The sequence below is a fragment of the Pseudonaja textilis genome, chromosome 11 (assembly GCF_049901715.1).
Source record: "Pseudonaja textilis isolate UNSWEBS1 chromosome 11, rPseTex1.2, whole genome shotgun sequence".
NCBI lineage: Eukaryota > Metazoa > Chordata > Lepidosauria > Squamata > Elapidae > Pseudonaja > Pseudonaja textilis.
Window position 1 is genome coordinate 1,281,072 of NC_142000.1, and position 63,526 is coordinate 1,344,597.

General features: G+C 51.9%; 4 protein-coding genes across 9 annotated transcripts; 1 reads left to right on the top strand and 3 right to left on the bottom strand.

The window, feature by feature from the left end:
* Nucleotides 1-4,170: 4,170 nt before the first annotated feature.
* MMP15 (matrix metallopeptidase 15) lies at nt 4,171-18,453 on the bottom strand. Its single transcript, XM_026714459.2, is given in 11 exon segments — nt 4,171-4,538; nt 4,541-4,804; nt 5,519-5,634; nt 5,712-5,862; nt 8,292-8,430; nt 10,150-10,334; nt 11,619-11,780; nt 12,870-13,177; nt 14,268-14,390; nt 17,946-18,094; nt 18,197-18,453. Coding segments are annotated over 11 exon segments (1,923 nt in total). The 5' UTR covers nt 18,305-18,453; the 3' UTR covers nt 4,171-4,320.
* A 757-nt stretch (nt 18,454-19,210) lies between these two features.
* USB1 (U6 snRNA biogenesis phosphodiesterase 1) lies at nt 19,211-28,963 on the bottom strand. Of its 5 annotated transcripts, none has more exons than XR_015744920.1 (7): nt 28,779-28,963; nt 26,927-27,087; nt 24,429-24,612; nt 23,018-23,071; nt 21,935-22,184; nt 21,556-21,639; nt 19,211-20,703 (listed from the first exon to the last, which is right to left on the bottom strand). XR_015744920.1 is itself a non-coding variant. In XM_026714470.2 (7 exons), the coding sequence occupies exons 1-7, from the start codon at nt 28,922-28,924 to the stop codon at nt 20,599-20,601; spliced, it is 840 nt and encodes a 279-aa protein (XP_026570255.1). In that variant the 5' UTR covers nt 28,925-28,963; the 3' UTR covers nt 19,211-20,598. The 5 variants fall into 5 exon arrangements, 3 of the variants coding, with proteins under 3 accessions (XP_026570255.1, XP_087796497.1, XP_087796496.1); XM_026714470.2 differs by having other exon boundaries at nt 21,935-22,040; XM_087940370.1 differs by lacking the exon at nt 19,211-20,703 and adding an exon at nt 20,759-20,979 and having other exon boundaries at nt 21,935-22,040.
* Nucleotides 28,964-40,034: 11,071 nt separating this feature from the next.
* On the top strand, nt 40,035-44,174 carry ZNF319 (zinc finger protein 319). 2 transcript variants are annotated; one of them, XM_026714453.2, is made up of 3 exons: nt 40,035-40,243; nt 41,594-41,683; nt 41,818-44,174. In XM_026714453.2, the coding sequence occupies exons 2-3, from the start codon at nt 41,649-41,651 to the stop codon at nt 43,562-43,564; spliced, it is 1,782 nt and encodes a 593-aa protein (XP_026570238.1). In that variant the 5' UTR covers nt 40,035-40,243; nt 41,594-41,648; the 3' UTR covers nt 43,565-44,174. The 2 variants fall into 2 exon arrangements, with proteins under 2 accessions (XP_026570238.1, XP_087796490.1); XM_087940364.1 differs by lacking the exon at nt 40,035-40,243 and adding an exon at nt 40,264-41,176.
* A 7,036-nt stretch (nt 44,175-51,210) lies between these two features.
* On the bottom strand, nt 51,211-57,072 carry SPMIP8 (sperm microtubule inner protein 8). Its single transcript, XM_026714443.2, has 7 exons — nt 56,850-57,072; nt 56,173-56,234; nt 55,816-55,993; nt 54,625-54,686; nt 53,489-53,553; nt 53,364-53,396; nt 51,211-52,101 (listed from the first exon to the last, which is right to left on the bottom strand). The coding sequence occupies exons 1-7, from the start codon at nt 57,070-57,072 to the stop codon at nt 52,071-52,073; spliced, it is 654 nt and encodes a 217-aa protein (XP_026570228.1). The 3' UTR covers nt 51,211-52,070.
* Nucleotides 57,073-63,526: the final 6,454 nt, after the last annotated feature.

A 63,526-nucleotide genomic window follows, 5' to 3' on the forward strand; every position in this document is an offset into this window, starting at 1 on the left:
CCCCCATTTATGCTCATAGGGCAACATTGGGACTATTTCTGCCCTGAATACTTTCAGTATAGGGTTTGTTAGTGGTTTGGGGACAAACCCCCAAGCAGAGTGCACAGCAGCAGTCAAGCCAGGCAGCCAAATGAGAGAGAGGCTGGGCCCAAGAGTATACACACACTGGAGACAAAAACACTGTTTGTAGTTTTTAAATAGTTATTTAATTCACACAGAAATTAAGAAGTGTCATTCAGTCCATATGTCAATATCCAATATATCCATCCAGTTACCTAGTCCATTAACTGGTAAATACAATGTCTTTATCTGCTTGTAAATCTTCTCCTCCCGATACCTTTCTCTCCAAGACAACGCTGAGTATGCACAGCTCACCAAGTAAACAGTCCTTTTGTTCAGTAGAAAACGGTATCTTGCACAGTAGCCAACAATCAGACGTCTCATACAGGAGTAAAACAGCAGGCAGCAGAGATCAGAGAGACCAGTAGACCAGACCAGAGACAAGACCAGGAACAGTAACCAGGAAGTGTTACGTCTCTCTCACTGCCTTATTACTGCTGCTTGCAACCGCACCCTTAATTATCAAATTACATTGCAGTTTTTGTGCTTAAAGCTACAAACACTTAAACCTAGGTTTATATATTTATTCACCCAAACCAGTTGGTGTATCCATATACCCAACAGGGTTCAAGGTACCTGGGGAGTCGTAGTTGTCTGATCTTTTAATACTGATCCCTTGCCAAGCTTCTTTTAAAATGTTCGGGTAAAAACCACTCCTAACTAGCTAAAAAATTCATTTGTTCAATAGGCTCCCCATTTATCTGCCAGTTATATTTCACACCCCCCCCCTTTTTTTTTTTTTGCTAAATACCATCCATTTAATTTTGTTTCTGTTGATGTTTAAAGAATTAAGAGCACAGTATTTAGTATTTAGCTTCTGCCACCGTCTTCCCGAGCCTATTTGGAAATGGGCCATTAGAACGATGCTACTGGCATATAAAAGGGTATTAATAAATTTATCATGGATCTTTGGCATACGAGTGTCTGCAGCATACAGGAATCCTGGTAAATAATCGATATAGAAATTAAAAAGCATTGAGGCTTGGATACAGCCCTGCCTAACCCTGTGATGGGTGGGTGCAGCCTTCCCTAGGGAGCCATTTACGCCTGGCAGACTTTCTTGACCAAAAATTAAGAGTCCAGGTACCATATTTAAATTGGCCGATTTCATCCACAGAACGTTTCCATTTATAGAATCACAAGCAGCACTGAGATCTAAAAATGTGGTAATGGAAAGAAGTCTCTTCGTGGAGAAACACGCTGGATTCAGAGCAGAGCGCTGTTCCACAATAGGAAACTGTTTCATTTTATACTACCTCACAACAAAACAATTAACAAATGGCAAGAACTGGGTTCCTTGTGCATTTATGACATAACGGAGCAACAGAGGGTAATTTCTCTCCTTCTGTGCCTCTCAGATAACAATAGCAATAGCACTTAGACTTATATACCCACTTTATAGGGCTTTATGGCTCTCTCTAAGCGGTTTACAGAGTCAGCCTCTTGCCCCCAACAATCAGGGTCTTCATTTTACCCCGCTTGGAAGGATGGAAGGCGGAGTCAACCTGAAGCTTGGTGAGATTCGATCTGCCAAATTGCTGGCAGCCGGTATCACTGCCCTCTAACCACTGCGCCACCAAGGCTCCTTGAAGTCTGTCATTATAGGCCCACTCGACCGTCTCTTCTCCTCTCTGTCCCCCCTCAGCTTCCTCTCAGGCTGGAGAGATTTCCTGTAACTCTCCCGGTTGATCTTCTCTGCCCTCTTTCCACTCCCTCGGAAGCCTCCTCCTACTGTGGCAACCAGAACTGAGTCTGGGTGGGCCACCCTGGGGCCGGGCCCTCAGCTGTCTCCCCTCCTCCCTGCAGGGACAGGGCCATCATCAGCCGGGGCTCCGGTTCCTTCCAGTCCTGTGCAAACTGCAAAAGCATCTTGCTATCTCCGTGGGATCAAAGAGCAAGAACAGGAGTTACGGCCCAAACTGGGTGCCGCATGTGCCCCCACCCTCTTCACCAAGGTGGTCAAAACCTTAAGAGCTGCATTTGTGCATCTCGTTGGCCTGGCCGCTTAGGAGCCGAGGCCATTTGGGATTGAATTCAATAACCAAATTAAGTCTCCTCATCAAACCCAAGCGAGAGAATTTACGGCTTGGCTAGTGCAGGTTGCAAACTCCTCCAGCTGGCAGCTGATGCACCTCAACAGCAGCAGCTCACGAGAAGCTAAAAGCACCCAGGCCTTCCAGCCACCAAATGGGAAACTGAGTCTGGCTGCCCAAGACTAAGAGGCAGCGAGGGCTCCCTCGGCTCTTGGGCAACCAAGGAGCAGCGCCCAGGCCTCAGGCTGGCACATCTGGCCAGCGGTCAGAGAGCCTGCCTGGTCCTGGTGAGAGGGAGAAAAAGCAGCTGTCCTGAGGGGGCCTGTTGTACAGGGACCCCACCCAAGTCCCCTCAACTGTGGGTGTCCCAGAAAAAGGCCACCAGGACCACAACTCCCCCCCGTCTTTCTAGGACCTTCTTAGGCAGCTGAGGGAAGGAGGCACCCAGGTGAAGCTGGGCTCGAGTGCCCCAGCTCTCCAGGCGGACCCTGAAGGGGCTGCCCCCTCAGCTGGCTGGCCTAAGCTGCCCTCACCAGCCCCTCCATGCCCGGGCTGGCTTAAAAGGCCCACAAGACCCCAAAGGGAAGGCCGGCCTGGTCCTCAGTTCAGATCTTCCGACCCTTCTGAGGAGGTGGCGGCGTTCACTCTTGCGAAAGGTAGCCGGTTGGAGGACATGCCGAAGAAAAGGCAGCTCTACACAAAGCCTCAGCACAAATTGACTTTTATTGACAGCCTGTGAACGATGACCATGTGTGTGTGGCCTATGCACAGAAAATGCCCCCCCTCCGCCTGGCTGCTCTCCCCAGTGCACCAAATGCCAACCGCAGCAGATCGATGGGCAGCCCTCGGAGGGAGGGAGGGCTGTGGGAGGCAGCCATTCTCCAAGGCCCTCAGCCTTTCACAAGGGGCTCCCTGTGGGTGTTTGGCGGCACAAGGGAGGGAAGGAGGTAGCACACAGCGGCCACTGCAAGCTGGCCTCCTCCCTCAAGGCCAGCTGGAGCCAGGCACACAAGGAAGAAGGTATAAAATGGTGGTGGCAGAGAAATGCAGCACAGCCGGAGCATGTCTGGGTGGGGAAAGCCGCAGCCCAGGCGCTGACTCTGAAATTCTTTGGGCAGCTGCGGCCTCGCTGACCTGCTCCCACCAGGGTCTCGCCTTTGGCAGGAAGCCCGGGGGGAGGGTCTCCCCCATGTAGGATCCTTCCATCGGCCACTGCCCAGGGGCCTTCCCCCCCTCCCCCAGAGAGAGGTGGTCAGAGTTTCATTGGTTCAAGTGGATTTGGCGGCCATTCAAGTCGGTGGCTACCAGGTCTAGGAAAAGGGGCGTTTTTCTCTCAGCACCCCGTAACCCAAAGACCCCCCTCCTCATGGAGAGCTACATCCAGCACCTCCCAAGGGCTCCAGGCAGACCTAAGAAGCCAGCAGTGGGCCCGGCCTGCGTGCATGTCAAGGAGCGACTGGGGGAGGCTGGAAGGGGCGGCCTAGAGCTGCCTGGTCAGCCAACCAGACCTTGGTGGGAGCCTCTGTTTGGCCTGAGCTGCGTCTCCAGGGGCCTCAAGCAGAAGTAAATATCAGTAGGAACAGAAATACGATTACAGTAGAAAGAATTCTCCACCTTTAGCTTTGTAACCAGGGAGGCTCTGGAGAAAAGAATTTACAAAAATAGATCAAGGTTTTCAGGATGTCCCTCCTGCGCCTCTGGCCCACTGGCCACTAAGGATGCCCACTCTTGGCCAAGACCAGCTGCCGCAAATGGCACAAGGGGGCCTCCCTGCCTCCGAGGCCCAGCCGGCAGATCCAAACACGCCTCCGGAACACATGCAGAAGAAGATCCACACAGTGACGGCTGCCCTTGGGTCATCCCCTTGGATGGAGGGTCTCGGGGCAAGACCCACAGGATCCCTCTACAACAGCAACTCAGGAGGAAGCTACGCCTTGCCGGCCACGTCTCTTCTCCTCGCTTGACCAGGCCGACAATCCCTCCAGCCAGAGCGGCCCAGGCCCAGGCCCGGCCCCGGCCCCGGCCTGCAGCCCCACAGGTGGGCCCCTAAGCCCTCCCCTGCCACGGGTCAGAGTCTGGGCCCCCCCAGGCGGACGTCCGTGTTCCCGGGAGGGTGCAGGAGGAGAGGGGCCTCTTCCCGCTCCTGCCCCACAGCAGCTCCCCGGCCTCAGACCCACTCCTGCAGGGACCGCTTGCAGTAGAGCAGCGCGTGGGGCCGGCCCTTCCGCTGCAGCTGCACGATGACGTAGGCCAGGCCCAGGACGCAGAGCAGCAGCAGCAGCAGCAGCCCCGCCATGACGATGCTCACCGTCAGCGGGTAATCGTTGATGTGCACCACAATGTCCACGTCCCCGGCCCCCTCCCCCCGCCCTCCTTCTCCACGGCAGATTCCTCCTCCGCCTCCTCCTCTTCCCCCTCCTCCAGGCCTGGGTGCGGGGCTGCAGCGCCCTCCTCGGTTTCCTTGTCCTGCCGGGGCTGGAAGGGGGGCCTTCCCGTGTCGGGCCAGCGATGGCCGGGCTCCGGCTCCACAGCCACTTCCTCCTGGCAGCCCATGAAGTCTCGCAGGATGGACTTGGGGTAGCCGGGCTCCGTTTTCAGCCGCTCATTGTCAAACTTCCAGTACAACCTGCCCTTATAGAAATATGTGTAGGCTGGAAGAGAGAGGGAGGGCAATGGGTCAGGAGGGGCCCCAAGCCCCTCCCCGTCCCCCACAATGCAGCTGCAAGGCTCCTGGACTCAGTGGGGTGCCCAGCCCTGCCCTTCAAACCCCTGGACTGAACGTCCAAGCACGGCTGTCCAGGCGCCTGGAAGGTCTGCCCCCTCAGCGCTGCCTTTGCCCTTGAGAAGGGCGGGCAGGAGGAGGAGGGGGAGCAGAGGGGCAAGACAGAGAGGCCGGCAGCTGTGCCAGTCCTGGAGGCCTCCGCTGGCCGGGTTCCCCAAGGTCCAGCCAAGGCAGAAGGACCATCACCTGCCTTGGGCCAACACCTGACTGCTATTAAACCAGGTTACTGTTCTCTGGCTTACAGGTACTGGATACAGACATGACTGCAGTTCACTCACAGACCCTGGAACTGCAGAGGTCGTCAGTGGCTGAAACCAGCCCAAATGGAGGATAGTTTTAATAAAGCTGAACCTAATTTATGTAGGCAAATGCTCATTTTTTTCCAAGGACGAATCGATGCTGCATCGATAGCTTCCCATTCTGTGGTCAAGCTTCCTTTCTCCCTCAGCAGTTTCCCTCTTGCCCAGCCTCCCACTCTGGACACGCTGCTCCCCCCACCTCTGGTCCGGCCCAGGGTGGTCTTCCCATCTGCACCCATTTGCCTCACCCCCCCCGCTTTCCCGGGCCGGCTTGTTCTACTCACCGGCGTCGGGGCTGAGGAAGGCACCCCTGGGGCCAGCAGGGACCCCTGCCCAGACACTGACCTTCCTGGGGTAGCCATGGCCCACGGAGCTCCCATCCTCGTCAAAGCGCCAGTACCTGCCGAGGAGAGGGCCCGCCATGAAGGGAAGAAGCCCACCTGAGGAAGAGCGGGCCCTGGGCCACCCGTGACCCACCTGTCTCCTCGGAAGAAGAACGTGTGCCCCGTGGGCTCCCACCAGACTGCAGCATCCACTCGGTCGTGAGGAAGGCCCAGTCCGTAGCTACTCAGGGGCTGTGGGTAGCCGGGCTCTAGGTTTGCCTCTCGGAAGAGCCAGTACTGACCGCCTGAAGAAAGGACAGGCATGGAGATCAGACTGACCCAAGGGAGGCCATTTGCCCACACCCCACTCAGGAACTGTGCACCAGGGAGGCGTCTGTGGGGGGACAGCCCCCCGCAGCAGCTGCAATGCAAAAGAGAACCCCAACGTCTCTGATGACAGACGGGGTGATGGCGGCGGCTGAAATGCCTCTTGGGGCCTCAGCCAAGTTCCCCTCCCACGAAGAAACCCCTCTAACATGAAGCCCCCCAGAGAGCCCAGCTTCCTTGTCCTCTGGCGCAGGGGTCTCCAACCTCGGCCTTCTCACAATACACACGTTTGAGGAACCACAGTATCATAGGAGTTGGCAGGGACTAAAAAGGTCCCCTAAAGCAGGGGTCCCCAACCTTGGCCGCTTTAAGACTGGTGGACTTCAACTCCCAGAGTTCCTCAGCCAGCTTTGTCGCCAAGGTTGGAGACCCTGGTCTTCACTCACTTCCAGCACAGGAAGCTGCGGAAATGAAGTTTGTCCTGCAGAGTAAACCACACGCATCCCAAAGAGTCAAGTCACATTGCCATGAACCTGACCAAGAACCACAAAGTGATGACAGTCACAGGACTGGCTGACTTGAGGAAGAGAAGAAGCCCAGAGGACTCCAGCCCAGGGGTCTCCAACCTTGGCCGCTTTAAGACTGGTGGACTTCAACTCCCAGCAAAGCTGGCTGAGGAACTCTGGGAGTTGAAGTCCGCCAGTCTTAAAGCGGCCAGGGCTGGAGACCCCCGGGCTGGAGGAAGAGAGGAGGGTTGCTCTGTTCCCTCTGAAGGCTCCTACTGTTTCCCCTCCAAAACCTTCCCTTCCCCAGGCCAGACATGCTCCAATCTTCTGCATCCTGGTTTCCAGGTGATGCCCTCTGGAGAGGGATCCAGGTGCAACCAGCACAGCCAACCCCAACCTCATGTTCCCTTCAGAGTCAGCTGCAACCTGACAACCTCCCACATGGCAAATCCACTTCACATCAAAAAATCTAATTTTCTTTTCTCTGATTTCCTGGAATCAAATTTCTGAGAGGTGGATAAAATATTTAACGTTTTGCTTTCACTAAAGCTGCCGTTAAAAGCATAGGCTTGGAAGGTCCTTGGAGATTTTCTACTTCAGCGGTCGCCAGCCTGTGGGCCACGGGCTACTGGTGGGCCGTGAGAAAATTTTGGTGGGCTGCAGAGAAATCTCACCCACAGAGCACCCCCTGCCCAAAGCAATTAATCCAGACTGCACGGGAACACAAGGCTGTGCTGCCCACATGGCCCGCAGGAACCCTCCCCGCCCACTCACTCCTTACCCGGTAAACTTGCCTGCTAAATTTCTATTTTTCCTTTTTCCGACCATCATCTGTTCTGCTGTGCCGGGAGATTTAGATTAGCTAGGAAGCAGGAAATGATTGGATTTCTTGCTTTCTAGCTAGTCTTTAGATCTTCGGCTCAGCACAGCCGAACCTCCCTAAGGACTGAAGTGTTGCTTGCAAACAAATTCAGTGCAGACTCACGGCAAGCAAATTTGAGAGACTGAGCTAGCCGACGGCAGATAGATAGATCACTGAAGGATTCTGTGAGCAACTCAATCTGCCTCCTTCCTTTGCCTGATTTTGGGTAAAAGTTGCTCTTTTTTTTATAAAAAATTCAATATTTATATAAATATTTATAATATTTACATACAAGCCATGCCCAGCCAGTCACATGACCACCAAGCCACGCCCACAAATCAGGCCACGCCCACAGAACCGGTTAGTGGTCCCTGGGATCTAAAATTATGAGTTTGGTGGTCCCTGAGGTTGGCGACCCCAGTTCTAGTTCAACCCGCAGATTCCCGGCTTGCTTTGCCCCAATATCCCCACCGCCTTGAGTTCACCCTGCCACCCGCACCTAAATCTAGCGGAGCCACAGGAATACGGTTTCTGTTTTCTCCTGTCCCTCCTGACCCAAAACCCGGGTCTTTTGTGCTGATAGAGACGGTTTACGTGCTCTCCCTTCCTTTTTCCCTCTGGTGCCTCTCCTTTTTGAGCCCGCTTTATCCTACAAGTGCTTGGCTTTAAGAAGAAGTCCCAGTTAGCAAAGGGAACCTGTTGCCTTGTATTAGGATCTCAGGTTCATCCCAGCTGCCTTTCTGTCCCGGAGGCTAGGACCGGCCTGCCAGTTCCCAGGCACCTCCCAGGCACCGCTACCTCCCTCTTGGCCAGGCCCTGCCAGCCCTGCCTGACTCCCCACAAAGAGGTTGGCATGGAGGGGGGTTGGACACAGCCAAGGCCACCTCCCACTTGTGTCCCTGGTTCCCTGAACGGGGCGGGGCCCTTGCACTCCCTGGCCCTGAAGCCGGAATCAGGAGAAGCGGCTTCTGCCCATTTCTCTCACCCGGTCTGGCCGGAGGTCTGCTCTCCACTCCTGCCCACGGCTGAAGCCCCTCACCTTTGAAGAAGGCAAACCGTCCGTCTTGTCTCTCGTAGGCGGCGTCGATGTTCCCAGGAAGCCCCCTCCAAAAGTACCCGATGGGCATGGGGTAGTTGTCCAGCACCCGGTTGTGCCGAACCCTCCAGAACCAGCGGCCCTGAAAAGAAGCAAGGCCAACATCCAGCCCCTGGCATGAGAGGAAGACAGCTGGGCCTCTGCTGGGCTCTCCAGAGGGCACAAAGGCCCAAGCAAAGGGGAACGTTGGGGCCCTGGGAGCAGCAAGGCCCATCCCTCTTTCGGCCTCCGGTTCAGCCCAAACACCCGTGAGGGGGCCACTTGCCCCACCCCCCAGCAGTGCAGTCCAAGCAGGGCTGCCCCTCCTCCAGAACAAGCGGCTTCTCCATCCCCCCCATCCTGGTGAGCAAAGGGCCGAAGACTCCGGAGTCATTCAAAACGCAGAGCAGGAAACCGGCTCTCTGCGAAAGGGCCACAGAAATTAGGAGCAATTGGTTCTCCTAACGTGGCAGAATTCCTTTCCAATATTTTTGCCAGGGGTGGGGAAGTAAGGGGGGGGCAGTTCTATGGTGACACCCCTCCCCTCCAAGGGACATAGGGATCCTCCTGACAGGTGGCTCTCAGCCAAGGAGGTGCCCTGGACTGGGGTGTGATGACCCGAAGGGGCGTGGCACAAAGGCAACACAGTCAGATAAGCAATAGGAGTGCCTTTATTATCTCCAACTTTGCCCCCAATGTCCTGTTCCTTTCGGCTGGAGAAAAACTCTCCCAGGAACAGTCTTTAAGTGGAGGAAATTCAGTCCGAAAACAAAGTACATGCAAACTGTAACTAAAAATCCACACAAACCACCCTGCAGCAATTAACTGGGCAGGGCAGGAGAAGGAATTGCAGACTTGAAAGGCCAGCAAAACACACACAATTGGGAAGATGCCAGGAAAAGCCTCCACGATACCAGATAATTCACAATTTGCTCCCAACAACTTTGCTGTGCGCAGCTTCCTTTTTTAAACACTGTGTTCCCAGCTGCAGCTAATGAAGGGAATCAGGGCCCTTTCCTCCCCCGTAAGCCACCCAACTCAGATTGCTCCCTTCTCTGTTCCTCCCTGCGTGCCCTAGGATGAAGAGGGGGTGGGCCTGGGTCTCTGCCTTGCTCTATCCTGCTTCCCTCTGCCTTGCTCTCCCCTGCTCTGCCCAGCCGGATTGTGCCCTTCCCCAGTTTCCTCCACAGCCAATGGAGCCACACTCCCACTCCCTGTCAGCTGCTCGGCCTCCCCCTCGGAATCAGATTCCGACAGGGGCATGACAGGGGGCCTTCCTGCAGGGAAAAGAAGGGCCCCCACGGAGCCTGACTTCATCCCAGCAGTCTTTTTCAGCTAAAGCCGTTCCGGATAATTCATTCCTAGCAGATGTGATGATGTCCGGTTCTTGATTGGCCAAGAATGGATGGACTTGAATCTCAATGTCACTGCTGAATGAAGGCCCACCGGAAGAGACGAGAGGGGGTTACAAGGTCTCCTCCTTGCAGGTACCTAAGGAAACTGGTTGGTGACTGTGGGGGACGTAAGGGATGGACCAGGCTGGGCCTCAGGCCTGACCAGCCTTCTTCAGCTGGCATCTGGGATGGTGTCATTTGGGGCCAGGAACCAGACAAGCAAATACCAGCTCCTGTGCCCACAGGATGCCCAAGCAAGCGTGCCTCTGCTCTTGGGAAAGGGCTCTGCAGGGCTGAGGGGGCAACCTGGTTGCCAAAGCCCAGGCAAGCCCTCCAGAACCATCGACCTGCACCTCGGGATCAACCGTCAGGATTCCCCACCACAGAAGCCCCCGAAACCTCCATGAGAAGCAACGCAAGAGGAGCACCTTGAAGACAAACATCTCTCCACGCAGAACGGTCACCGTGTCAAAGTCGCCATCACAGATGTTGGGCTCAAGCTGGTCAGGGGGGCCGGGCTGAGGGGGGCGGTTTGGCTTGTCTGGGGGCCTCTGGTCCGGCTTCCGGGGTCCCACAGTCGGCAGGGACTTGGTGGGCTGCTGTCCTGGCGTCCCTGAGGGGAAAAGAAAGACCGACACCCAGATCAGCGGGGGCGGGCTTTCTCTAGGGTGGAGCTCACCTGCTTTTAAATGTTGGCCTCTTTATGGTTTATACCAGGGGTCTCCAATCTTGGCAACTTTAAGCCTGGAAAACTTCAACTCCCAGAATTCCCCAGCCAGCTAGGGAATTCTGGGAGTTGAAGTCCTCGAGGTTTAAAGTTGCCAAGATTGGAGACCCCTGGTTTATGCTATGCGGAGAATGGCTATCCATATCCATATATTACTTGGAGGTTAATATGGACTGGTAGTTTTTAAACTGATTTACATTTATTTATACTCCTAATTAATGAAACACTGAGAATTTTGACCTACATCTTGATGTTCTGTATATAAAACACACACACACACATATGTATGTATGTATATGTATATGTGTGTGTGTATGTATGTATGTGTTACCTGCTATGTTTTTTTTCCTTCCTTTCTCCTTTTCTTAGAAATGCTTAATAAAAAATGCAACCTAACAAACTTTGCCCTCCAAAGGCCACAGGCAGCCTGGCCACTGAATGCCTAGACCAAGCTTGCAAGGTTTCCTTTGAAAATTGCTCATGATAGGGGAAAAAACCCAGGATTTGAATGTTTTTGAAAAAGGTTTCAAAAAGGCTGAAACGAGTATTTGAGCCCTGCTACTTCGGGGGTTCTGGAGGCTTAGAAGGCCTGCCAGGAAGGCTAACGCAGCCCGGGAGCCGCAGGTTGCCCACACAGAGAAATAAACGTTTGTTTGCAACCAACTCATCCTCCTTCCATCAGGAAAACACTCCAATTATGTCCAGGGAGGAGAGCTGCCAAAGGAATAAACCTTGAGATGCCCTCGGGTTGCTCTCAAACAGACCAAATCTGAGACGGAGCACTTATCCACCCCCAAAAGCCAACATTTTCACTCTCTGACCTACGGAAGAGAATCGCTGTAGCTCAGGGTCGACCTGTGGAGTCCTTGGTGCTCTCGGAGCTTGGCGGCTGCCTTGCAGGCATTTTTACCCCTCCCCAGGCCAGGACATTTTCCAGCCTCCGCCGGTTCTCGAGATAGACTGGTAAACACCATGAAGACCACCTTGCAAAGATCACCTTGCTCACTGCCGATCAGGCGATGAGGAGGAAATAGAGTCCCTGGCAGGCAGAAACCTGGCTTCCCCCATGCAGCATCCTTAGATACCTGCCGTGCAGCTTGGAACATTTATCCTGCCTCCTACTTTTTTTAAACACCTGAAACCTACACACCCAGCCTGGTTGCCACTTACCATACAGCTGCTGGATGCCCCGAAGGTCATCGTCCGGCAACCGGAAGTTGTCCGTGTCCATCCACTGGTAGAAGGGAGCCATAATGGCAGTCGGGTTATTGGAGTGTTCCAGGCCCAGTGAATGGCCCAGCTCGTGGATGGCCACCAGGAAGAGATTGTTCCCTGTAGAAAACAGCCAAGCCTGTGGGCTCCGAAGGCTTCCCAATTCTGCACTCCACTGACCTACACCTGCCCAAGGACAGGGCTGGAAAGCCAAAGGAGGCCCTTTGCCCTTGAAGACGGACATCCAGGGTGAATCAAGATTCTGTGTTAAGAACCCCCTGGGCCAGCAGCTGGCTTCAGAGGGGGAAGAGGAGCCCGCCGGTATAGATGGAAGAGATGCTGTCAACTCATAAATTATTTCTATGGTCTTTTTAGAGCTGCCAACAGAGAGGGAGGGGGGAGCAGTGCAGCAGCTTGCAAACCGAAACTGCATTCCATAAATGTTTTCAAAGATAGTAATTAGGTGACCGAAGTTTCTGCTGTGCAGTCTAACTGGAGAGCATGATTGATGATCTGGGCTATGGATGTGTCCCATTGGAGAATATGAATTATGATACACCCAGGGGGTGGGGGGGAAAACCAGGGTCATGGGTGACAAGGAATGATGTGTCTCAGAATCGGGTCCACCCAGGCAGTGCCAGACCTTTTAACTCCCAATAAAACCTTTTTAAGTTTTGGAAGTTTGGCTCGAGACTCATGATTTAATTGGGGGGAACTGCCGGAGTCCTGACAGTTACATTGTCAAGCAAAAAAGTACATAGAAACCCAGGATGCTCGATCAGCCGCACCTTGACAGGTATTCTTCTACTAAGACTGAATAAGTGGGAATCGCTTGGAAAGTGCCATCCGGTTGAGTGGGGCTGAGGCCCACACAAGATTCCTATTCTCCTTCCTTCCTTCCTTCCTTCCTTCCTTCCTTCCTTCCTTCCTTCCTTCCTTCCTTCCTTCCTTCCTTCCTGTCACTTTCTTCTTTCCTTTCCTTTCCTTTCCTTCCATCAGCCCTTCCAGGGTAGACCAGAGTAAGAAAGCAAAGCCATCCAGGCCAGGATTATTTTACGGAAAGCCATAGAAACAGAATGTCTGCCTGGGCTTCTCCCCTTCCATCATCATGGAAAGTAGGGAGGGGGCTGTCCCCGCTGCCTGGGCAGTGGCTTCTGCTGTCCTTCAAGGCCCTTCTAACCTTCTCCTACGCTGGGACAACTTCCTTACCCAACACGTCCCTCTTGTCCAGCGTCCAGGGCTCATCCAGGTCAAAATGAGCATCTCCTCCCATTCCAGGACCGGGAAAGTAGGCGTGGGCCAGAAAGCCCCCCGTGCCGTCAAAGGGGGAACTGTCCCCATGGAACCCCGAGGCAAAGAGCACCATGATGTCGGCCTCCGCTCTCCCCTTCTGTCTGATGTCACTGTAGGGGATCTCCTGGAAGGCCAGCGGGGTGACTTGGTCCCAGACACGGATAGCCTGGCGAATGGCCTCGTAGGACTGGAAGAGCCCCAGCTTCTCCGTATAGTTCTGGATGCTGCCAAAGAGAGAGCGGGGGGTGGGGGGTGGGAAACCCAGAGAGATCTTACTGCCTCTGGTTAGGATGCCCTCCAGGGCAGGGGTCTCCAACCGTGGCCACTTTAAGCCTGGAGGACTTCGACTCCCAGAATTCCCCAGCCAGCAAAGCTGGGAGTTGAAGCCCTCCAGGGCTAAAGTGGCCAAGGGTGGAGGCCCCTGATTCAGGGAACCTTCCCCCCCCCCCAAATGCCACTCCATCTCTCAGTTCCCCATGCTTCTTTAGGAGTTGGGCTGAAGGCCCCCCCGTTCCCCCAAGCTGTCCAAAAGGGAGGTGCAAGAGAATAGCAGGCACAACTGCAGCTTGCAGCAAAGGTGAGGCGGAGTCCTGTGGCAGAAGAGCGGCGGAGGAGAGTGCTGAGCTCCAGAGAAGGCAGAGAGCGGAGAGGGCCTGGAAACGGCTACGAGGACCCATCACCACGGAAGGCCTCACCTTTGTCGCTTGGCTTCTCCGCCACTGAACCTCAGTTCCTGCACAGGTCTAACACACCACAGCTGCCACCTCTCTGGGTGTGGGGGCCTCGGATGAGGGGGCCCACTTCCCACGAAGGCCACAAAATCTGCTCAGCCTTTAGAGTCTTAAGAGACCCCATAGGAAGAAAGTTTCTTCCAGGGACTCCAGACAGGCATCTGGAAAATCAGCAGGGGCCAAACCTGTGACAATCCACATACATCATTCAGGTGCACCTCGGACAATTCACATTCAAAATGCACGAATAACTCTGCAGACTAAAGTAAGATTTCTCCTCTTCAAAGACCTCACTTGGAAACAGTGAGGTCCTGGAAACAGAAATGTCCCTGCTGGTCTTGGAAATTTTCCAGCAACGACCCCAACAAAGAACTGGCCTTCTGCAGCGTTAGGCTCCTCTCCGTGAACCTCACCCCCACCTCCAGCCCCTCCCCTCCGTCTCTGTAACCCTCGTTGGCAAAATCTTCCTCGCAACCATCAGATCCTGGCATGTAGCAACCTTTTTTCACGCAGCACTTCAAGGGCTGCACCTGAGCTCTGGTCTCCCAGCCGCTCTGCTTTGGGCCTCAACAGCTGGACATACCTGAAGGTCAGGTGCATCTGCGTCCACCTCCGTCCGGTCAGTGCGTATCGCTTCCGCCGCATGTTAGCTTTGACCTGAGCCCCAATTCTGTCAGGGACGCCACACCGGGGACGCTTCATCCACCTGCAAGTTACAATCATCAGGGAAGGGAAGACAAGCAGCAAAGAGACAAATCGGAGGATCTTCCTTGCTGGACTTTCAGCAGGTGGACACTTCTAGAACGTAACAGCTGAACTGACGGGATGCACAACAAGGCCTCACCTTTGACCCCAGGCCTCCCTTGCTATTCTAGGCCCGCCCTTGGACATTATGGCAATTATACAGCCGGGCTCTTCCCCACTTCTGCCCCCTCCTGGGATGTGCCAGAGAAGTTTGGAGGAGCCGGGACCTCACGCTGTCTCCTCGAATGGTGACGAAACGCCTGCAACCAAGCTGCCAACCTCGGAGCTCAAACCAGCAGCCTGATCTCTTAATCCCTGCAGGCCCAAAGTACCCTGAAGGGGTTGCTCCCTCAAGGAGACGCCTCCCTTGCAGGAAAACAGCCACGATTGCAAGCGGCCCTTGAAGGGAAACGTCCTCCTTCCACTCAGTTGGGAGACATCCACAGAATATAGAGCCCCTGGGGCAGGAGGCCTCCTAGAATTACAGGACTGAAAGGGACCCTGGAGGTCTTCTGGTGCTACTAGAAAGAGAACAATGCTTCACCCTCAGCCTGAATACATTTGGCTGCCTCCCAGAGGGACAAGTGCAGCCTGGGTGTCTGAGCAAGGGCAGAAAAAAGATTTTCAAATCCTGTAATCCCGCCTGTTCTTGGGCTGACCATTGTAAGTTATGTCCTCTCTTTAGGAGCTTTGACAGAGATGTTGCACCGTTAATTTGCACAGCTCAGAAAACAACACTGGGCACCTGTCCTATTTCTAGATGTCTGCCAAGAGAACATGGACTACACTTTCATAGCCCTTCCGTAGAGATCTGGTCACCCACAGTTCAACTGGGGAAGATCAACAGCAGCTTTTCCTCTCGTAGAAAGTTTGCATCTGCAGGATTTCTCAAAAACATTTTAAGACTTGTACAAAGATAAGTTTTCTGGGGGAGAAAATGAGCATGTCCTCCAATTGTACCACTACATATTTGTCCAAAACATCAGAAAATATTTGGATAAATCTGCAACAAAACTAGAGACATTAACCAAACTATATAGGGTGAGCCACTGGTGGTGCAGTGGTGAGAGTGCAGTACTGCAGGCGACTTCTGCTGACTGCCGGCTGCCTGCAATTTCGCAGTTTATATCCCACCAGGCTCCAGATTGACTCAGCCTTCCGTCCTTCCAGATTGTTGGGGGCAAGAGGCCGACTCTGTAACTTTGTAAACTGCTCAGAGAGGGCTGTAAGGCACTGGGAAGTAGCATATCAGTCTAAATGCTATGGCTAGTACTGAATATTCACATTTGATAAATCTGATAGGCAATTGAATATTCACGTTCTTTCATTTTGATCAAATGTAAGCCCCTCCCAATTTTCGGACTAGGCATGTCCCTTAAAGATGGTCGATTGGGCCTAAAAGAAGGGGCAGTGGGTGGGGATCCCAACGATCATGAATTCAAAATCTTAAAATCATGAACAAGCCTCCCCCAAAAAGTGTTATCTTTAAAAAAAAAAGAATGCTGGTGAGGATAAAGGACGGATGACGGTTGTTTCCAAATTGTCGCCTGGAATGTCATCTCAGGTGACTAAGATGGGCCTTTTTAGCCAGGATCTGGGCTGCCCCTTCAAGATGACAGTTGTACTGCAGATGAAGAGGCAACTCGTTGCTTCCCAGCCCCTAAAGCAGGGGTGTCCAACCTTGGTAACGTTAAGCCTGGAGGACTTCAACTCCCAGAATTCCCCAGCCAGCTGGCTGGGGAATTCTGGGAGTTGAAGTCCTCCAGGCTTAACGTTACCAGGTTGACACCCTGCTCTAAGCTGCACTTTAAGACTTGCGGACTTCAACTCCCATAAGCTTTGCTTGGCTGAGGAATTCTGGGAGTTGAAGTCCGCAAGTCTTAAAGTGGCCAAGTTTGGAGACCCCTGCCCTAAAGTTTCTGCCAACTGTGTACTTTTCAAATAAGGAAGGGGATCGAGAGAGCTGAGTAACAGGGGGAGGAGGATGGGAAGCTGGCAAAGCCGGCCTCCCCTTCCATTCCTTCTTCTTCCAACCAGCATCCACGCCTCTCCCCAACGGCTCACCAGTTTGGCTCTTGGCCGGCCAGGAAGCTTCCTCGGAGCCAAATCCTTCCACTCACAACAGGGGGGTGGGGTGGGGGATGAGGAAGGGAACCTCTGCTGGGAGTTCAGGAGTCCTCTGGCCCCCTTGGTTCAAGCTGCCAGGCCAGAATTTGCTGCAGTGCCCCTGCCTGCCTGCCTGCTCGGTCGGTCAAGTGCCCAGGGTCCCAATCAGGAGCTTTGCTTTCCGCAGCCGCCACCTGTCCATGCTTTGGAGCAGGCACTTCTTTCTGCGGGACACCAGCAAAAACTCCTCCCCTTCTCTCCCCCCGAAGATCCAGCCCCTCCCAACTTCTTTGGCAAATCCCAGGGGAGGGCAGAAGCGGATGAGGGGCCACCTGCTAAAATAAAGCCAGGTCATGGCACCCACTTCAAAGTAAACCAGGAAGCCTGTAATTGTGGAGTCTGCCTGGCAAGAACAAAGAATGCTTATCCACAGGAGGATACGCGTGTGTAAATCCTGGCTAATTGGAAAGCTGATAAAAGTAACACAAGTTAGCCAACTTGCAGACCTCAGCTAACAGGCCTGCAGCAAATCAAATGTGCATTAGATCATTCCTAGGGCATTGTTAGCCAAGACTTGGGAATAGGGACAAGCTAGAGACCAATAGAACAAATTATAGAATTATTATTGAAATGTTGATTAGATGATATTTCTTATTATCTCGCTTTGTCTCACCTTCTCCTTTAGTGAAAATGTACAAAACTTACTCAATCCTTTGTTCTTGGCATTTTGACCAGGAGCCCCTTTTCCTTGGAGGACTCCAGTAAAAAGCAATCAGAAAACCTGCACCTCGTGTCTGGCGTCCATCCTTGGCTTTGGCACCAGGCTCAGACCCGATTTGGGGACCACCCGGGCTGGGCTGCGAGCGGCTGGGTCGGGGAGACCAGCATTGCTTGGGGCCGCTGGGCAGGGCTGCTCCGGCTGCTGGGACCGCTGCAAAGCGGCCTCGGGGCGACCAGCGGGCAGCAGGTGCCCCGAGGGGCCCCGGGATCCAAGGCGAGCGGGAGGCCTCTCCAACCGGGGGGCCCAGGGAGCCCACCGGCTCTGGCGGGCCGCTGCAGCCTCCGCCGGGAAGGACAGATCAGGCGAGGCTCCCACGCCCGGCCCGCCCGCCCTCCGCTTTTCGGCCGCTCCGACGGGAGGGGCGGCAGCAGCAGCTGCAGCAGCACCGCGGCGGCCTCCCCGGGCCGAGCCCGACTTCCAGCCGCCGAGGGGGCCGGGGGGCTTCCGAGCGGGGCCTTCGGGCCACCTGCCGCTCCGGCCCAGGGAGGCTCCTCGGGCCGAGCGACGCGCAGGGGGCGGAGGCTGCGCGGCTCCCCTGCCGGACGCCTCTCCCTCCGCTCCCAAAGCCCCGGCCGGCGGACCCCAACGCGCCGCCCCCAACCCCCCACGCCGGGGCGGCCCGTCACTCACGCCCGCGTCTCCTGGTCCAGCAGGCCGGTCACCGGGATGCCGTAGAAGGCCTGCATCTCGGCCAGGGCGGCCGCCAGGCTCCGCGCGGCGCGCAGGGTGGAGGGCTGCCGGGGGGCGGCGGGCAGGTAGCCGTAGGAGCGCAGCCAGGCCTGCAAGGCAGCGAGAGTTGCGCCGGGGCCGCCCAGGACAGCGGCAGGTGCGGCGGGCACGGAAGCCCCTCGGACCGCCGCCCCCGCCCGCCCCGCACCCACCTCGGCCTCCTCCGCCTCGCGCAGCGCCGGCTCCGCCTCGCCCCGCGGCACCAGCAGCAGCAGCAGCGGCAGCAGCAGGAGCGGCAGCCACCGGGCCCCGCCGCCCATGCTGGTGCTGCCTCGGCCGCTCCCTCGCTCGCTCGCTCGCTCTCCCGCTGGCTGGCGCGGCCGTCCCCGCCGCGGCCTTCTGGGCTGGCGCGGGGCTCGGTCCGGCAGCCGCCCCGCTGCCCGCCCCCTGAGCCGCAGCCGCCAAGCGCCGCCCGCTGCGCCCCTGGCCCGGCTGGGCTGGGCTGGGCTTCCGGCGGGCGCGGACGGGGCTGCCGCCTAACGGCCAGCCGGGGCGCGGCGGGTTGGAGGAGCCCGGAGGCCCCTTTCCCGCGGCTTCCCCTCGCGGCGCGGCCCGCATTGGTCGCGGTCCGCCGGTGAAGCGGCCGGCGGGGCTCTTGCGGGCGGCGGCCGCCGCTGGGAGGGACCCTTTTGCCCCGCCAGAGCCGCCGGTCGCGGGAGTTGCTCAAACTGCAAACTTGCATGGGCCCCGGAGGTGGATTTCCCAGGCCCGACACGGGAGAAGATGCCCTCGGAGGGGTTCCAGGAGAGGCCTCCAAACTCCAGCCAGCCATTGGGAGCCTGTTCTGGGCCCTTCAGGATCCCTGCCAAAACAAAACTTCCCACCACAGTGGAGCCCCACAAGAGCCAACCTGCACCCAGTATTTGGCCTGATCCCAGTGTCCCAAGTTTGCTCCTCGACTTGGAAAAGCCACCAGGATTTGACCCGCCTGTGCGATGTGGACACCACAGTTGCCCCGGCCACGGATGATGGGCAGATGCCCTGGGTGAGTGAGGCAAGATACCACCAACCGAATTGTGACTGAGGGGCTGAAAAACAAACTATGCACCGTGTAAGTCACAGAGTTCCAAAATAATGGAGATAAATGAAGCAAAAATTGTATCTGTAATCAAGACATAAAAATGTGATGTGAATGTTCCATATAATAAGACAGACGGGCAAAAACAGACAGACAATCTGGTCTTTATTCATTAGTTACAAGAGAAATAATGTATCAGGCATTGGAAAAATTCTGGCTTAACATTCATATTTTGCTTAGTACCCTTTTGATGACAAAATATATTACTTATTTCAATTTATTACAGCTGTCCACCCCAGTCTATAGGCAGCTTACAAAACACAAAACAATAAAGTCAAAAACGTAACACTCCCCAGGCAGCCCAGCCTAAAACAATCAAATATAAACCCAACAGGGTCCCACCAACACAACAGCTCTTGGGGGGCATCTGGGAACCCCAGGGGAGGGTGGTCCCAGGGGATGGATTGAGCAGAAGAGCCACACTTCCTCAGTCCCATAAGATGCCATTTAATAGAAGGGATCCAAAGCCCAACGAGAGGACACTGGCAATAATTCCCGTATCCCCAAAGGGCAAGGGGTGCTGTTGGGGGATCACAGGAGCTGAAGGTGGCACTACTGCAGGGATCCCCATTAAGGAGGGTCAAAAGAAACTGACAAAGCCAAAAACTTGCAACATTTCAGGTCCGTAATCTGCCCCCACCAAATTTCTCAGCCAGTGTTTCGGTTTATTGCATTCAGAAGTTTCTTTCTCGGATCATGAGAATGTGAGAGGCAAATCTCAGAATTACCAAGATCATGCTCTTCAAGGGAACGACGTTAGTCTTCTTCCACAGCCCTGCCCGGTTCCTCTCCAGAAGGCAGGGAAATAAGCATGGATCCCACTGAGTTTACCTTTCCCAGTTCCTGTGAGTTGGGCATATCTGGATGCCGTTCGAAATGTGGGGGGGGCCTTTAGTTTGGATTTTGGCCCAGAGGAATTCAGTATCTTGTCAGTGTGTGCATGGGAGAACTCCTCTGGCTCCAATGCTCCAATATACGTTTCTTACTTTCTCCTTGCTTATGATTCTCCTGCCACAATTCCAACAAAGCAATCAGAGCAGGCTCAGAGCAGTCACTTATCCAGGAAGCTTTGACGAACCCTTTCAGCAAAGCGTCTGAAACTGACCATGAAGAGAATTGGCTCTCCTTTTTTAAATTTCTCTCTCAGAAGGACCAGACACCCTGCCCAAGGCATCCCACCGGGGGGGGCCTCTCGCCCCTAGATCAGCCGTCTACAAGACAAAGTCCTGCAGCTTGGAGAAACATCCCACTGGCTCCCAGCAGCCGAGAACTGGAGTGGAGCGAAGGAGGAGCTGGCCTGGCAGAGGCTCTGAGGGCATGAATGGCCTTGGCCCTGAAATGTGCTGTTACAGGGTGGCCTCTGCTGCCGCGACAGGGAGCTGAGCTCCCAGTGGACTTCATGGGAATCCAGTGGCACCTCTGACCATCTCTGGATGGTTCCTATCACAAGTCGGCAGCGGTTGTTCCCGGGCGTCTCTATCGCAGGGGGAACGAGAAGACCTTATTGCCAGATTTGCAACGGACTTCAGTCCCAGGAATTCGCAGCAAGTGGATGGAGTCCTCAAAGCCATCTACAATCTCCTGCAACGAGAAGGAGGCAAAATAAGAACAGCCTGGCAGAATTCATCAGCACCAACTTCCTCCTCCAGCTTGGCTCAGTTCTTCAGTTATCCACTGGTCCCCAACCTCATTCCAAGTTGCTTAAAGCCTACCAGGCTGGACCCCTGGAAATGCCAGGAGCCCCCTTCCCCACGTGCCTTCATCCCAGTTGCCTACTCAGTCTTCCACTGCTAAAACAATCCTAAGGGCTCTTGGAAATGCCCTCTGGAGAGGAAAGGCTGCGTGGCCCGGACATATCTGCGAGTTGAAAAGGTGCGTCAAGAAATGCAGAGATAGTTCAAGCCAATCAGTCAGCGCATGCCTCAGGCTACCTCTGGTCACCATCTTCCGCTGTATCCCTCACAGCCAGCTGGGCTTTTACACTCACTCCAGGCTTCACCGAAGAAACCAGATCTTCCAATCTGACTGGTAGAGATCTGGGACTAACATGGATCCCCCTTGAACAACCTGTCTGAAGTCTGAACCAAGTCCAGTTCAATACTGGGACACAGAATGATACAGGCACTGAGACCCAACTGTCTCCTGTAGCCCTCTGCTAATGTCAGGCACACAACCAGGACTGCAAATGTAGGGTTCATGCTGACATTGTGATTCTGCCTATAATACAAGAACCTCCCTAAATAGCTTGCTCCCTTCTCTTGGGAACAAACAGATAAGGTCCCAAGGAACTGGGGTGGGTGGGTGGGGGGGGGGGGAGTGTCAGCCCTAGTCCACTTGAGGCTGTGCAATCACTCAAGGCTAATCCCCCGCTTGACTCCCCCTCCTCACCTGGCAGTGAGTTCCCCCAAAGCTAAAGGCTTCCAGGCTGGTTACCTGCATTTCCTGAATACACTGGCCTCCAAGGGCTTCCGACATATTCCCCACACACCAGGCGAGGCTCATGTGGAACGAGGGATCCTACGAACAACCAACCACCAGTGGTCAAGATCAGAGGAAGGTCCACCAGCATAGCCAAGCACAGCAGGCATAGCGCGCCAGCTGCCAACATTTCAATTACAGCAAACGGGAGCCATTTGGTAACTGAATGCTAACTACCCTAGGCACAGTGGAGGGAGCAAGCAGACCAAAGCTGCTGGAAGTGCATTTAAACAGCTGCTTAACTGATTATTCAACAGTTACCGTTCAGCTTCCTCCAGAGACTCATTCTAAAGCAGCAACTTCCTATTTTTCCCGAGGTGGCTGCAGTCCTCACCTTGTAAAAAGGCATTAGGTTAAATTCTTCCATAACTTCATCCACTTCTGAAACCAACTCCAACATTTGAGAATGTCCTGAAGAGACTTCTAAGCCAACGAAGGTCCTTCAAGAAGATTTTGAGAGAGTAACTTGCAGCAGCTCTTCCACGGTCAACATCTTGCATGGATTCAGTCCCCAAACGCAAGAGAAGAGCGCGTGGCACCCAGAGAAAACAGAAAGATGTGCATGGCTTTCAGGTGAGGCCAAGCTGGCGGCACAAAAGTTTTTAAAGCTCAGGGGGAAAAGAAGAGGCAGCATAAAAGCAAAGGGCCACTTTCTGCCGGGCCTTGTTAGGATGAATGTCCTCCCCACCACCGCCATTTGTTGAAAGCGGGGGGACATTCATGCAGAACATCTCCGAGGGAGCTCCTTTCTCCCTGCCAGACCCGGCAGCCCTTGTGCCACGGAAGCCAATGCCCATCCTCTTCAGGACAGAAGCACGGCCATTCAGATACGCCCAATTTGGAATCCCAACAGGAGCAGAGAAAACCTCTGAGAAGAGTCTGTCCCGGAGTTAGAAAAGCTACGTGAGACCACACTGGCCCTCTCTCTCTCTCTCTCTCTCACACACACACCCCCAGTCTGGTCTTCCTCCTTTTCCCCTCCAGAAATATTTTGCTGATGCAACTGAAGCGATTCTTCCTTTTAGTTGCCAGAAGAAAGGGAGCGGGGGAAAGCAGTGCATCCCTTAGAGGCTTCAGATAATCACTTTGGCAACGGAAGTTTCTGGCATGCAGAGAGCCTGACTGATGACTCTTGGCTAGGGGTGTGTCTCATTGGAGAATCTACCTCCAGGGGGTGGGAGGAAGGCCAGGGTCGAGGGGGAAATGAATGAGGTGTCTCAGAGTCAGCTACACCCAAGAAACGCCGACATGTCAACCCTCCTAATATGTGAATCTTTTTCACTCTGACTTGTGATTTGGACGGGGCTGCCTGTCGGAGTCCTGACACTTCCCACACTAATGGCCAGTTCGTTTCATTTCTACCCCACAAGACTCTACAGATCTCTCCGAGGGGGAAGATCAACCTTCCTTCACCCACCTGGTTTTGGTCTCATTGGTATAAACCTTCACTCGGTCAGCTCTGAAGATGAACCTGAAAAACAGCAGAGATCCCAACTAATCTGGAAACGAGAGGCAGAGACAAGAGGGACCCGAGAGGACTGCAGGCCAGGGCTGCCTCTCTGCTCCTCCGGGACCCCCGATGACCCTTCCCAGCTTCAGGCCCAACTCAGTCATGCCAATTCAATCACTGAGGGGCCACTTTCCCCTCGTTCGTTGCATGCTGAGATTTGGGGACGCTCACCTAACTGATTTACGTCTTCAGTTTCTATGGATGCCCATCTCAATGACCCCGGGCGGCTTACAATTCCGAAAATATATTACAGTTAAAAATAAATAAATAAAAAACATTTTAAAAACAGAAACAGTAAACCAGTGAAAAACACTAAAAATATTGCATTCAGCATGCACAAGAGCAACATAGTTGGCCGATTAGCAACACGGGCAGGCAACGGGGCCCTTGGCTCGTGAAAGAGGCAGGTTCTGAGGGTTGGGACCACTCTGATCTCCAAAGATCACCGTTAATGAAGAGAGTGGAAGTCTGCAAATCACCAGCCTCTGGCATCGTGTTTATTTGCAGCAGTACGTTGGGTCCCACAGAGCTTCTCTGGACGGCCGACAGCATTTGGGCAGCCAGTCTCCTACGTGGTAAATGGCAATCAGTCCTGCCAGCCATATCCCACCCCGCATGGCAGGCCATCCTGCAAGGACCCCAGCTGCCACTGCCCTGGGCGGGAAGTAGAGTCAGGGACTCCTGAGGAACAGGAGCTCTTCAGGCGTCATGAACTGCAAGGCATGTTTGTCAGCTGGGCGAGGAGGGGCCGGAGCTCTGCCGCAGTGAGCGGCTTCTGCAATTTTCTTGCCTTCTTGTCACATCTGGTGAAAATGAGCAGCATGGCTTTCTGCTGCTTTCTTGGGGCATGAAACACAGAAAACTCCTTGTAGATATATATAATTAAAAACAAACAAGAACCTTCCCCTCAGAACCTTCTGGCCCAACAGACAGATTGCACACTTTTGCAACATCACTGTTTTGCTCTGTTGTGACTGTAAAACAGAGGCTCTCTGTCTCAGCAAGACTAAGATTTGCAGCCACTTGCAGCTGGGAGTTAAAGTCCACGCAGCTTAAACCTTGCCAAATTTGAGAAAGACTGCAGAAGGGAAATGCCACTGCTTGCAGCCACTAAGGCGTCCCTTCCTGCAGGTTTTTAGGTATGCTCAATCCTCCCCCACAGGCATTTAGCAATACTGATGGGCTCCTGTTTGTGCCTTGCCCACCATATCGGCTGGCCTGCTCTTGTCAGAAGCCCAGCGAACCTCCGGCCAACCTCTCCAAAGCAGCTTGTAAGTCCTATCAGTCACTCCCTGCCAGTATGGCCTCTGGGCCTCACCTGTGGCAGGAAGCCAAGCGTCCTTTGAGGGATTGGACAAAAGAGTTGATCCAGTGATGGCGCAAGACCACACCTTGAGAGAGGCTGATGTGGAATTCTTCCTGTCCCTTCAGCTGAGGCACATAAGTGCGCCCACAGATTAGGAGGAGCTGCAGTAAATCCAGAAAGTCCTGCCCGGCTTTGTCTGTAGAAAAAGCAGAACCGGTGCTCTTAAACCCATTACCCCTTTTTTTTCCTGGGCTCAAATAATATTACCATTCCACCCCAACTCCCAACTCTTACTATTTTACACAAACATCTCAACAGCAAGATTCCCAAAGAGTTTGCAAACAAGCAATTACAGGATGTGGCCTAATAATACCCAGTTAAGAACCACTGCCTTAAATGTGCTTTGCCCTGGCCAAGGATGCCAGAAAGGCCCAAGAGGGTTGGGAGGACCCTCACAAGATGACCGCCATGGGGGGCCACGGCCAGCGTGACTGAGTTGCCCACTTACCATGCAGTGGACTACTGCCAGACCTCCCAACCCACTCTTTGCCCGGTCCAGGAATCTTCAGGTCCCTCTCAGAGAAATGCCTGTCCAGCCCTATAACCTCAGGAGCTAGGCTACGCCACAACTTCATAGGTTTCACTGTCAGGAAATTCTTATTTTCAGTTTAGACCAAGGATCGCCAGCCTTTTCGATCTCAGGGACCACCAACATCATAATTTTAAATCCTGTGGACCACTAATATGAATTTTGACTGGCAGGTGGCTTGCTGACATTGGTGGGAAAGTCAGTCCCCTATTCCAGAGCTGCCGGAGTCACAGGACTGGCCCTTTGGTCATCCTGGAGCAGCTGCTTCTCTGCCTGGGTGCACTGACCTGCCATGGACTGGAGGAGCAGCTGCTCCGGGGTGACCAAAGGGCCAGTCCTGTGACTCCGGCAGCTCTGGAATAGGGACCGACTTTCCCACCAACGTCAGCAAGCCACCCCAGGACGATTTCCCTCCCCCGCCGTTGGTCTTGCCTTCCAGTTCCAGCTCACTGGCTCTACTCAAGGTAAGGTTTGCGCTCGGCCAAAGGGTGGGGGCCAGTGGGTGGGCGGGCCATGTGGGCAGTGCAGCCTTGTGTTCCTGCACAACCTGGATTAATTGCTTTGGGGGGGCACATTTCTCTGCGGACCACCAAAATTTTCTCACGGACCACCAGTGGTCCCACCGGTTGGCGACCACCGGTTTAAACCACCAGTTTTCAGTAAAGGTCCCACCACTGGTTCCAGTTCCGCCCTCAGGAGCTGTGCAAAGTAAATCCTCCCGCCCCCTGTCCATGGAAGATTGATAGGGGTCTTCCCTTCTTCAGGCTCAACAGCCCCATCCCTTCAGTTGCTCTCTGTGGGAACTCACCTGCGAGCCCCTCACCGTGTGTGTGTGTGTGTGTGTGTGTGTGTGTGTGTGTGTGTGTGTGTGTGTTCTCTGCATCCTTTCTGCCTTGGGGTACTCAGAATCACAAAGGACAGTTGCACCGGCCCTACCCTGCTCCCACCAGAGACCACCCACAAACGCAATCAATGCGGTTTCTGTCCCATCACTAAGCCTACTTCAGAGACCCTCTGCTGCCAAGCAGCCGCTTTCTCTAACGGCTTCCCTAAAAAGGGAAGGTGGGAAATGGGATGAAAGTACCCAGGCCAGTGGGATCAAGCAATGCCTTTTTGAGGAAGGGGCTAACCGGGGCCTCCTTAAAAGGCTCTCTTGCAGTGAGGAATTGGTCAGGGCCTGAACCCACCAATCACCACCTTGGAGGCTTTAACCAATCAGCAGGGACAAGGGACTAATTGACAGGTGGTTACATTGTCCACGCAGAGGACTCTCGTCACTTCTTTGGGTCAAACGGGATCAAACTGTCCCCAGATGAGTCAGCAAGCCCTTTCACCAGGCGACCCACATGGACCTGCACCACGCTCCAACTGGGAACCAATCTTTGTGTATTGGGTGTTCAACTAGTTCCTCTGTGCACACTCACACACACACACACACACACACACACACACACACACACACATGCACGGTATCCCCTAGTGACCTCTGGAACCCATTTGGGTCCATAGTTGCCAGGGGAAGACAACTCCTGTTGACGGGTGGCATAAGAGAATCTCACGGACACCAGGATGTGGTCTGACTATTACTGGGGGGGTTGTATTTAAATTCCACACCAGTTCCTTCAATTCTGCAATGCATTTCTCCAATCAACAAAGCACTTATTATGGAAAAGAATGCACCAAACTGAGCACATTAAAAAGAAAAACATGTTCTTTCTTTTCTTTTTTTCCCAGAAACCCAAAGTTCTTTCGTTGCATTCTTTAGAAAGGCCCGGAAACGTTCCCTCTCTGGGCAGGTCAGAAGCACGGGAAGCCACGCCCCAGGGTTCCACTCTGCTCAAGGCAGCTATAGAGACTCCCAGGGCCAGGCCAGGCCTTCACCCCTCTTCCCGAGAAGGAGAAAACACCGAGAGACACTTACATGGCATGTACACATGGGTTGCCCAGTTGCCTCGTTCATGGGGAAACGTCCGCAGGCGGCCTTCGTGTTTACCGCAGTCGTCCTCCACCCTTTCCTTCTCTTCCTGCTCCCTGAACATCCCCCGCACGCTGTCCGGCAAGGGCAGGGAGGGCATTGCAGCTCTGCAAAATGGGGGGAGAGAGTTGGCAGCCGAAGCATTTTCTGCTCAAAGACCTGAAGAGAAGCAGCCTTGGGAGACAGAGGCTGGACGGGGCCCTGTCCCTGACCAACAGCAACAGCTCCCCTTGTCCAGTGAGGGCAAGTGGAAAGGGCAGGGCTTCCCAGTTAGGACACAACAAAGAGGCATTCCAGGACTGTCAAGAGTGTATTTATGAACTGGAATAGAGCTTGGTAAAAAGGTCGGCCAATGAATAGGCGTAGCAAGTAAGTCAGCCAATGAGGGCTGTTTGGAAACTGAAACTGCAAGTTGCCTCAGCAGTGCTCTGCATTAAGTTCTGTAGCTCTGAAAGCTATGTTAAGCTGAGTCTCTCTATTGAAAATGAAACTAGCTTGCTTGCTTGCTGAACTAAAGTGAAACTGACGTCTGTTTCTGAGCTGCTGAAGTTACTACTGAAGTTACTTGCAACATGTTTCTGTCTGAGTTTACTGCATGTTGGAGAAATCTACAAGTGGTTTGGAAAATCTATTCATTACGTTTATAAAGATGTTAAATGAAGCATCAGCCACCTGTGTTTATTTTTCTGGCGTTGAATTAACGCGGCAAAACTCTGAATAAGGACTAAGGTAGTCTCCTCCCCACCGATCTCAACTTAAGGATTTAGGAAAACCAGGTCAGATATCTGGGCAGGGACTATGGCAGCTGGTCTAATGAGAAAGTTCTCAGCCTTCAGGAAAGAGCGCCTGGCCACCAAAGGGGACTCGACAGCTAGACGTGTTTCACTGGGCTAGAGAGCAGAACTGCCCTCTCCAGAACATACCACTCCGGGATAGCTTGGCTTCTTTGTAGTTTTACTTAGAGTATCTATGGAAGAGGAGTGGTGCTGTGGCCTGGAGGTGAAACTCTCACCTCACAATCAGGAAGCTGAGAGTTCAATCCTAGGTAGAGGCAGATATTTCTGTCTCTGGGCACAATGAGAATATATTGGCTGAACAAAACTCCTCATTGGTGACAGGAAGGGCATCCGGCCATGAAAACACTCTGCTAGCACCATTCAGTTGCCGAGACCCCACCCAGCAATAAGGTGACTTATTGTGTTTATGAAGTTTATGATACCAACCCAAGTTGGTTTGACTCAACCTGCCAGTCAGAAGGAAACTATGGTTTGTGAGTTTCCGCACCAGGACGAAGAATAATCTGCCCCCAGAAGTCGGAGGCTGCTTCTTGGCTGGTGTTGAAGGAGGACCTGGTTGGAGCCTGGGAAATCTTGGTGCTTCCCCGCCCCCCCCTCCCCCCCCCCACACACTGCGGAGTGTTGTGGCCCTTCAGAGCCTCCAGGGCAGGGGAGGTCTCCAAACTTGGCCCCTTTAAGACTGATGGACTTCAACTCCTGCTGGCTGGGGAATTCTGGGAGTTGAAGTCCACCAGTCTTAAAGGGGCCAAGTCTGAGGGCCCCTACTCCAGGCATTATTAGAGCGGCCCAGCCCGAGCAAGAGAGCAGAGCCGCCAAGAGAGGCCCCGGGGAAGGCTGGAGCGGCCTCCGGGGCGGGGCCTCGTGCTCCGTGACCGCCTGGGAGGCCGGCCGGCCCTGGGCCTCCTCTCCGGGGAAAGAGCCACCGGCCCCGGAGGGAGGGAGGGCCCCGTCCCGGGCGTCTGGTTCCTCGGAGGCGGCCCAGGGCCTCCCCTCAAGCTCACCTGCTGCCCGGAGGGGAGAAGCCGCGCCCGCCCGCCGGGCCAGGCCGAGCCTCCCCGCTGCTCCTCTCCCGGGCGGCGGCGGCGGCGGCGGCTTCGCTCTCGCCCTCCGAGCCGGAGCTGCTGTAGTCCACCAGCGCCGCCCGCATGGCCGGAAGCAGGAAACCGGAGCGTCACGCCTGCGCAGAAATGACACACCTCCCCCCACTGGTGAGGACTTGCGGCTTATAGAGGCGCCTCCGCCGGCTCGCTTCCGGGTTCAGTTCCAAAGTTCCGGTGGTCCGCCGTAGAGCCAGTGAACTGAGCCGCTTCCCCTTCAGGCTTGGCCGCTCCGTCTCCTTCACCGACCGGAGGGAAGGAGAGAGGAGAGGCGAAGGGAATCGGAATCGGCCGGGCCTTTCTTTTCCCGCGGCCTCTTCCCTCCGGCGCCTGAGCTCGTCTCCCCGGGGGGGGGGGTAGTTTCGATGGCCTCGAGGGTTCCCCACCTGCTTCCCGGAGATCCAGGGAAGACAGAGCAGCGTGTGGAGGCCGGCAGGTGGGACCAGGGAATCCCCCTGGCTGCCCGTTACCTCCCCAGGGGGCGCCTCTTAAAAATAGTAAGAGAAGACCTGTCTGATCTTGATGAAAACAAATCACCAAGGCCTGATGGATCACATCCCAGAGTTTTAAAGGAGCTGGCAGAGGTCATCTCAGAACCACTACACCATATCTTTCAAAAATCCTGGAGCACCGGGGAACTACCAGAGGACTGGAAAAGAGCTGATGGGGTCCCCATCTTCAAAAAAAGGGGAAAAAAACAGATCCAGGAAACTATAGACCAATCAGCCTAACATCAAACACCTAGAAACAAGTAAAGTAAGAACTAGCAGTCAGCACCCAACAGATCATGCCAAATCAATCTTATTTCTTCAACACAGTGACTAAATTAGTAGATCAGCAAAATCCTATGGACATAATATACTTAGATTTCACCAAGGCATTTGACAAAGTAGGCCACAACCTACTTTATGGTAAGCTAGAAAAACATGGGATAGCACCACCACTAGATGGATTCACAACTGGCTGACAAACTGAACTCAACGAGTAGTCTTTAATGGGTCTAAGTCTATGTGGAGGGAAGTAAGCAGTTGGGGTGCCACAAGGTTTTGTCTTAGGCCCAGGACTCTTCAATATCTTCATTAACGACTTAGATGAGAGAACAGAAGGGGAACTTACCAAATTTGCAGATGATACTAAACTGGCAGGAATACATAACCCCCAAGAAGATAGGCTCAAGATCCAGATGGATCTTGACAGACTTGAACCCTGGGCCCTATCTAACAAAATGAAATTCAATTTAGAGAAAAGTCCTACACTTAGGCAAGAAAAACCAAAAGAACACATATACACAGTGTGAAACCAGGTTTAATATCAGTAGCTGTGAGAGGGATCTTTGAGTCTTAGTGGACAACCAGGTAAATATGTGCAGCAGCAGCCAAAAAAGCCAATGCAATCCTAAATTGCATTAACAGAAGGATACAATCAAGATCAATTGAGGTACTAATATAAATAAAGCCTTAGTAAGACCACACTTAGAGTCCTGCATCCAGTTTTGATCACCACACTATAAAAAAAAGATGTTGACACTAGAAAAAGTCAGAGAAGAGCAACCAGGATGATTAGGAGACTAGAGGTTAAAACATACAATGAACGGTTGCAGGAACTGGGCTTGGCCAGTTCTTGAAAAGAAAGACCAGGGGAGACAGGATAGCAGTCTTCCAATATTTGAGGGGCTGCCACAGAGAGGAAGGAGTCACGCTATTCTCTAAAGCACCTGTAGGCCAGACAAGGAGTAATGGATGGAAACTGATCAAGGAGAAATTCAACCTGGAAATAAGGATAATTTTTCTGACAGTGACCAGTGGAACAGAAGTTGCCTTTGGAGGTTGTGGGAGCTTCATCACTGGAGGCTTTCAAGAAGAGATTGGACTGTCATTTGTCAGAAATGGTGTAGGGTCTCCTGCTTGGGCAGTGGGGTTGGACTAGATCAGTGGTCGCTGATGGGCCGCAGAGAAAACTCACCCCCAGAGCACCCACCCAAAACAATCCAGGCTGTGCAAAAACACAAGGCTGTGCTGCCCACATGGTCTGCAGGAACCCTCCCCGCCACTCACTCCTTACCCGGCAAACTTGCCTGCTAAATTGCTATTTTTCCTTTTTCCGACCATCATCTGTTCTGCTGGGCTGGGAGATTTAGATTAACTAGGAAGCAGGAAATGGTTGGATTTCTTGCTTTCTAGCTAGTCTTTTAGATCTTTGGCTCTGCTTTTAAGCACAGCCAACCTCCCTTAGGACTGAAGGTTCCATTATTCAGTGCAGACTCACAGCAAGCAAATTTGAGAGACTGAGCTAGCCAATGGCAGATAGATAGATTTCTGAATGAATCTGTGATTCTGTGAGCAACTCAATCTGCCTGTCTGCTTTGCCTGATTTTGGGTAAAAGTTGCTCTTTTTTAAATAATAAACTCAATATATAATTATTTATATTTGCAAACAAGCCATGCCCAGCCAGTCACATGACCACCAAGCCACCCCCACAAATTAGGCCACACCCACAGAACCGGTTAGTGGTCCCTGGGATTTAAAATTATGAGTTTGGTGGTCCCTGAGGTCCAAAAAGTTGGTGACCCCTGAACTAGATGACCTGCAAGGTCCCTCCCAACTCTTGTTTAATCTAATCTAATCTAATCTAATCTAATCTAATCTAATCTAATCTAATCTAATCTAATTTAAAAACATTCCACAGAGCCAAACACTCAGAAGCTGCGTATTTAAGAGCTTGAACTGCGAGTCTTCAAGCACGGCGTTTATTAACTGGCTTTCCTGAATTTTAAAACCACCCTCCTCCTTCAGAAACAAAACTATTGAAACATGATACAAGTTCTGACAGGAACTTGAATAAGCCATGTCCTCAGGGTCACAGAGGGAACGACCAGCTGTCCTTTGGGGCGAGGACAATTAATGTGTCTTTTTAGCAAGCTCCATCGGTGGGACTTTTGTGGATCCCCAGCTGAGGAGGGCCAGCCAGACCAAGAAGGGGATTGATTTCTCCGATTATGGGAAGAAGAGGCAGCAACAACACAACAATCAGAGACAGCAGGAAGTCCTGGGTTCCAGCAGGGAGAAGGAGCGGAGCAGCCCTGGGGACTCTTAACTGGTGGAGAGGAGAAGAAGAAGACCCTCCTCGACTGTTGCTAGATGGAAATATTTCAGGTTCAAAACCAAGAAGGATACATGGTGAGTTTTCCAAGCTGAATTCTTTATTCATGCCTATCGATAAAATTTTTGCCAGATAAGCAGGGGGTTGGACTAGATGACCAACAAGGTCATCTTCAAAAAAGAAGAAAAAAAATGGATCCAGGTCAATCAACCACAGACCAATCAGCCTGACATCAATACTTGGGAAGCCCTGAAAAAGGCAATCAAGCAACAGATCTGCAAACACCTAGAAGGAAGCAAACTTATAACCACAAGCCAACATGGGTTTGTCCAAAACAGATCATGCCAGATAAATCTTATTGCATTTTTGATAAAGTAATTAAATTAGGGGATCAGCAAAATGCAGTGGACATAATTTACTTGGACCTCAGTAAGGAATTTGATAAATTAGACCACACCTTACTTCTTGGTAAAATAGAAAAAATGTGAACTAGACAGCATCAACACCAGGTGGATTCATAACTGGTTGACCAGCTGCACTCAACATATAGTCCTCTATAGAACTACATCTATGTAGAGAGAAGTGTGAGGTGGAGTACTTCAATATCTTGATAAATGATTTATATAAGGGAGTAGAAGGGGAATTCATCGTATTTGCAGATGACATCAAACTAGCAGGAATAGCCAACACCCTAGAACAGGGGTGTCCAACCTTGGCAACTTTAAGACTTGTGGACTTCAACTCCCAGAATTCCTCAGTTGAAGTCCACAAGTCTTAAAGTTGCCAAGGTTGGACACCCCTGCCCTAGAAGATAGGCTCAAGATCCAGAAGGATCTTGACAGATTTGAACACTGGACCATACCCAACAAAATGGAACTGTAGTCCTAGGCCGCATTAATAGAGAGAATCAAGATCACGTGAAGTCTTAGTGCCATTTTATAATGCCTTGGTAACACCAACCTTGAAATATTGCATCTAGTTTTGTTCACCACAATACGAAAAGATATTGAGGCTTTAGAAAGAATGCAAAGAAGAGCAGCAAAGATGATTAGGGGGCTGGAGGCTAAATCACGTAGAATGGGTGCAGGAATTGGGAAAGAAGGACTAGAGGTGTCATCATAACAGTGTCCCAATATTTGAGGGCTGCCTTTATGACGAGGGGTCCGTTTTCTAAAGCACCAGAAGGCAAGACAAGAAACAATGGATGGATACTAACCAAGGAACCATCCTAGAACTAAGACATTTCCTGACATTGCGTAGAATTAATCAATGAAACAGTTTGCCTCCAGAAGTTGTGGATGCTCCATCAATGGAGGGTTTTTAAAAAAATTTTTTATTGGTTTTTAAAACAAACATAAACAAACAAAACATAAAAACATCAAGCCATCTTCCATATACATACAGTGTGCCGGTTGGTTTACAAATTGTTTTGTGCTTCCATTTCATAGTCTTCAATTACAATTACATTGTATATATTCTCGTATTTTCAATCAAGTATTAAATAGATTAATATTATTAATCAATCATTTGACTATATTTTTATTCATTCATGTTTTACAAAATAATCATATTTTACTTAATTTGTTTTATGACAGTTCATATTATCATCTGAAATCTATCCTAGAATCATTTTGTAGATATAATAAGAAAAGAATGCATCTTTATATATTTATTATTTTCTAAGGATCTACATAATTCATGACTATATTTTATTGTCTAACCATTGATAGAATATACCAAATTTTATAAAATTGTTTATCATCTTGTTCTCTGATTTCAAATGTCAATCTACTCATTTCAGCACATTTCAATATTTTCTTAATGATTTCCTCCTGTGATGGTATTTTCTCATTTTTCCAATTTTTAGCAAATACAATCCTAGCTGCTGTTAATACATTTACAATCAGGTATTTCAGTTCTTTACTGTATATTTCAGGTAAAATTCCCAACAAAAATATCTCTGGTTTCAAATCTATATGCTTTTTTGTCATTTTTTCCAACCACATGTGGATTTTAGTCCAATATTTTTTAGCATACATACAAGTCCACCACATATGATAATATGAGCCAGGTATCTGATGACATTTCCAACATTTTTCAGATTTATTCTTGAACATTCTTGCTATTCTTGTGGGGGAAAAGTGCCACCTGTAAAACATCTTATACAAATTTTCTTTATATGCTGTTGACATTGTCATTTTATAATTTTGAGACCACAATTTTTCCCATTTCTCTAGATCAATCCCATATCCAAACTTCTTCCCCCAAGCAATCATAGTTTCTTTAACTTGTTCTTCTTCTATTTTAATTTCTAACAAATATCCATACAATTTTTTAATCACCTTTTCATCAGTACCTGTCAAAATCTTATCTAAGTCAGTTTATCATAAAAACCTTCTGTTTTAGAGTCTTTATCATACCTTGAACGTATTTGTGCATATGAAAACTAATTCATCTTTATACCTTATTCCTCTAATTTTTGTATAGATTTAAGTTCACCCTTTTCATTCAATATTTCACCATATCTAACTGTTTGTTCCTTTTTATATATTATAGGATAAGAAAATGTTTCAATAGTCGATAGCCAGACTGGAATTTTCAAATAACAAATACAACTCCCAATTAGGCAAACCAAACTCTCCTCTTATTCTAGCATCTTGCAAAAGTTTTAACTTTATTCTCGCTTTCTTACCTTGCCATATATATTTCAGCACAATTTTATTTAAATCTTCAAAGTAATCTTTTCCAAGCCTAATTGGAATTGTTTGAAACAAATATAAAATTCTGGGTAATATATTCATCTTGATTGTTGATATTCTCCCTATTAATGACAGTTGTAAATTTTCCCATTTCGCCAAATGTAGCGCTATCTGCTGCTTAAGTTTGATATAATTATTCTCTTTTAGTGTACTGCATCTTGCAAGTATATCCCCAAATATTTGATCTTATTCGTAACCTGGATTTTCAATAAGTCTGCCAGTTCTTCCTTTTGTCGTGATAGCATATTCTTTGTCAAGATCTTTCTTATCTTTATTTATTTTCAAACCAGCCACCTTTCCATATGTCTCTATCTTTTCTATCAATTTTGATGTTGTTTCTAGTGGGTCTTCTAGAATGAAAACTAGATCATCTGCCAATGCTTGCAACTTAAATTCTTCCTTTTTAATTTTCATCCCTTTTATATTATTTTCGTCTCTAATATTTCTGTTTAGCACTTCCAAGGTTAACACAAACAACAGAGGTGATAGTGGGCACCCTTGTCTTGTTCCTTTTCTGTCAGTTCTCCCTCTATCATTACCTTTGCCGTTTGCTTATGATATATAGTTTCTGTTACTTGAATAAATTTTTTTGCAAAGCCCATCTGTTCCAGCTGTAATAACATGAATCGCCAATTCACGTTATCAAATGCCTTCTGTGCATCTAGAAATATCAAAACCATTTGTTTTTCAGGATGTGCCTCATATTCCAAAGTGTCCAAGATTATTCTCATATTGTCTTTAATTTGTCTCTTTGGCAAAAATCCATTTTGATCAGAATGGATAAAATTATTTAAGTATTTTTTAAGTCTTTCTGCCAATATTGAAGCAAAAATTTTATAATCTGCGTTTAGTAAGGAAATAGGTCTATAGTTCTTGATTTGTAATGGATCGGCCTCTTCTTTTGGGACAAGTGTAATATAAGCTTCTGACCATGATTTAGGTATCCTCTTCTTTAACATAACTTCATTCATAACTTCTAGCAATGGAAGGTTCAGCAATTCTTGTAATGTTTTATAAAATTCTGCCGGAAGTCCATCTCGGCCTGGTGCCTTTCCATTATTTTGCTTCTTGAGTGCTTCAGTTAACTCCATCATGGTTATATTGCTTTCTAACATTGTTTCAATCTCTTTAGGTATCTGGGGTAGATTAGCATTCTGTAAGTACTGTTTAACTCTTTCCTCATCAATATTCTCTTGTGTGTATAGTTTCCCATAATAGTCTCGTATGGTTTCCTTCTTCTCTTTACTACCACAGCAAACTTGGCCTTGGTCATCTATTAATTGCAATATTTTCCTTGATTCTTTCTCCTTTCTCAATTTATATGCTAACCATCTACCTGGTTTATTTGCATCTTCAAAGTTGTTCTGTTTAGCACCTCTAATTTTCTGTGCTAGTTCTTCTTTTTCTATTAGACCCATTTTATGTTTAATTATATCCATTTTTAAGTCCTTTTTCTGTGGCATTTTCTGTAGCTCTTTTTCAAGTCCTTTATACTCATCTTCTCATGCCTTAGAGGCTAATCTTTTCATAGTATTTCTTTTCCTTGTATAGTCTATAGTCTAGACATAGTCTAACATATAGCCAAATCCTATTATTTACCTGGACTTTTCTCGCACCCCCTGGAATATCATCTCGCACCACCAGGGGGTGCGAGCACCCCAGGTTGGGAACCCCTGGTCTAGAAGAACCTGAAGATTTTGAATTGCTCGAAATGAGTAGGAAACTAACAGCCCCTGGTTCCTCAACCTCTACTTCTTCCTCTCCACCATCTGGAGGACAACGTTCAATACAGACAATGTTACGGCAAGAAAAAGAACAAGAAAAAGTGACCCTGCAGATGATTACTCAAGGAATTCAAAATATTCAAACAAGAACAGAGAATATTGGAAAGAGAACAGAGAACATTGAACAAAGAACAGGGAAAACTGATGAAAAGGTGGAGAACATTCAACAAATGATGATGAAGTATGATGAGAGATTCCAAAAAATTGAAGAAGATAAACAAAGAGACAAGAAGATTGGAGATATTAATAACAGATTAACTGTGGTTGAACAAGATAAAAGTGGGATGTTGAGATGGGAGATGGACAGATCAGAATTTTATCTTAGATTCCAAAATATAGAGGAAGAAAAGGGACAAAACCTAGCTGAGATAATGATAGAAATATTGGCTGAAGTTTTGGAAATAACTGAAGAGAAGATGATGGATGGAATAGATGAGGTTTATCAAGTCTTCACAAGATATGCAATGAGAAATAGCTTACCAAGAGAAGTTCACATTAGATTTACAAAGAAAGCCATTAAAACACAAATATTGCAAGTGGCAAAAGAGAAAACATTGAAATATAAAGACAAGGAAATTGTGGTCTTGAAACAAGTACTCAGAAGAGTGAGAGAGATGAGAAGAGAATACCGATTCCTGACTAAAATGCTACATCAATGGAGGTTTTTAAGATGAGATTGGACAGCCATTTGTCTGGAATGGTACAGAATAACCTGCTTGAGCAGAGTGTTGGCCTAGACAGAAGACCTCCAAAACCCCTTCCAATTTTGTTATTGTAAGGACCTGCCTCAGCTCCCTTCGCAGGAAAGCATGACTCTTGAAAGGAGTTCCCAAGGAACGTTTGCTAAGAGAAGGGATTGCAGAGAATTCAGGTGGAGTCTGAAGATTCCCACACAAAGCATTAAGCTAATTTCCCCTGTTCAACCCCCACCCAGAGCCCCATGTCCACCAGTAGCCAATGCGGTGCTGCAAAGGTGTTATGAGAACTCCAAGGCGGGTTGGTCGTAACAGGTCATCCTCGGGGCGCTGTGGCCTTGGGTAACAGGCTGGGACCAGCTGGGAAGGAATCTATCGTGATCAGTGGTGGGATTCAATTTTTTTTACTACCGGTTCTATGGGTGTGGCTTGGTGGGTGTGGCTCGGTGGGCGTGGTAGGGGAGGGATACTGCAAAATCTCCATTCCCTCCCCACCCCACTAGCCTGCTTTCCAGCTCCATTCTCCTATGAAAGGCAACCAAAGAAGACCCAGCCGATCAGCTGGGACTCAATGGGAGGCAGAGAAGAGATGGGGTTGGCGGGACCAGTCAGAGATGGGATTTGCCGATTCTCCAAACTACTCAAAATTTCTGCTACCGATTCTCCAGAATTGGTCAGAACCGGCTGAATCCCACCTCTGATCCTGATGGCCCAGTCCCCCTCCCCAATTCCCATGCGGTTACAGCCAAAGCCAAAGCAGTCAAAGCAATCAGCCCCTCAAAGCATCCCCCTTCCCCTTCGGAATGGCAGCGTTCTGGCAGGAACCTGACAGGTATTCTGTATTCTGTAGTCCTCACTTAATGACTGATCATTTAACAATTGTTCAAACACCCCTCCACCCCCCCCCCATTTCTTTTTCTTTTTTAAGAAGAAATGCCCATTCTGGAGAAAGGATTTGTTTAAGAACCATTTCTTTTGCTTAATGACTTTGGTGATTTGCTTTAAATCATGTGGTGACCTCTTAATAACCACAACAACTTACAATGGAAATTTTGGTCTCAACTGTGGTCATTAAGTGAGGACCATCTGCAAAGCTGTCATATAGAACGCAGGACAACATTGTGGTAGGCTTACTTTACAAGAAGGTAGGATCTGTTGTAGGTGAGGAAATATTTCCTAGCAATGAGATCCATTCAGCAATGGGTGAGGCTGCCTCTCTGCAAATGGTGGCATCTGACTGGCTGAAGGGGACAGCTGGCACCTGCCAGGAGTGGAGAAGTGCCTGGGCGAGATTTCAGGCTGTTGCTTTTTGTAAAATCTTTAGTCTCAGGAACTCCAATCCTACTCAACTCCCAGAATCACTATCAAAGTCTCGCCTCTATGTCACATTTATTCGACCCCATGGGCGACCAGCATGCAGGACCACAATGGGCTGCTTTAGTTTTGACCGAGCAGGTTTCATGAGCCCAGGTTTTATAAATCAGAGCTCAAGGCTTAGTGCCCTGTAAAAGCCCCGTTAACTGAGCATTATTCAGAGTATAACTTAGCTTGATGCCTGATCTTCCTGTGTGCACTTTTAACTCCCAGGAACTTTGGGGGAAATAAATGAGAGTTTGGTTGTCAGGCTTGCCCAGGGGACTGTGCTCTTCAACCTTTTTTTAAAATAAAAGATGTACATGAGGGGTGTACAAAGGTCTAATAGAACATCCCAGATGACACAAAACTTGGGGGGCGGGGGTGTTGCTAACCCCTCAGATTAGGCTAGAAAACGATGTAAAAGCTGATACAGTTCTACAGAGGAATGATTGAGTCTGTCATCTGCACCTCTTTAACTGTCTGGTTTGGTTCTGCAACCCAACAAGACAGACACAGACTCCAGAGAATAATTAGGACTGCAGAAAAATCAATTGCTACCAACCTGCCTTCCATCGAGGACCTGTATCTGCACGAGTGAAAAAGAGGGCTGTGAAAATATCTACAGACCCCTCACATCCCAGACATAAACTGTTTCAACTCCTTCCCTCAAAACGACGCTACAGAGCACTGCACACCAGAACTGAACACAAGGACAGTGTTCCCCCCTCCTCTGCTAAACAATTCCCTCACCCGTTCAACCATTACAAAGTCTGCACTATTATTACTGTTAAATCTTGTCATCACTCCTGATCACCCATCCCCTCCCACTTGTGACTGTATGACAGTAACTTTGTCTCTTGTATCCTTACGATTTATATGGACTGTTTCCTGGTATGATTTGATTGCTTATTGCACCCTATGACTATCATTAAGTGTTGCACCTGATGATTCTCGACTCTCGACGGACGTCTCTTTTCTTTTATGTGCCCTGAGAGCATTTGCACCAAGACAAATTCCTTGTGTCTCCAATCGCACTTGGCCAATAAAAGAATTCTATATTGCTATTTATTGATTCTCATTTAACAAGGTGTAATTCAAAAATGCAAATTTGCACTTGGCCGAGAACCCCCCCCCCCCGAAGCCTCGGTCCAAGGCGGGCTTGGGGGGCGGGCAGGGGCCGCCTGGGTGCTGCTGCCGCTACCAAAAGAGCCCGGCAATCCTGGCTAGCCTGGCAGAAGCGCCGCGGTGGCTGTTGGCTTAACGGACCGGCCACCTCCGCCTGCTGCCGCCCGGCGCTCCTCGGGACCGCGCCGCAGGGCAGCGGGAGGGAGGGAGGGAAGGCGGGCCGGCCGCGGCTGCCGCCAGGGCCCCACGGAGGCCTCCCTCGCCCAGCGGGCGCCCGCAGAGACGCCGAGCGGGAGGACCCACCGCCAGGGGCGCCCGCCGGCCCGCCCGCCACGGTCCCCCCTCGCGTCCGGCGCGGCTGCCCCCGCGGTCCGGCAGAGGGCAGCGCCGATTCCGCGGCTCTTCTCCGACGCCGCCCCTTCCTCGAGGCGCCTCCCCGCCCGCCGGTGCCCCTGCTCCGCCTCCTCGCCCAGCCAGCCAGCCGGCCTCGCCCGCCCGCCCGCCCTCCTCTACGCGAGCCCGGGGATCGGAGCGGCGCGCCAGGCCCCAGGTAGGCAGGAGGGCGGCGCCGGGGGCTTCGGGCGAGCCAGGCCGCTGCGGGGCCGAGCGGGAGGGCGCCGCGCTCCGTCTGCCGGGTCCGCCTCGCCCGGGAAGCGCGCAGGCCCTTCCCGCCCGGCGGTCAGCGCCCTCGGCCTGCGGGGCTTCCGGCCCCCGCCGCTCCGATCCCCGGGTCGCCCGCCGGGCTTCCCCAGATCAGCCGGGAGCGTCGGGCGGCCCAGCAACGCTGCGGCAGAGGAAGCGCGGCCCGGGGACAGCCGGGGGGGCCTCGCCGCCTGCCCGGCGGAGGCCGGCTCGCCCGATCGGGCCCTTTGCGGCGTAGCGTTAAGGCCGCCGCTGCGCCCCCTTGCCCCCACGCTCCGCTCCGAGGGCAGAGCCGGCAGAGGGAGGGCGGCCCCGAAGGCCGGTGCGGCTCCTGTGCTCCCCTTCCCTGCCTTCGGAGGAGCGGAAAGAGGCGAGGATCCGGGCCGGGTTTGTGCCGCCCCCCCCCCCAAGCACCCCCGGGTGGAACAAGCGCCGGGCTGGGCTGGCTGCACGCCTGATGCGTGGCGACCTTTGCGGGGCTTTGGGGTTTGTTCCATCCTCGGCAGGACTTGCCCGGGGGACCCTCCGGCTCTGCAGCTGCAGCCGGGCTGCCTGAGTGGAGACCAGGGAAGGGCAGCCCTTCTGCTCTGGGGGGAGCTGGGCAGATGCCCTGGGACCCGTGTCCAATATTGCCCCCCTCCTCAAAGCAGAAAGGGCACCTGGGGACTGAGGCTGGGGGGTCCCCCGAGAGCAGCCAAAGGGTCCCTTTACTGTGGAGCCTAAAGAGGAACCATGAGGCCATGGGGACATTCTTAGGCAACCTGTCACTTCCTTTGAAAGAAATGGGATTGATCCCAAGGCTCCTCTGAGTTTTCTTCGGTTTCCATCCGCCGTCCTTGCAGTGAGTATTTTTCTGATTGTAACAGACTGGTCTTCCCAGGCTGTTGATCACAGATCCTAAGTTCGGATCTTCTTAACTTTAAAAAAAAAAAAAAAAGAGGATCTCCTAGGCCTCTTAGTAACAGGCACTGGGACTTCTGCTGCTCACGTGGCTTCTTGGTTTCAGAATGGAGTGAACTCCAGGTGGCCGGGAAGCAAGCAAGATATTTCAATTCAGGGCCTTGGGGGATCTTGAAATATGGCCTGTTTAGGGTTAACGCTCTCTTCCTGATTCTGATCCCCAGTTTTCAATGCTGCGTTTTCGGGTAAAGGAACCTTCTTTTGAGAGCTCCCACACGCTGATCCCAACCTGAAACCCGCTTCTGTTGGAAAAGGCAGTTGCCGGTGATTCTTACTAGCCTACTCTCTTCCTTTGCAGGTTCCCACAGAGATTTTCTGGAAGAAGGGGCTGGGACCACAAGGTGACCGCCGGAATGTCTGGCCTGCTTTGGTCTGATGTGTCTCAAAGGTAGCTGGACCCTCCTGCGAGGATTCGCACGACCCCTCTAGCGATCGCTCTCTAGGAATAGGTTTCCTTGGTTGCTCGGCCTTCAGTTGAGCAGCAAAACCGCTCACTGTGGAACCCCCTCTTTTTCTCCCCAGCATGTCAGAGACCTGGTCCCAGCAGCCGCCACCCCCCCAGCAGCCCCCCCACCACGGGGCCACGGCCGCCCTTCCTGAGCACCCCATCCCGCCCAGTGCGGTGACCGAGAACCCTTTGGGCTGCGCCGTCTATGGTATCCTCCTGCAGCCGGAGCCCAGCGGGTTGCAGCACCCACCCATCCCTGCCAGCGGTGGAGGAGAGGCCTCTCCCAAATGTGGGGTTTGTGGGCACGACCTGTCTCACCTCTCCAACCCCCAGGAGCACCAGTGCCTACAAGGCGGCCACGACCGCTCCTTCCAGTGCACTCAGTGCATGAAGGTTTTCCACCAGGCCACGGACCTCCTGGAGCACCAGTGCCTGCAGGTGGAGCAGAAGCCCTTCGTCTGCGGTGTCTGCAAGATGGGCTTCTCCCTGCTCACCTCGCTGGCCCAGCACCACAGCGTCCATAATGGCAACACGGCCGTCAAGTGCTCCATCTGTGAAAAGACCTACAAGGCGGCCGCGGCGGCAGTGGCAGCTCCCGAGGAGCCGGCCCCCCCACAGCAGCCAGCGGCCCTCAACCGGGCCCCCGCGGAGAAGCCATACAGCTGCTCCATCTGCCAGAAGCCCTTCAAGCACCTCTCGGAGCTGTCGCGGCACGAGCGGGTGCACACCGGGGAGAAGCCCTACAAGTGCAGCCTGTGCGAGAAGAGCTTCAGCCAGTCCTCGCACCTGGTGCACCACAAGCGCACACACAGCGCCGAGCGGCCCTACAAGTGCACCGTGTGCGAGAAGGCCTTCAAGCACCGCTCCCACTTGGTGCGCCACATGTACGCTCACTCGGGCGAGGCCCACCTCTTCCGCTGCAACGTCTGCGAGTTGCACTTCAAAGAGTCCTCGGAGCTGCTGCAGCACCCCTGCACGCCCAGCGGTGAGCGGCCCTTCCGCTGTGCGGCTTGCCACAAGGCCTTCCGGCGGCCCTCGGACCTCCGGCAGCACGAGCGCACCCACAGCACGGAGCGCCCCTTTCAGTGCGACCTCTGCCCGATGAGCTTCAAGCAACAGTATGCGCTCATGCGCCACCGCCGCACTCACAAGGCCGTGGTCCCCGCCCCTCCTTCCGAGCAGGAGGCCGCCCCGCTGCCCTTCAAGTGCTCCCTGTGTGAGAAGGGCTTTGTGCAGCCAGCGCACCTGCTCTACCACCAGCACGTCCATGGCATCGAGAATCTCTTCAAGTGCAACGCCTGCCAGAAGGGCTTCAGCCAGTCCTCCGAGCTGCTGCGCCACCGCTGCGTGCAGAGCGCGGAGCGGCCCTTCAAGTGCACGGCCTGCAGCAAGGCCTACAAGCGGGCCTCCGCCTTGCAGAAGCACCAGCTGGCTTCGCACTGTGCCGAGAAGCCCCTCCGCTGCACCCTGTGTGAACGGCGCTTCTTCTCCTCCTCGGAGTTTGTGCAGCACCGCTGCGACCCTGCCCGGGAGCGGCCCCTGAAGTGCCCGGACTGCCAGAAGCGCTTCAAGTACGCCTCCGACCTGCAGCGCCACCGGCGTGTCCACACGGGGGAAAAGCCGTACAAGTGCCCCTCCTGTGAGAAGGCCTTCAAGCAGCGGGAGCACCTGAACAAGCACCACGGGGTCCACACCCGGGAGCAGCACTACAAGTGCATGTGGTGTGGCGAGCGCTTCCTGGACCTGGGCCTGCTGCAGGAGCACAGCGCGCAGCACACCTCCACAGAAGGCACTTACACGGTGGCCCCCTGCCTGCCCTGAGCGGTGCCAAGCGCAGCCCTCGTGCCCCGGCAGAGTAAACCGAGCTTCGGGGGCCGCACCAGGCCAGGGCCAGCCTGCCAGGGCCTGGCCTCGCCCTGCCACTGTGGTGCCACTGTGTTTACGGAGCCAAGGGCTGACTCTGGAGTGGATGAGGGAGCAGGACGCTGGGAGCGGCTGAGGATGAGGGGCCGAGAAGGAGGGAGGGAGGGAGGGAGGGAGGCATGCATGCCAGGCTAGAAGGCCTCCTCTCCCTCATTGCCGTGGGTTCTCCATGCAGCCGATGCTCCAGCCAGCCACCCTTATATGGTGGTTTTGGCTTCGGTCGCCTACAGCCATTGGGACTGGATTTCCTCCACTCCAGCCCTTGGAAATGCAACCCGAGGGGCATGGAGGAAAACTCAATTTATCTATTTAAACGTATTATTAAAGCTAGAGCATCCCCCCGCCCCAGCCTCCTCCTCCTCCTACACCCTCCCCCCCCCCTCCGTTGTGGTATAAATAGATAGGCTTCTTCTCTGTGTAACCTCTGAGAAATGTAAACATTCAAGACATGCAACTGAAGAGAGCTGAGCTGGGACAGAAAACATTCATTAAAACTGCACTGACCTGTCCTGGGATTGTATCTTTTGGAACCCAAAAGCCCAAGTGCGAAAAGGCTGCACTTGCCAGTCATATAAACCAGATTTGAGACAGTTGAGCAGTTTTCTGCACATGCCTTCGCCAGGGACCAGCGTGTGTGTGTGTGTGTGTGTGTGCAGCAGGGGTGTCTAGGCATATACAAGATGTATGAGGTACATAGAACCACTTACTGCATTAAATTAGAACAGGGGTCCCCAAACTTGGCAACTTTTAAGACTCCAGCTGGCTGGAGAATTCTGGGAGTTGAAGTCAACAAATCTTAAAAGTTGCCAAGTTTGGGGACCCCTGAATTAGAAGATGGCTACAAACCGGCAGTGGGGTCAGTAAAAAAAAAACCCAAGTGATGCTATCCTTTTTGGGGGGAGGGGAAGAGGGGGCTTTCTATCCCAGGTCTCTTTGGAGGCGGCATCGTATTTGGAGGAGGAGCAGAGTATAACCCGTTTGGGGTGGTGGTGGGGGGAGCAAGGAGAGCTTCTGTTTTCTCCCTGTCGAGTCCTGGGCCTTTTCACGGCCTCCCAGCAGCGCAGGGGTAGCTTTTAGAGAGGGATTTCCCCTTTTTGGAATGGCCTTTAAAAAAAAAAGGGGGCGAGTAACGCAACCATGTAGCTCAGCTGGACGTGAGTTTTACAGCCTTGCAAAAGCTGCAGTGGAATCTCTGGGAATTTGAACCCATCAGTTGGTCTTTCTTTGGGGGTGGGGTGGGGTGGAAGGCTCCAGCCTCTTGGGGGGGATGGGGGACTTGAAAGGCTTTGCCCAGAGAGCCGGCCAGGCAGGATATTGTGAGATGGAAGCAGGCCTCTCCCTTTCCGGAGAGCGGAGAAGGCCCTCCTCCCTTGGGAGGCTTTTGTAGGCTTCCTTTCTGCAGGCTCCATTGTTTCAGTCCCCTCCTCCTCCTCCTCCTCCTCCTCCTCTGCCTATTTGCCACCTCTCCTGCCCGAGCCCCTTTTTGTCTGTGCTGCACCCCCGCCCCCCGCTTGCTTGGGCCTTTTCCTGAGCTGAATTCTGAATATTCCTGGGGACACCCGGACCTCCCAGGCTGATTTGGCCAAGGACAGTTCCTGGCCCCTTGTTCTTTGCTGCCTTTGCTCCCCCTGGACCGGAGAGGCTGCTCCTGTCTGGTATCAAGCAGGGCTGGTCTTGGAAGGGAAGTGGCCTCCTTGCCTGCGGGCCCTGCAGGCTGCTCCCAGCAGGCAGAATCCTCCCTTGATGGCCATTTTGGGGGGAGGGAGCTATATTTTCACTCCGAGCGTTCAGGAAGCAACGGGCAGCCTGGGTGATTCAGCTACAGAGAGAGCTTGAGGTCCTAAGCAGGAAGGCCCAGAGAGGCCTCTGCCTTTGGAGCCAGAGTCCCTGAGGAGACTTCAAAGGCAAGCACCCAACCCAACCCAACCCAACCCTTGCACAAAGTGCTATCTGTTCATATTCTCTCCCTCCCTCCCTCCATGTGTGTGTATGTGTGTGTATATGTATGTGTCTGTGTGTATACGCACACACACACACACACACAATTGGTCACTGCACACAGAGGTCCAAAGCAAGGATTGAAGCAGAGGAACAACCAGGGGCTTGTAATGAAGTGTTGCACCTGAGGCAGGGGTGGGATTGTACCAGTTCGCACCTATTCACTAGAACCAGTTGTTAACATTCTAAGCAGTTTGGAGAACCGGTTGTTAGAAGAAATTACTGGCCTAATCCTGTAAGGAAGGAAACATTCTGGTGTTGCTTACAGAAACTTCCTCTCCATTAACCCTTATTACATTCTTGGCAGGACTAGACTTCCTGTCTCAGGAACCTCTCTGGAGTTTTTTTTCCCTCCTTTGCTGGTCCTTTGCTTGTGTGGAGTGACCATTCAAAGTTACAGTGGCATTGAAAAAAGTGACTTATGACCATTTTTCACACGACTGTTGCAGCATCCCACAGTCATGTGAGGCCAGGCGAGGAGATGCGTGCCTCGATGTGAGTGATGTTGAGTTGGCCACACGCAGCCAGTCACATGACCAAGCCACGCCCACCAACTAAGCCATGCCCACAGAACCGGTTGTTAAAAAAATTGAATCCCACCCCTGACCGTGAACCACACAAACTACTGCAAAATTACCGCAAAATTACATGTTACAGAATGACGTTTTGCTGGGAAACAATCCATGGCCTTCCACTGAACCAGAGTTTAAGGCTGACTCTCTTGTCAGGTGTCTAGCACATGGGTTTTCATGGTCAGCCATTATAATGCCCTTGGCTCGGCCTTCCACCTGGAGCCCAGAGGCAGGTTCTCCCCTGCCGTTTTGCCCTCCAGTGCAAAATCCCAACAACATTTAAGGAGGAGAAAGGGCGACATCCCTGCAGTTTTGGGAGAATAGTTTCTATCCTGTGCTTTGCTAGGGTCGAGGGTTGCTGGGAGGGACATTTTCCTTTTGAGAGCACAGGAATCACTAAGAAAAAGATTTCTCAGTTCATCTTATTGTAAAAATGGAGGTAAATGATTCCATAAAAATGAATTTAGTTGGCTTGCTTAGATTTATTTTGAGCGGATGATGAACAAAATTAAAATCAACTAAAAGCAGCTCCAGCCAAGAATATAAAAATTAAAATATGTAGCAGCTGAGGAAGGTGTCAAACACAGCCAGAAGGCAGGCAGGCTCCTTCACACAACTGGACTCCCATGTCCAGATGCAAAATGTGCTTTGCTTGTCTATTGTTAAAATATTTCTTGCTGGGTTCTAGGCAAAATTTGGAAGGGAAATACTCTTGTGTACCGTATCCTGGGCAGATTTCCCAATAATAATATTCAAAAATTGAACATTTTTAAACAAATATGCTCTTTTTGCCAAGAGCTCAGAACTGTTCTTTCTGTTTATCTGTTGCAACATCCTTTAGGTTAGGTCAGGCATGAGAAAATGAATTTGCCCAACAATGTACGTATAGGCTAGGTTAAGGCAGGTTCCTGTGGACAAGTTCAGTTAAGCACCAGAATGGGGAATAGGATGGGCAAAATGCCAGCACTTTTGAAAGAAGTCAGCATGTCAAGAACCGCACACATTTAATAACTCAGTTGTTGCAGGACGAGGCTTCTGGATTTTCATTCTGCTGATCCCTAAAGAGCTCAGGCAGCACATCTGTTTCTCTCCCCCCAGCCTTTCCCCGTTTTCACAGTTTGCTGTGTGTGTGTAAGAATGTGTCCCAAGTGGGAGGGGGCTGGTCCCAAACCAATGCCAAGACCAACATTTGGGCGTTTGCAGAAGGCACATGTATCCTTAATGCAGGTCTAGAGACATAGCGTTGCTGCAGTACCTGAAACGGTGTTTGTTCCATCTAGGTCAAGAGCCTTCAAACGTGGGCAACTTTAAGACTTGTGGACTTCAACTCCCAGAATTCTTGAGCTAACATGACTGGAGGAGGGATTCTGGGAGTTGAAGTCCACAAGTCTTAAAGTTGGCAAGTTTGGGGACCCCCGATCTAGGTCAACATGAGCAATATGTCTCTAGCAATACAATTCCAAGGTTGGATTGTGCAGAGCAGCCTCTGGTGGATATTTGTGCAATTCAGGGCAAACGAGGAATCGGGCATCCAAAACCTGGTAGACCCCAGAGTTACCTTAGGTCAGGGGTCGCCAACCTTTTGGGCCTCAGGGACCACCAAACTCATAATTTTAAATCCCGGGGACCACCAATATGAATTTTGACTGGTGGTGGCTTGCTGACGTTGGAGAGAGGGAGGAGAGAGAAAGAGATCTGATCTAACCTCTCTCTCCCTCTCTCATACACACAAACACACAGAGGCAGGGGTGAGATTCAAATTTCTTAACAACCAGTTCTTGGGCATGACCTAATTTGTGGGTGTGGCTTGATGGTCGTGTGACTGGCTGGGCATGCCGTGTATGTAAATAATATAATGTGTAAATATTGAATTTTTTATTTAAAAAAGTAACTTTTACCCAAAAGCAGGCAGGCAGATTGAGTTGCTCACAGAATCACAGATTCATTCAGAGATCGGTCTGTCTGCTATCAGCTACCTGAGTCTGCACTGAATAATAGAAAGTTCAGTCCTAAGGAAGGTTTGGCTCTGCTTAAAAGCAGAGCCAAAGATCTAAAGATCTAGAAAGCACCATCAGTCAAATCCAATGATTTCCTGATTCCTAGCTAATCTAAATCTCTTGGCACAGCTGATAGTCAGAACAGCTGATGGTCGGGAAAAAAAAAGGAAAAATAACAACTTAGCAGGCAAGTTTGCCAGGTAAGGAGTGAATGGGTGGGGAGGGTTCCTGCAGGCCATGTGGACAGTGCAGCCTTGTGTTCTCGCACAGCCTGGATTAATTGCTTTGGGGGGGTGCACTGGGGTGACATTTCTCTGCAGACCACCAAAATTTTCTCACGAACCCCCAGTGGGCCACGGCCCATTAGTTGGCGGCCACTGCCTTAGATGATACACACACTTTAAAACAATTTGAAATACAAAGTCAGTGCCTGAAATGCTACTCTTCTGCAGGAAGCCATCTAACCACCACTGGCGACTCTCCTCAGTCTCTGCCTTGCCCCAGGGCTGTGTATTCCGGGAGTGAGAATGAGCCAGTGGGGCACCAACAGTGTTGAACATCAGCTGCTGAATCCTCCTGGGTGGTTGGAAGCCCAGATCAACCCAAAGACTTTGGAATGGGAGCAGTGCTGAGGGTGGACAGTCGAGATGAGACCATCAGCTTTCCTACAATGGACACATTCAGGGGTGGGCCAATTTCTGCCAGAATTCTAACAAGACACCTCAGAGAAATCAGTCAGGCTGTGTGGGGGCACCGAGATAAAAGCCTCAAGTGCAGAGGGAGGGGAGATCACTGGCAGAGTCACTTTCAGGTTGTTGGTTAAAACTGTCACAGGGGGCTTCGAGAGCAGTTGGTGTTGGCACAGCCGGGAGCAGAAAGGGCTGTTTCTTTGGATAAAACCTTGTTTAGGGCAGGGGTTGCCAACCTTCTGAACCTCAGGGACCACCAATTGTAAATCCCGTTGACCACTAATATGAATTTTGACTGGCAGGTGGCTTGCTGACGTTGGTGGGAAAGTCAGTCCCCTATTCCAGAGCTGCCAGAGTCACAGGACTGGCCCTTTGGTCATCCCGGAGCAGCTGCTCCTCCACTTGGGTGCACCGGCCTACCATGGACTGGAGCAGCTGCCCGGGATGACCAAAGGGCCAGTCCTGTGACTCCGGCAGCTCTGGAATAGGGGACCGACTTTCCCACCAATCTCAGCAAGCCACCCGGGCAGATTTCCCTCCCCCGCCATTGGTCCTACCTTCCAGTTCCAGCTCGCATGGCTCTACTCAAGGTAAGGTTTGCACTTGGCCGAAGAGTGGGGGCGAGTGGGTGGGCGGGCCATGTGGGCAGTGCAGCCTTGTGTTCCTGCACAACCTGGATTAATTGCTTTTTTGGGGGGGGGGGCATTTCTCTGCGGACCACCAACATTTTTCTCACAGACTACCAGTGCTTGCCCTGGGATGAGGATACCTGACCATCTGGCAAGGACGTGGCTACATGGCGTCCCCTCCCCCGAGATGGGATTCTCTCCTTCAGTTGGCCCAAGCCATGCCAAACAGGAGGGGCTATCCTTTTGATCAGCCAAGGCTCTGGCGGCATTGCCCCAGTCTTGAAATGTAGGGCCTTTCCTTTTGGGCTGGGGGAAAAGAGTCTGGCTCCCCCTCCCTTCATGCCGTCCCTTCTCACATCTTTTAGGACTATGGGGAGGGGAACTGAGAGTTCTCCCTTCTTCCCACAGGGCAAGAAAAGTAACAAGGAGACTGGTGGGTGGGGGAAACAGTCTTGGCGCGAAGGAATGTCTGCCTGGCCTTGGGACAGGAAGGAAGGAAGGAAGATTGGTCATTCTGAGAAAGAAACTCAAAATAATCCTACCTTGAGTTTTCTTATTATAAGGTGGGGCTGGGAGAAACTTGAGCAGGCTTTCCCGCCATGTTTCTTGATCTTACCCACTTCCAAAAGTTGCCCCTTCTGGGATCATGGTGGGATTCAACTGGTTGCTAACTTTCTGAGCAGTTTGGTAAACTGGTTGTTGGAAGAAATCATTAGGGCAGAGAACCAGTTGTTAAATTATGTGAATCCCACCCCTGCAGAAGCCCTGGTGTGCTTCCGTCAGCCAGGGTCTCTTTCCATCGGCTCCGGGGGCTGGAAAGCAACACCTTCCAAAGCAAAACTCACCTGTCCCAGGTTGACTCAAGGTTCACCCCTTCTGAGCACAGGTAGTTCTTGACTGACGGCCCAATTGGGACCAGAATTTCTGTTGCTAAGCAAGGTGGCTAAGTTGCACCCAACTCAACCTTTTTCGCTAGCATGGCTAAATGACTCATTGCAGTTGTTAAGTGGATCATGTGGTTATTAAGTGAATCCAGCTTCCAACATTGACTTGGCTGGTCCAAAGCCATCTGGGAAGGTCACAGATAATGATCACATAACCATCGTCATCAATACAAGCGAGTTGCCAGGTGCCTGGATTTTGATCACATGACCAAGGAGATGCGGTGATAGTTATAAGTGACCAGCCATGAGCAGCTATTTTCAGTGCCGCCGTTACCTTGGAACGGTCACTAAACTAATGCTTGTAAGTCAAGGACCACCTGAAAACTGGAGGGCCTTGCATGGATGCAGCCAATGGATTCCCCATTTTCACCAGGTCTGCATCTGCTGGGCAAGTTCCCATTCCTGGGTCACTCTGGAGAGCTATCTTTGGGCCTTGGATGGACGGGCACACACACGCACACACACAAACCTTTAGCACAGGGGTCTCCAACCTTGGCCACTTTAAGACTGGTGGACTTCAACTCCCAGAGTTCCTCAGCCAGCCTTTTTTTCAACTTCTCAATCACCTTTGCTGGCTGAGGAACTCTGGGAGTTGAAGTCCACAAGTCTTAAAGTAGCCAAGGTTGGAGACCCCTGCTTTAGCACAAAAAGCTGGCTTGGCTTTGTGGCAGAAATGCCTCCATGAGCTACCCCACCCCCTCAATTTTCCACAAGGTTGAAAGAAAGATGCCGGCCTTTATAGGTTGGTCAAATCCTAGTTTGCTTCTGGAGGCGCTTTGATGCTGGGGCTGCTTCTTCACGTCACACCGGGGAGGAGGGGGGCCTGGAGAAATGACCCAGAGGCCTTTCCTCTTTGTCTGCATCCTTGAAATTTTAAAGCACAAAGCCGAAAACATGATTTGCTGCCTGGGAGATGCCTTCCTCGGCCACTTCTTGTTGTGGTTACTGGCAGCAGGTGCGGATAGCTGAGGAGAGCAAGGACTCAGATGAGGGGCCAGGACCATTAGGGAGTGGACTGCTGCCTTCAGAGACTGTGGGGGCTGGCAGCAGCGATGAGGAGGTTCCCAAGGAGCCTGTGCCAAGTGCATGCGCACGCAGGGCTACGTGCAGAAAAGAGCAGCTGCAGCAGCACGGACGACTCGGGAGCGGTTGCAAGGTAATGGCCCCTCCCTCAAGAGGATAAAAGCCAGCTGTAAATCAGATGTTCTTTGCAGGAAGCAAAAACGTTTTGAAACTCCAGCCTCGTGGACATTGCAGTATCTTAAGTTGGTATTTGAAGACTCTTGTGTTGTGAAATATTACTTAGCTGTGATTCTTGGCAGCCTCGCACAATTTTGGCAAGGCTTGTGTGTTTATCAAAATCAATTAGTTTGCAACAGCCTTTTAACCGGGGATTCGTAAGAATCAGTAAAAGGTTTCTGTTCCCTTTGGTTCATGTTTGTTTTCTTGGAAAAGGGTTTGGGTCAGAACACGTCTCCTCTTGAGGCAACTAGTAGCTTTTTTTATTGTTTGTGGGTGTTCAAACGCTGCACCAGGAGGCATCCCGAGCCTCAGGACTCTTCAGGGACCGGCTCCTTAGTGCCAGGGCTCAAGGTAGTGAGAGCGGCTGAAAGGAAGAAGGACACATGTTTGCTCAGGTCTGCTAGGGCTCCTTCAGGATCCCTCCCCATGGGTCCCTCCTGTCATGCCCATGCTGGAGTCTGACTCTGAGGGAGAGATTGAGCAACTGACAGGGCATGGGAATGTGGCTGTGGAAGAAACGGGGGAAGGTCTCAGTCCAACTGGGCATTCAGAGGAAGACCCAGGGCCACCCCCTCTTCATCCTAGGGCATGCAGGGAGGAACAGAGAAGGGAGCAACGTGGCTTACGGGAGAGGAAAAGGCCCTGATCCCTTTCATTAGTTGCAGCTGGGAGAACAGGATATAAGTGGGGCATTTTAAATAGCTCTTTGCTGGAAGCAAAGCGTGCTTTATCTTGGTCGAGGCTTATCTGGGTTTTGGTGTCTTCCCAACTGTGGTTGCTGGGTTATCTTGTGAAAGTCTGCAATTTATCATCCTGGCCTGCCATGTTAATGACTCCAGTGTTGGCAGTCCTGCAAAGTTGGGTTTTTTTATTTCTAATTATTTTTACTTTTGGTTTGGACTGCATTTACTCTCTTCATAGACTGTTTTTTTAGAAGAGTTTGATATCAAGTCAAGGATAATTGGACATTGGGGCCCAAGTTGGAGGCATTAAAAGGAATTTATTCTACTCTTGTGACTGTGTTATTTTTGTGTCACACCCCGAGTCATCACACACCCTCATTGGCTGCTCTGGGATCACTGCAGAAGAGATTTGCCCCAGAGAGCAATGACCGGAAAGCAGCAGCTTCTCCGTGTCTGACATTCCCCCGGGCAGGCAGACTGCTGGGGATGGCAGAGTCATTGGAACGGCCCTGGAGGGTGAGATTTCTCCACAGCAGCCCAGACTGCAAGCCTGACATTTCAGAAGTTGTGGCTGCTCCATCCCCTGTCTGGAATGGGATGGGGTCTCCTTCCTGAGCAGGGGGCTGGACTAGAAGACCTCCAAGGTCCCTTCCAGCTCTGAATATTCTATTCAGTCCTGCTTGGTTCAGGTCATCCAAGGCCGGTTGGACCTTCTACTGTAGCATCTTCAAAAGAGCCTTTTGCAAAATTGGTACCTCCTCCCACAGACCATGATCCTATTGCGTTTGGCATTGCCAATAGTTTTGCCCTCGGCTAACAGAATTCTTGCAACCAGCCAGCCACTTGGCCCCTCTAAGAGCCCCTTCCACCTGGGGCTGTGGAGAGAGCAGAGTTCTCCACCCCCCTCCCCGGCACCACTTTTGGTCCCCGAAGAATCAGGTACCTGAAGGCTGTTCCAAAACTCCTGTAGGTGTTCCTGTAGGCGAAGAGCAGAACATCGCAGTGAATTGCTGGGAAGCCGTGGGAGGAGCGATGAGCCCCAGGCAAGGGGCAGTGCAGAGTACTTACACAGTGTTGTAAGGAAGAGGCTTTGGTCCGTATCGATCCAGGCTGGGATTCTGATTGAGGCAATACTAGCATGGAAAAAAGGAAGGTGCCTTATGTTAAAACCCAGGACGTCCGTGCTTCTCGCCTTCCTGTGAAGCCCCCACCTTTTCTTGCCCTCAGGCAGGGTACCTGGCCCTCCCTACACTTGCTCTCCACCCGCCACAGAGGGAGGGGGTCAGGGGAGGGCTCTCCCGGGTGCAGGAGTCTTGCAAGGCAGCTCAGCAGGCAGGTTTGGCCATCAGCCTTCGGGTCAGGACTTGGGATGCTCCCTTGTCAAATAACAGGGGGCCTTTTCGGCTGTGAGACCCCTGGGTTTCTCTGAGATTCTGGACACACTGAAGCATCTGAACTTTGCTCCGAAGGGATTAAAGTTTAATTATTAAGCCATCATTGCTGTGGTTTCGGTTTCACTTAGGACATGGTGCAAATTGTGCTGAGAACCCAGAATCCAACTGTTCTTGAGCAGGTGTGTTTGTACTTTTTTCATTTTAAAAAACCCTTTTGTTTTTCTCCAAAATCTGCAGAATTACCAGAACAGTTTTTCTGCCCCCAAATTTTAGTAGGTATATTTTAATAGCTGCATTAAGTTATGTTTAGTGAGTTGGTGTTTTGATCAGGGACTTCTCATTTACAGAGTTTTTTTTAAAATGTGTGAAGCATTATACTTTTCTGCCACAAATTAATAGTATAGTCTCGGTCTCTTCTGATAGAGAGTAACTTGAAAAATGTAAGCTTAATTAAAAAATAAAAATGTCCCATCATAACATCAGGATCTAAATGTTGGGAGTCATATCCATATGGCGGTCTTGGCAATTCTAACAGAGCCCTTTCCTGGCCAACAAAACAAAGCGAGACGAGCGGAAACAATTGCATGGCTATCACCACCGTTCTTAAGGAGTTGAGGATCCCATAGTTGGATTGAAACCCCAAAACTCCTTTTTCCAGAGTTCCCCCAAACCACTTTGTGATAACGCCTTAATTGCAATCAAGTTGGATTCTCCGGGCAGAGGTGCCCTTTGCCCTTTAAAAATGTCTTTTGAGCCCCCCCCCCCCATAATATTGCCTCCCCTGCGCCCCTAGGAGAACCTCTTGCTTACCCTCCAGGTTTGAGTGACGTCTGGTTTCAAGTATCTGACGGCATAACAGCTGAAGCCAAGAACTGAGGAAGACAAGAAGAGGAGAGGAGAGGAGAGGAAAAAGGAAGGAAAGGAAAAAGATTGACATAGGAGAATATCTGTAGCTCAGGGTTGAAATGAGGCTCCCTGGTTCGCTCGGAGCTTGGTTGTTTCCTTGCAGACGTTTCATTAGGCGAACTAGGTAACATCCTCAGTGCCAGTGGTGGGCAGTGTTGGCACTCCCGGCTCAGGCAAGTAGCCAGAAAGGTGCCCTTGATGGGGAACCTGGGCTGAGCCCAGCTACGCTCCCCTCTGGCTCAGAAGGGCAGGGGCCTCTCTCCGCCAGGCGCCCGTCCTTCAAGAGTTCAGCTGGCTCTGGCAGCAGGGCTGGGGCTGCCGGTGAGGCTGTCTGGAGTCCCCTTTGTGCCCACCAACGCCGGTCCTGCTAAGAAGAGCTGGAGGGTGGGGGTGGATTCAGCAGGTTCTGCCCGGTTCTGGAGAACCAGTAGCAGATATTTTGCATAGTTTGGAGAACTGGCCAATCCCACCTCTGACTGGCCCCGCCAACCCCATCTCTTCTCTGCCTCCCATTGAGTCCCAGCTGATTGGCTGGGTGTCCTTTGGTTGCCCTGCACAGGAGAACGGAGCTGGAAAGCAGGTTAGTGGGGGGGAGGGGATTTTGCAGTATATCCTTCCCCTGCCACGCCCACCAAGTCACGCCCACAGGACACCACGCCCACCACGCCACACCCGCAGCTGATTGGCTGGCTCTTCTTTGGTTGCCCTGCATAGGAGAAGGGAGCTGGAAAGCAGGTTAGTGGGGGGGAGTGGATTTTGCAATATATCCTTCCCCTGCCACGCCCACCAGGCCTCGCCCACCGACCGCTGGTGAAAGTGTTTGAATCCCCCCAGCGGGTAGGAGGGAAGCCGAGCTGGGCATCCAGGGGGGCGGGCGCTTCCATCTGCCCCGCAAGGAGGCGCCCCCCACCCCGCCCCCCGCCTTGAGTCCCCCGAAGGGACCTTCCGCCAGGTCCTCGCCGCTCCTGCTCGGGCAACAGCGGCGGACTTGGCGCCCTCGAGCCCCCGCGGACTGGCCGCAGCACCGCCGAGCGCGCCCCCCGGCCGGACGTCCGGCAGGTCCCCGGGGCGAAGGGCTTCCCGCCGGCCGCCTACCTTTGCCCTGGAGGTTGAGCAGCGGCATCTCGCCGGCGGCGGAGACGAAGCGGGACCAGTCCTGCATGGCGCGCGTGTAGCTGGGCCACTCCTCCGGGCTGGTGCTGGGCGGCAGCGGCGCCAGCTTCCCCGCGCGGGACCGGCCGGCCAGCGAGCGGCGCACCAGCTCCGCCATGCCCTGCAAGGAAGCGGGGCGGCTGCAGCGGCGCTCGCGGGGGGCTTCCCCGGCAGGCTCCTCGGGAGACCCGAAGCGACCCCGAGCGGCCTCGCCCGGGGCCTCTCCGGCCAGCTGGCGTCGGGTCCCCCGCTGAACGGCCGGCCGGCCGGGACCTGCTTCTCCCCCGCCCCGCGACTCACCTTGGAGGGGAGGGGGCTGCTGGGCACTCCGCCCACGGTGAAGGTCGCCCTTCGGAAATCCTCTGCGGAAGAGACGGGCAGAGAAGTTGGGGGCGGGGGGCTGGGTCCCTACAGCAGGGCTGCCCAACCTTGGCAAGTTGAAACCTGGCGGACTTCAACTCCCAGAATTCCCCAGACAGCTTTGCTTTCTGGGAGTTGAAGAAAGCGGCCAAGGTTGGAGACCCCTGCCCTCCAGATCCCCGGCTGTGTCCCAGAAGGGGCCCTTTTAGGCCTGGAAGATTTAGAGAACCCCCCCCCCAAAACAAAAACCCACAGAGGAGGGGGGCACAAACTAAACTTTTAAGATTTGCCCCTCCCCCCTTTTAAGAAGGTCCCTCAAAACATTTGGGACAGGGGTCTGCAGGCATGGCCCCTTTAAGCCTGGAGGGCTTCAACTCCCAGCAAAGCTGGCTGGGGAATTCTGGGAGTTGAAGTCCGCCAGGCTTAAAGAAGCCAAGGTTGGAGACCCCTGATTTGGGAGACCCGGTCTAGTTGGGGTGCTGGGGCAAGAGCCCAACTTCTGCCTGGGGTCTTGGAATGCAGGCCGCCATTGCTAGCGTTGGGACGGCACTGCAAGGAAGAGGAACAACTGAGAAGGGGGTGCAATGCATCCCTGCCCTGGTTCTGCTCCCAGATACCTTTGGAGCAGGTGGTGCTGGTCCTGCAGTGCTGGTCAGTGAGCCTGTTGACCACGGTGTCCATGTCCATGCGCCTCAGCGTTGGCAGGCACGGGTGGTAGAGCTGCTCCTTCACTCCAGCTAACAGGCTCTTCTTGGGCTCCAGCGGAATGAGGACTGCGGGGGCTGCATAGACGGGGCTGGCATCTGGCGGCCAGGGGACCAAGTCCAGAGCTTGGGCCATTGCTGCAAATCCGCCCAGCCCAAAAGAGAGGAGAGGAGAGGAGAGGAGAGAGAGTTACATTTCTGACATCCGTCAGGCCTTTCCTTCTCCATTGGACTGCCACATCACTTAGGAAGATCCTGTTCTGACCCAAACCTTGTTCCCAGGAAACAGACATGAAACAGGTAAGAGCAAAACCTTTTAATGATTCTTGATGAATTTCGTTCCTTCCCGGTTAAATGGCCGTTTCAAACTAATTGTCTCTGATAAGAATGAACCTTGCCAAGGTGGTGCAAGGCTGCCAAGAACTCCAGATAAAGTTACTAAAAATATTTCAAATTCAAAGACTCTCCAAACACCAACCAAGATATTCCAAACATCCACAAGGCTTGAGTGCAAAAATGTCTTTGCTTCCTGCAAAGAACTCCGGTTTCTCAGCTGGCTTTTATCTCTTAAGGGAGGGGCCATTACCTTGCAGCCTTACTCCCGAGTCGCCCATGCTGCTGCAGCTGCTCTTTCCTTCGAGCAGCCCTGCGCACACGCCCACTGGGCACAGGCTCCTTGGGGGCCTCTTCATCACTGCTGCCAGCGTGCACCATCTCTGAAGGCAGCACCCCACTCCCTGATGGTCCTGGCCCCATCCCTGCACCACACACAGGCCGCTCGTCTGAGTCCTCGCTCTCTGAGACCTCAGCCGTCCACACCTGCTGCCGGTGAACCACAACAGATCCAATGTTAAACGTCCAAGAAAAATTATCCTTGTTGAAGCAGCCCCGTTCTGTGGAATAGGGGTGTCAAAACTCGATTTCTTTGAGGGCTGCATCAGGGTTGTATTTGGCCTTGGGGGGACCAGGGCCACACTGGACAGGGCCAGCTCACTTGCACTGGCACCTGGGGTGCCCTGGGTGCCCTGCTGGCGAAAATGAGCCCCCGAGCTCTGTTTTCGGTTGCAACGGCCTCCTGCAACTTTCTTCCAGTGAAAACGGAGCTCGGGAGGGTCAGCAACCCCGGCCAGTCCTTCCCCATTTCCAGGGCGGCCCTGCAGGCCAGATCTAAGCATCCCATGAGCTGGATCCAGCCTGCAGACCTGGAGTTTGACCACCTCTGCTCTGGTTCCGGCCCATTGGCCCACTCCCCTCCCCCAGCTTCCCCGACAGAGCTGGGAAGGTTGTTCCTCCAGGGAGGGGCAGGGTGCCAGTCCTCACGACCAGAGGCTTGCACCGCCTGCAACTTTAGCGATTGGCAGGCTGCGGAAGACTGTTTCCTGCTGTGATCCTGCTGGGCTCTAGCTGGTAGTTCTCAGCTGGTTGCTCAGGCCTTTCCCTCCTTGCCTCAGTGCAATAACGCTGGGAGGAGGAAGAGGAGGAGGAATGTGCTGCTGCACTTGGGGGAAAGGTTACAAGGAGTAGTATTTTATTTTTATTTTTTTGCACCCTGGGGAAGTTTTCTGCACATTTATCAAGTGATAATCAAGGTTGCCTGTACCATTTAGCTGGTCCAGGACCTGGGAATAGTTGGTGTGGGTTGGGAATATGCAGTAGACACTACTCTGCTTTTAGTGAATGCATCCAGTCCTAATTAGTTTAAGCTGCTGTCAGTTCTAATATCCATCAATCGATCTTAAAGTTGCATGGGAGGATCCACGTTCTCCCAACGTCTCAGAAGAGGACCTTCTGCCTGTGAAAGTAGGCGGATAGCTGAGGACGCAGCGCCTTCCACTCCTGCAGCACGTAACACGGCCAGGACCACTGCGTGACTCGGGAGACAGGGCACCCACTGAGCAAACTTCCAGGCTCCAGCCACCAAGACATGCTGGAACTGCCATGGTGGTTGGCTTTGTTAGCTGAGAACTGCTCTCATGTCTGGAGAGCATCAGGTGAAAAAGCTACTAGTGGTCAAGGCTCCTTCAGAGATCATGCTAAGCCATGATTTAAGGTAGCCACGTAAACCGAAACAAGAGCCTCCGCTTCTTTTTCCCCTCCCTTCTGCTGTGCACCAGAGATCATAAATACGCCATAAACTAGAATAGAAAATAGAATTAAAATGACTGCGGCAAAAGAAAGCAAAGGCCGTAGCAATAGTGATAGGTGCCTTGACTGCAATCCCAAAACAACTGGAGTCGGCATTGACAAATTCACCATCAATCAATTGCAAAAGGCAGCTTTACTCGGAATGCCTTACATCCTGTGGCAATATCTGTAACCTGCACATCTGCCTATCCCAGGTCCTTGACAAATACAATAAGCTAAGGGCTGAGTCTATGAGCAACAACAACAGCAACAATAATAATAATGCAGTAATGTTAAGAGAATTGCTTTCAATATATTGTTACTATTATTAGACATTTAGAATGATCCCGGCCTTCTTTTTTCCATTGGCAGGGAAGCTGCTTACCCAAATCTTTTGACAGTCACTGCACAGCGTAAAGGAGGGCAGGAAGGACCAGGCAGGCCGGACAGTTAGGAAGATGCAGAGAGGGGCGCTACGAAGGGCCCAATGACTTGGGTTGGTGATGCCAAGCAAGATCCTCTCCAGGTGTGGGCCCAACTTGTGGAGAAGAAGGAGAGTCCTGAGGTGTCCCTCAAGCTCTCACATGCTGGGAGCCAGGTCTACCTTCTGGGCTCTGCCCCCTCACTCTCCATGGCAACCTCAGGGAGACGGGAATTGTTGGCCAAGAGGGCCAGGTCGCTAGGCAACCCTGACCAGGTCACCTCAGGCCCTTGAGGCCCCCCTCCCCAGTGCTCAAAGGAGGCGCTGAGCTGAGCCCCCTCACTCCCGCAGCATTCAAATGTCACTGTTGAGGTAATTCCCCGTTAGGAGAATGAGCGCATACAGGGAGACGTGTTTGAGAGTAGTGTTTGAATAATACACACACAGCACACAGATACACTGTACAGTAAATGTAGGTTTTTACTTCCAGAAAGGTTTAAGCAAAGTTCAAAAACAGGCAGTCCAAAAGTCATTCACAGGTAAATCAGTCAGGTTTCAATCCAGGGATAATCCAGTAACAAAGTCCAGTGTCAAAAACAGTTCAGTATCAGACTTACATCAAATCCATGAATATCAGTCAATTGGAAGGAATGGCAATATTCTCCAACAGAAGGAAACAGATGATACTCACACTCTCTTCTGAGACTAAGGCTAAACAACCCAGGTTTCTGGCTCCATCTTATGGCCGTTTGAGAAACCACACCTAATTACAGTTTTGCATTTTCTGAAAGATACAGTTTTAAAATGTTTATCCTGGTTTATATATTTCTAACCCAAATACCTGTTAGGTGACTTATATTCCCAACAGTCACGTTCAGATGTTTTTTCCAAAGTTTCCAAATTAAAAGCAACTATAAGGGAAAAAAAGAAATTGAAGATATGGAAATAAGGAACATGAAAAAGTGAGCAAAACAGTTGGGATGGTGGCCACAATCACACTATCAAAATCCTCTTTTAAGGCTGTGGCCAAAATTTGACTCCCCACCCAACCCCAATGGAAAGAAGAAGGCAAATAAATTAGAGCTGAGGGATCCTTGTTTTCTTGCAGACATTTCATTACCCAAACTAGGTTAACCTCATCAGCCACTAGCAATAATGATGTTACCTAGTTTGAGTAATGAAACATCTGCGAGCACCAAGGGCCTCTTATTCCAACCCCAGCTACAAATATTCTCCTTTTATTGGTGAATTAGAGCTGCTTATTTGAAAATCATCGTGTCACTTTTGAGTATCTCTCTGCACAAGGTGCCCTTAAAGCCTCATATGTTGATTAATTCCAGACTCTGAATGGTGATGAAAGAAGTTTTTCCCAAAAGCAGCAATTCCAGAGAGAGAGAGAAAGAGAGAGAGAAGATTTCAAACTCGTCTACCTTCTCATAACTCTGACCAGTTCATTCCTTTAATGAAGTATGACCACCATTCTTCCTCTTGAAGTTCAGGAAACCTAATTTCTCTTTAGCCAAAGGCATTTCTTTTTTTTTTAAATACATAAAAAACTAGCCTTTTCAGCAATTGCACAATAGGTAGCATCTTCTGAAAGGCCTGGCATATACGTGCAAAATATCAACTCAACTGGGAAGGCGTAACATAACTCATAAATTCGTCACTTGTGGAATGTTATCTAGAGTCAATATTTTCTGTTGTTTAATTCTCAGGTTTAATTAATATATCGTATTATTTGATTTGTTGCTTTTTAATGCATCACATATATCAAATGTATATTTTGTTTCTGTACCCTGTTCAAAAGTTGTATATGTTATATATTATACCCTATATATGATTTATTCCCATACTCCATAAATATTCCTAACTTTGCCTTCATTTCTTGGTGGTTTGTATTTCCAGGTGAGCAAAAAAAAAAAACATCTTTGCAAAAGTAAATGTGGTATTTTTCCATAGAGCTGTTTCGAGTGTCCAGGTTGGGAGGAGCTCCAGTCTCGGCTCTCACAGGCTGAGCTTGAGATTGAGGAACGCCCCTCACCATCACGTGGTCCTCTGGGCGCTCCCCAGTTTTTTGCTCAGCCTCGTGGCAGTCAGGCTGTTTTTTCCTTTGCTCCTGGTCGTTCAGCACCTCAGTGTTTTTCAATTCGAATTGGACCCTACTATCAGCCAGCACAGGAAATTGAGGTTGGAACTCCCTAGGGAGCCTCTTTCTTCTAAGGGGAACTCGCTTACTCCGTTCCTTCAGGGGAAAATCCAGCGCTTCGAGCGCTGCCCCCCCCTTCGTTTGCCGCCAATTCGCCTCGCGCGAAGCCGCTTCGTTCCTTCCCTGCCTGGTATTCTAATCGCCGTTTCCCCCCCGCGAATGCCCTCTAGCCCAGGGAATCGCTTCCCTGCCTCTCCCAAAGGTTTTTTTCTTTGTGGCCTCCGGGTCTCTTATCCTCTGCCTGGGAGATAGCTGCCGCTGGGGTTGCCTTCGTTATCGCGGCCTCCATTTTGGGCTCCCTGTGGCGCCCGCCATCTTGGGTGTGCCCAGGAGCCGCCGCCATTTTGCGTGTGGCCGCATGGCCGTCCGCCATTGCCAAAGGCCCATAACAGGCTGCCTTTCTTTAATTTGACCTCTAGGCAGATTCCGGACTGCCTATATCTCCGCCTGCTCTCGTTTTTCTCTATCAGGCTCCGCAGCCCCCTCCCCCCAGCAGGCGAGGTAGCAGCTCTGCCATCCCCCTTCCCCGGTCCGTCCGGCAGGGGTAGCTGCCTGGCGTTCACCTTCTGGCTAATTGGCTTCTGGGCTAGGCCCTGCTCTGCAACAAATTTCTATTTTAAATAAAAAAAAATTTTTGATCAAAAGTGGGGTGAGAAACGTGCGCTGGGATCCCCGGCCTCTACGTAGGCCGCATCCAGATGTGCCAACCGTCTCGCATTACTTTAAATTATTTTGTTGGTGGCCCCATGGCAGCCTGCCACTGCTAGAGGCCTACCTGCAGGCTGCGTTGTTTTGATTCCTGGGCAGATTCTCGGACTGCCCAAATCCTTGCTTCTACCTTGCAAATCCTGCCTTGGTACTCCTCTAGATATAAGAGTCTACTGGCTCCACAGTCTCTCCCCAGCAAGGGAGGTAGCAGCTCTGCCATCCCCCTTCCCCGGTCCGCCCGGCAGGGGCAGCTTCTTGGCGTTCATTTCTGGCTGATTGGCCTCTGGGCTAGGCCCTACTTCTCAACAACGTTGCAAAACATTTCTGTTGCCTTTGATCAAAGGGGGGTGCGAAACGAGCGCTGGGATTCCCGGCCTCTGCGTAGGCTGTATCCAGACCCGCTAACCGACTCGCATTAATCAAAAATTTTCCTCTTTTCTTCTCCCCAGATGGCAGATGACAATACATCTCGTGGCACTTCCCTGAAGGCCAAGTCTAAATCTCACCACCTGCGCAAACAGGCACAGGAAGCATCCAAAGCCTCCCAGTGGGATGCCCTTAGGCGACACAGGGCCCTTGAGAAGGAGATTGACAGACGCTCTAAAGAGTCAAGCTCTGTGCCTCTGGATCCTTCCAATCCCACTCCCTTAACCTCCACCCATCCTCCTCTCCCCTCCTCCCCTGCTTCTGCCTCCTCCTCACAGCCTGGACAGGCCCCTGAGGCCACCTTTTCCCCCACTGCTGTAGGACTGCGCCCGGAGGAGCCTCACCCACCCCCCACGGTGGAGATCCCCGTAAACCTGAAACAATGGATGGAGCTGGCCATCCGGCAAGGGATAGCGCAAGAGATTCAGCAGCTGGCCGGTCTGGCCCCTCGGCCTGAGGCCCCCGAGGCTCAAGGATCAGCGGCTTCGCATGATCAGGTAGCTCTCCACAAGGACTTGACCTTGCCCTTGGAGATGGAGGAGATGGAGGCCCAGGAACCCGGGGACCCTACCCTCTTTGGGGACGAGGAAGACCTCGAATTGGGGTCTATCATAGACAGTGAGCTCCTCTCGGGAGCAGGCCCCCTAGAAGGGGACATGTCGGAGGACGAGGGCCTCACTCCAGGCCAGCCCGCGTTCTTGGGGC

Bases quoted from the DNA above. Each gene is read 5' to 3' on its own strand.
- USB1 (XM_026714470.2), bottom strand. From the start codon at position 28,924: ATGCGGGCGGCGCTGGTGGACTACAGCAGCTCCGGCTCGGAGGGCGAG. The intron at 23,072-24,428 runs GTGAGGCCCAGA...GCTGTTTTTCAG, and splicing joins CGCTTGGCTTCCTGCCACAG to GTTCATCTTCAGAGCTGACC. The intron at 20,704-21,555 runs GTAACCAGCCTG...TTCTCGTTGCAG, and splicing joins AGTGTATTCAGGAAATGCAG to GAGATTGTAGATGGCTTTGA.
- ZNF319 (XM_026714453.2), top strand. From the start codon at position 41,649: ATGTCTGGCCTGCTTTGGTCTGATGTGTCTCAAAG. The intron at 41,684-41,817 runs GTAGCTGGACCC...TTTTCTCCCCAG, and splicing joins TGGTCTGATGTGTCTCAAAG to CATGTCAGAGACCTGGTCCC.
- SPMIP8 (XM_026714443.2), bottom strand. From the start codon at position 57,072: ATGGCCCAAGCTCTGGACTTGGTCCCCTGGCCGCCAGATGCCAGCCCC. The intron at 53,554-54,624 runs GTAAGCAAGAGG...TTTCCATGCTAG, and splicing joins ACGTCACTCAAACCTGGAGG to TATTGCCTCAATCAGAATCC. The intron at 52,102-53,363 runs GTACCTGATTCT...TCTTCCTTTCAG, and splicing joins AGTTTTGGAACAGCCTTCAG to CCGCTCTCACTACCTTGAGC.